At 36.1% G+C, this 70,264-nt stretch overlaps 7 protein-coding genes across 10 annotated transcripts; 3 read left to right on the top strand and 4 right to left on the bottom strand.

Moving 5' to 3' along the window:
* Positions 1-24,007: 24,007 nt before the first annotated feature.
* Positions 24,008-25,893, top strand: LOC133791186 (uncharacterized). The gene is made up of 3 exons (XM_062229108.1): positions 24,008-24,361; positions 24,595-24,637; positions 25,368-25,893. The coding sequence occupies exons 1-3, from the start codon at positions 24,092-24,094 to the stop codon at positions 25,517-25,519; spliced, it is 465 nt and encodes a 154-aa protein (XP_062085092.1). The 5' UTR covers positions 24,008-24,091; the 3' UTR covers positions 25,520-25,893.
* A 1,248-nt stretch (positions 25,894-27,141) lies between these two features.
* On the top strand, positions 27,142-29,197 carry LOC133791185 (uncharacterized). The gene is made up of 2 exons (XM_062229107.1): positions 27,142-28,009; positions 28,628-29,197. Exons 1-2 carry the CDS (start codon positions 27,543-27,545, stop codon positions 28,848-28,850), a joined length of 690 nt encoding a protein of 229 aa, XP_062085091.1. The 5' UTR covers positions 27,142-27,542; the 3' UTR covers positions 28,851-29,197.
* A 138-nt stretch (positions 29,198-29,335) lies between these two features.
* LOC133791187 (uncharacterized) lies at positions 29,336-31,617 on the bottom strand. Its single transcript, XM_062229109.1, has 4 exons — positions 31,488-31,617; positions 30,943-31,057; positions 30,125-30,201; positions 29,336-29,625 (listed from the first exon to the last, which is right to left on the bottom strand). Exons 2-4 carry the CDS (start codon positions 31,041-31,043, stop codon positions 29,495-29,497), a joined length of 309 nt encoding a protein of 102 aa, XP_062085093.1. The 5' UTR covers positions 31,044-31,057; positions 31,488-31,617; the 3' UTR covers positions 29,336-29,494.
* A 148-nt stretch (positions 31,618-31,765) lies between these two features.
* Positions 31,766-34,689, top strand: LOC133791188 (mitochondrial import inner membrane translocase subunit TIM10). The gene is made up of 6 exons (XM_062229110.1): positions 31,766-31,909; positions 32,034-32,081; positions 32,334-32,386; positions 33,351-33,389; positions 33,535-33,604; positions 34,327-34,689. The coding sequence occupies exons 2-6, from the start codon at positions 32,040-32,042 to the stop codon at positions 34,375-34,377; spliced, it is 255 nt and encodes an 84-aa protein (XP_062085094.1). The 5' UTR covers positions 31,766-31,909; positions 32,034-32,039; the 3' UTR covers positions 34,378-34,689.
* A 525-nt stretch (positions 34,690-35,214) lies between these two features.
* On the bottom strand, positions 35,215-39,076 carry LOC133791183 (serine/threonine-protein kinase BSK5-like). Its single transcript, XM_062229105.1, has 10 exons — positions 38,644-39,076; positions 38,277-38,494; positions 38,035-38,170; positions 37,543-37,676; positions 37,338-37,443; positions 37,031-37,116; positions 36,564-36,752; positions 36,298-36,459; positions 35,987-36,100; positions 35,215-35,682 (listed from the first exon to the last, which is right to left on the bottom strand). Exons 1-10 carry the CDS (start codon positions 38,729-38,731, stop codon positions 35,440-35,442), a joined length of 1,476 nt encoding a protein of 491 aa, XP_062085089.1. The 5' UTR covers positions 38,732-39,076; the 3' UTR covers positions 35,215-35,439.
* Positions 39,077-54,327: 15,251 nt separating this feature from the next.
* LOC133791182 (phosphatidylinositol:ceramide inositolphosphotransferase 3) lies at positions 54,328-59,745 on the bottom strand. Of its 2 annotated transcripts, XM_062229104.1 has the most exons (12): positions 58,566-59,745; positions 58,376-58,465; positions 57,705-57,791; positions 57,536-57,604; positions 56,442-56,522; positions 55,982-56,053; positions 55,766-55,826; positions 55,577-55,679; positions 55,277-55,372; positions 55,149-55,195; positions 54,790-54,920; positions 54,328-54,690 (listed from the first exon to the last, which is right to left on the bottom strand). In XM_062229104.1, exons 1-11 carry the CDS (start codon positions 58,602-58,604, stop codon positions 54,790-54,792), a joined length of 876 nt encoding a protein of 291 aa, XP_062085088.1. In that variant the 5' UTR covers positions 58,605-59,745; the 3' UTR covers positions 54,328-54,690. The 2 variants fall into 2 exon arrangements, with proteins under 2 accessions (XP_062085088.1, XP_062085087.1); XM_062229103.1 differs by having other exon boundaries at positions 54,328-54,920.
* Positions 59,746-59,995: 250 nt separating this feature from the next.
* On the bottom strand, positions 59,996-64,893 carry LOC133791180 (uncharacterized). 3 transcript variants are annotated; one of them, XM_062229100.1, is made up of 3 exons: positions 64,505-64,893; positions 60,682-63,190; positions 59,996-60,545 (listed from the first exon to the last, which is right to left on the bottom strand). In XM_062229100.1, exons 2-3 carry the CDS (start codon positions 63,115-63,117, stop codon positions 60,252-60,254), a joined length of 2,730 nt encoding a protein of 909 aa, XP_062085084.1. In that variant the 5' UTR covers positions 63,118-63,190; positions 64,505-64,893; the 3' UTR covers positions 59,996-60,251. The 3 variants fall into 3 exon arrangements, with proteins under 3 accessions (XP_062085084.1, XP_062085086.1, XP_062085085.1); XM_062229102.1 differs by lacking the exon at positions 64,505-64,893 and adding an exon at positions 63,818-63,931; XM_062229101.1 differs by lacking the exon at positions 64,505-64,893 and adding an exon at positions 63,450-63,771.
* Positions 64,894-70,264: the final 5,371 nt, after the last annotated feature.

The raw sequence follows: 70,264 nt of genomic DNA, 5'->3' as shown, positions 1-70,264 counted from the left end.
CGTGATGTCCTCCCACTTCCACTCTGGGATATCCAGAGGTTGTAACAGCCCTGTTGGCCTCTGATGCTCTGCCTTGACCTGTTGACAGGTCAATCACCTTGCCATGTACTCAGTCACATCCCTTTTCATCCCAGGCCACCAATGTAAAACTTTTAGATCCTGGTACATCTTCGTGGTGCCCGGATGTAGAGAATTATAGTGTCCATCGAAACGTAAATCCGATCCTTATATCTCAACAAGCGCATGCTTGACACTGTATAGTCCTTAGCTACTCTAGCTAGGATGTCTCCTCTAATCTGCCCCAACTGTGGGTCATCTAATTGCTTCTCCTTAATCCTCTCCAAAAGAGTAGACTGTAGGGTGATGTTGGCTAACTGGCGCACCACTAACTCAATTCCTACTCTAGTCATATCATCAGCCAACTCCCTAGCTATCTACCTGACACTATACAATTGTTCCAGACCATTCTGGCTTAAGACATCAACTACCACATTGGCTTTCCCAGGGTGATAGAGGATCTCACAATCATAATCCTTCACAATCTCTAACCAACATCTTTGCCTCATATTCAGATCCTTCTGGGTGAAGAAGTATTTTAAACTCTTGTGGTCAATGTATATTTCACACTTCTTAAAATATAAGTAGTTCCGCCACACCTTCAGTGCAAAAACCACTGCTGCAAGTTCTAAATCATGTGTGGGGTACCTCTGCTCATACTCTTTCAGCTGACATGATGCATAGGCAATCACCTTCCCTGTCTGCATAAGGACACAACCTAGGCCCTGCCTCGAGGCCGTCACAATAAACCACATACTTGTCTTGATTTGTGGGAAGACTCAAAACCGGAACGGTGATCAAACTCTTCTTTAGCTTCTTGAAACAGTCTTCACACTTGTCTGACCATATGAACCTCTGATTCTTGCGTGTCAATTTTTTCAGTGATGACGCAATCTTGGAAGGAAAACCCATCCACATAGTGTCTGTAATAACCTACCAATCCTAAGAAACTTCTGATCTGTGAAGCATTCTTCGGTCTTGGCCAATCTCTGGCCGCTTCAATCTTTGCTGGATCCACCATAATTCCATCCTTAGTGACTATGTGACCTAAGAAAGTCACCTGCGGAAACTAGAACTCACATTTCTTGAATTTTGCATACAACCTGTTATATTATTTTATAATATAATGTTTTAGATTAAATAAATGTGACAAAGAGTGTCACATATTGTAACATATAATAGAGAGTTACAATATTTAGATATATGTGAAATATTCAAATATGTAACATATTTTGTGTTACAAATTCAGTCACAAATTTGTAACTTCCAAATATTACCCATTATTGTGTAGATTTATTGTTACACAATATTGAGATGAATTTCTTAAAGTCATATGTGAAATGGTTGTTAGAGATATGATTTTAACCCCAATAATGTGTTTCGGGGGTTACAAAATCGATTGGGAGGGTGTTGGAACCGTTTGGAAAAACAACACATTTTTGTGTGCTGAAATTGGCCAGTGGTCACGGCCACATGATGTTGGTGGCCACAGCCACTGCCACAGCTTGGGGAACAGAGGCTAGTGGTCGCGACCACTGATGTTCCTGGCTGCGGCCACATGTGAATTTCTGACCAATTTTTTCAGTTTTTTCCAACCATTTTGAACGGCTCCAAAAACTCAAATAACTCCCAAATCTCATTTTTAATTCTATAAACATCCAATTAATCATTGGTAACAGCCATGGGGGTTGGTGGAATTTGAAATTCAAAGGATGTCTCTAAACTCTATAAATAGGAGCCTATTGCTCACTTGTAAGACAAAACTTTTCTATCCATTAGAGCACTTGGCTAGAAAATACCTAGAGGCTAGATTACTCCAGAAAGCATTTCCAAAATCAGTGAGAGATCCCTTAGTGCTTAAGTTGGGGGGAAATAAGCTTTTGGACAAGGGTTTCATTATTCTTGTTCTATTTACTTGTATCTTTATTTATAGTTGTTATCCCCAAAATTTGAAAATGATGATGTGGTATTAGAAATGACAAGTGGCAAGGAATGGTTGGGTGATCTGGCTTAGAAGTAGCCCAATAAACCAATGAAGAGTTTTGACTGCTTGAGAGGTGTCATGACCGACCGAGTAAGTTGCACCCGACCAGGAATGACTTTGCTACCCAGTAGTGACTTTGCTGCCCAGCACTGGCATGTCAGAGCCAAGTGCACCTGAGGAGCCCGATGCGTGTCCAGTCGGACACCATGCATCCGAGAAGCAATCCAAGTGTCCGATCGGACACTCTATGCTTGAGGGGAGGCATCTGAGGAGAAGGATCAAGAGGGTGCGTGCCTTGTGTCCGCGAAGAGGCGTGGATTGGTCCGAGCGAACCATGATTGACATGGTACCAGGCTGAGCGTGTCCGGTCGGACACCCTGCGTCCGAGGAGTGACAAAGGCCTGGTCCGTGTGCATATGTCCATCATGCACATGTCCGACCAGCACTGGCATGTCCTACCAGCATGCATATGTCCGACCAGCACTTGCATGTCCTACCAGCAAGTGCATGTCCTACCAGCAAGTGCATGACTGTCCAAGTAGGGACATGGCATGCTAGACCAGAGTGCCATGTTAGACGAGAGACATGGCATGCTAGACCAGAGTGCCATGTTAGACCAGAGGAATGTGTGTCCTACCAGCCAAGTGCGTAACTGGTCAGTAGGGGTATGGCCAACCAGAAGATGATATTCATTAACCAGATAGAACAGACTACGTCAAGATTCCCAGAGACAGCTTCAACAAGAATCGGTCTGGGCGTACGCGGGAATCTCTCATTCTTCATACAAATTAGGGGTTCTGACCTAGGGGATATCAATGTATGATCCTAAGCCTATAAATACATGGCTTATGGGATCAGAAAGGGATTTTTTTTGGGGGGGGGGGGGGGGGGGGGAATTTGGAGTTTTGATCTTACTTTTCTAGAGAGAGAAAGTGCTTTTTCTTGAGAGAGAACTCTTTTGTATTCTGAGAATTTACACTGAAGAAACTCAGTTGACACAGGTTCATCTGATCTTGAGTGTAGATAAATAATCATATCTCTAAGTGGATTAGGCTATTACCAATATATTGGGGCTGAACCACTGTAAAAATTTTGTGTGTTGATTACTTTCTTTATTAAACCGTCTGTGTCGTTTAAATTCTCTTGAAGGTTTTGTCGTTTCTGACGTTCTCACTTCGTTGGCCAAAAATGCGGTCAACAATAGTTGTAATCTTTTATTTCTTTTGTTTCAAACACTTTTACTTTATTTGTATCATTTTGCTTAGAGTTGTATATCTCTATCCTCTTCTTCTAATTCTTCTATTGTTTATTTGTATTTTCAGTCATAGAGTTGTAACACTTTTTAATCAATAATTATTTATTTGTAATATTTTGTCTAGAGTTGTAAGATTTCTTACCAATTTCCAATGAGACAAATTACATTTTCCTGACATTCAAAAGCTTACCCTTTGTTTATTTCAATGGAAGGTGAGACTATCAAGATTATGAATCAAAGACCTAGTGAGGTTGGATAGGTTTTATGGGTCCAATTTTACTAGATGGCAAGACAAGGTGAGATTCCTTTTGACCACTCTCAAAATCGCCTACATTCTAGAGTCCACTCTAGAACCTCTCTCAACGCCATCTGACAAGGACACTCCCGAGGAGGTGGAGAAAAGAAGGAAGAGGGAGGAGGACAATCTCATTTGTAGGGGTCATATCCTCAACACCCTTTCTGATAGGCTCTATGACCTCTACACTGACACCAAATCGGAAAAGGAGATATGGATGCACTTGAGACAAAATTCAAGGTGGAAGAGGAATGTACCAAAAAGTTTTTGATATCTCAATATTTTGATTTCAAGTTTTTTGGTGATAAACCTATTCTTCCTCAAATACATGAATTGCAAATAATTGTTAACAAATTGAAAGTGAAGATTGAGCTTCCTGAGGCCTTTCAAGTTGGTGCTATGGTGGCTAAATTACCACCAACTTGGAAGAGATATTGGAAAAGAATGCTTCATAAAAATGAGGATTATTCTTTGGATGAAATCCAAAAGTATATTCGAATCGAGGAGGAATCATTATGTAGAAATAAAATTGTGGAGGGGTCTAATGGAGAGACTTCCAAAGCAAATGCGGTGTCATAACCAAAACTTCCCAAAAATAAAGGGAAAGGCAAGAAGGGTAACGAGACATCCTTAGGTCCAAGAACCAACCCAAACAAGTTTAAGAGCGAGAAAGGTCCTTGCTTTGTGTGTGGGAAAAAGAGTCACTATGCTAGAGAGTGTAGGCATAGAAAAGACCAACAAGGACGTAAGGTAAATGCAACTCAAGAGGAAAATATAGTTGCTACCCTTAGTGAGGTGAATGCAGTCCAAGGCAAGGTGAAAGGGTGGTTGTATGATACATGTGCCACCGTCCATGTCACCTATGACAAATCATTGTTCAAGACTTTTGAAGAGTCAAAGGGCAACCATGAGATTCAAATGGGCAATGAGGGCAAATCCAAGGTACTTGGCAAAGGTACCATTGAAGTCTTTTTCACCTCCAGCAAGAAATTTACATTAGTGAATGTACTTTATGTTCTCGAAATGAGTAGAAACTTGGTAAGTGGAGATTTTCTTGGCAAGCCCAACATTAAAGTCGTTTTTGAGTCAGGTAAACTTATTCTTACCAAATCCAGTGTATTTTTGGGAAAGGGGTACTCTTATGAGGGTATGGTTAAGTTGTGCACCAATGATGTAACTTTCAATGTTATCAATAAAAATGCTAATTCCGCCTATATAGTTAAGTATGATTCTTTATTTTTGTGGCATCTTAGACTATCTCATATAGGTTTTTCAACCATGAAAAGAGTAGTAAAATGTGGTATGATTGCATGCAATATTAAAAACTATGGTAAATGTGAAACATGTGTTAAGGCAAAAATAATTAAGAAATCATTTCCTAGTGTAGAAGATCATATAATTTACTAGATTTAATCCATAGTGATCTTTGTAAATTAAATGGTATTTTAACTAGAGGTGGTAAAATGTATTTTCTTACTTTTATAGATGATTTTAGTAGATATACCTATGTGTTTCTTTTAAAGCATAAAGATGAAACTTTTGATGCTTTTAAAGTATATATATTAGAAATTGAAAATCAACTTAATAAAAAGATTAAGGTGCTAAGAAGTGATAGAGGAGGAGAGTACTTCTCTAATGAATTCAATACATTTTGTGAAGAAAATGGTATTGTAATGCCCCAAAATCCCTAATGAGGTTTTAATGGTTGGATTAGAAGGTTGGGAGGGCCATAATTGATTTATTATGCCATTAAATAATTATATGCATGATTATGTGAATTATATTATTATATGATCATAAATGCATGCATGTGGGTCCACTTTTCGTTATAAGGGCATTTTGGTAATTTGGCCCGTTGAGGGCATATTTGTATATTTTCATGCATGTTGGTGAATTATTGATGAGGCCACATTATAATGTGGATTTGTTCGAGCTATTCGACAAGAGACGATCTTTGAATGCAAGTTAGCGATTTAGTCATAATGGGGTTAATTTCAGGGCTCGGGGTGAGTCTCGGGGTAATTTGATGATTAGTACATTACCAGCAATTAAAGGGTAATGGGATATGATTTATTAGCATTTGAGAATATTGGGAATAACGAGAATTGGAGGGCGTTAATTATGATTAACGGGATTAGAGGAGAAAGGACGATTTTGCCCTTAGGGGCTGTTAAGGAAATAAATATGACCTAGGGGTATTTTGGTCTTTTGACCATGGGTTATACTTAAACTAGAAATTTGTATAAACCTTAGGAGCACAAAAAGAGCAACTGGTTTCCTCTCTCACAATCATCCTTTTCTTCATTTTTCCTTTGAATTTTTTAAGCCCCAATTGAAGATTCAAGCTAAGGAATCAAGCCTTGAGGGTCTAGGATTGTGTTCTACCATTAAAGATGGTTTAATCTTGAGCTTGAGATAAGATTTCAGCCATGAAAACTCTGGTTTATACTCTGTTTTTTTATTAGTTTTCAGCTGGAACTTTGGATTGGGTAGTTGAGAATTCATGGAAGTTTTTGGCAAAGTTTGGTTGGGTTTTGATGTCTAGGACTTGTAGAATGGGTATTTGGATTCATTTGTGAGTTTGGTTGAGGTTTGGAATCAGTTCTTGAAGATTGGAAATTGGAGAAGTCGAAGGGGAAAAACTAGGGCTGAATCACCCTGGTTCTAGTGCTACAGCACCCAAGGGTGGGCTACAGCACTATCCAAGGCATGTCACCCCTGCTTGTAGCGCCATGGCACCAGGGGGGGCAGCGCTGTAGCGCTACCCTATTTTTCTAGGTTACTTTTGAGGGTTTTTGGCTCGGGGTTTCTATTCCTAAGGCTTGGGATCGAATCTACTAACCGTTTGAGTACGATTCGAGGTCCCGAAAGTGAGGTTTAGATCATGAACCTTTTATTGTTGATTTTATTTATGGAGTTCCATATTTGGTTATGACTAGGTGACCGCTAAGGGATCAAAGGATTGATCGTTCTCAAGGGTCGTTCTTTTATTATTTCTCGCTCGAACCAGAGGTAAGAAAACTACACCCAGTATGTGACATGCATGGTTATTGATGAAGCATGTTGAGTGCTCTATATGTGGACATTGATTGCATATTAAATGCTTAGCAGTTTTGCTCATCTGTGTATGGTACTGACCTATGAGTCAGGAATCGGCAATGGTGTCAGTATTGATTGTGAAGCTATGACTTAATAGTTAAGTTCGGCAGTGGTACTGAGCACTGGTCATATGGTATTGGCTTATGAGTCAAGAACGGTATTAGCGTGTTTAATGCAAGCCAAAAAGATTAGATCTAATCGACATAAGCATTATCATCATAAGCATGAAATGCTTGACCGACCTTAAGTTCGATGAAAACAAAAGTGCTTGTCTAGACTAAAGGCTAGTTACTTAGAGCCAGATTCAAAAGGATAAGGTGATCGACATGTCGCATGGCTTAGGGAGTGGATCCCTAGAGATGGACTTATTAGCCATCTATTTAAGGAGCAGAACCCTAAAGATGAACTTATTAGTCATCTATACAGGGAACAGATCCTTAGAGGTTGACTTATTAGTCACCTGTCCAAGTTTGTGACTCCATAGCCACTCATCTAATTAGGGTGCAGAGCCCTAAAGATAGACTTATTAGTCATCTATTCATAGTCACTTATCTGATTGGGCTGCAAGCCCCAGCATGATTATCAGAATCTTTATTGATCTTCACTTATCTGATTTGGGCTACATGCCCAGTATGATTATCATAATCATCAATTGATATTGTATACATGTAATAATGAGTTTTCTTGCTGAGCCTTGGCTCACGGGCGCTATGTGGTGCAGGTAAAGGGAAAGAAAAGCTCACCCAGCCTTGAGTGGAGAGCTTAGGTGGCGATGTGTACATATGTGACCACTTGACCACCACGGCCAAGGTGTTTCTCAGAGGAACTACGGGTTAACCCTATTTTTGCCGCTTAGGTCGACGGGTTGTAATTTTTACACTGTAATGATCGTTTTGGATTGTAAATAACTTGTAAACACTTTTATGGGCCCATGTACAGTTTTATGTTTTAAATAAAATATATCATTTCCTTTCAATCGAGATTTTTTTTTCACCTTAGACTATTAATAACACCTAGATGCACATTTATAACTAAATGACTCGATTAGCGAGTTAAGCACTGTTTAAAGTTCACAGTAATGGTCTTGGATTAACTAGGGCATTACAGGTATAATTCATGAGTGCACCACACCTTATACACCACAACACAATGGTGTTGCCGAAAGGAAAAATAGGACTTATCTAGAGATGATAAATTCTATGTTGGTGTTTTCTAAGTTGAACTTCAACTTATGGGGTGAAGCGTTGTTAACCGCTTGTCACATTCTTAATCGTATACCGATGAAGAAAAATGAGATATCTCTATATGAGCAATGGAAAAGAAGAAAACCCAACATAGGGTACTTCAAAGTGTGGGGGTGTCTTGCATATTGCAAGAAAAAAAAACCTAATAGAACAAAGTTAGGCTCAAGAGCCACAAAGTGTGATTTTATTGGTTATGCCAACAATAGTAAAGCTTATAGGCTATTAGACTTAGAGTCTAATGTTGTGATTGAATCTAGAGAAGTTGAATTCTTTGAGAACATGTTATGTGACAACAATTCTCAAGCTTCAACATCTCTAAAGGGGAATTTGTTATATGAGAATAATTCTCAAGCTTCTACATCCAAAAATGATTCTCAAGAGGATAACTCTCAAAAGAATGTAAAGCAAACCTTTGAACTTAGATGAATTCAAAGGCTTAAAAAGGAGAAAAGTCTAGTAGTGGATGAGATAGATTCTCAACGAATTTCATTCTACATGGTAGAAGGAAATAGAGAGGAAGTCATTAGGAAAATTCCTATTGTACTTCTAGTTGAGGTTGATCCTAAGACTTATAAAGAAGCTATGCAATCGAGAGATAGTGCATTTTGGAAAGAAGCCATCAATGATGAGATGGATTCTATTCTTTCCAACAACACTTGGGAATTGGTAGACCTCCCACCGGGGTCTAAGCCAATTGGGTGTAAGTGGGTATATAGGAGAAAACACCACACTGACGGCACTATCCAAATCTTTAAAGCTAGATTAGTAGCTAAAGGGTTTAGGCAAAAAAAGGGTATCGATAATTTCGATACCTATGCGCCTGTTGCAAGAAAAACTTCTATAAGAATTTTGTTCGCTTTAGCTTCTATACACAACTTGTATGTTCATCAAATAGATGTCAAAACAACATTCCTTAATGGTGACCTCAAAGAGGAGGTCTATATGGAACAACCCGAAGGGTTTGTCCTACCAAAATATAAACATAAAGTATGTAGACTTGTAAAATCCTTATATGGATTGAAACAAGCCCCTAAGCAATGGCATGAGAAATTTGATCAAGTCATCATGTCTATTGGGTTTAGACATAACAATGGAGACAAGTGTTTGTATTCCAAAACTTTTAAAGGATATGTGATCATTGTTTGCTTATATGTGGATGACATGCTTATTCTAAGTGATAGCATGAAAGGGATAGAAGAAACAAAGAGGTTTCTATCATCAACCTTCAAGATGAAAGATCTTGGAGAAGTTGACACCATACTTGGTATCAAAGTAAAGAAACATAGTGGGGGTTTTGCGTTAGAGCAAGCCCACTATGTTGAGAAAGTATTGAACAAATTTAACCATCTCAAGTTCAAAGATGCCAATACTCCTTTCGATCATAGTGTAAAACTAGAGAAGAATGAAGGAAGAGCGGTGGATCAATTGGAGTACGCTAGTGCTATTGGGAGTCTTATGTACGCTGCCCAATGTATAAGACCTGATATAGCATTTGCGGTGAGCAAACTTAGTAGGTTTACAAATAATCCAAATGTGGATTACTGGAAGGCTATTGGAAGAGTCCTAGGTTATCTTAAGAAAACCAAATGACTAAGCCTTCACTACTCCAAATTCCCTTCAATCTTAGAAGGATATACAAATGCAAGTTGGATATCCAATCTTGGGGACAACTTGTCCACAACTGGTTGGGTATTTACACTTGGTGGGGGTGCAATTTCTTGGGGTTCCAAGAAACAAACCTGTATATCTCATCCCACTATGGAAGCAGAGTTTATAGCTCTAGCTGCTACCGGCAAAGAGGCCAAATGGTTAAGGGATCTATTGATAGGGATACCCTTAATCAAAGAGAATGTGATAACTCTAGAAATTAGAGTTATTTTACCACATTTTTTAAGCTAAAAATGATTTAGTTCTTAAATTTTTAATTAAATTATTAAGTTTTAAAGTGATTTTGAATTTATTGGGCTTATTTTGATTTTATTTATTTTTGTGTATTTTTATAATTATTTTGTTGAAAAATGTTATAGTCTAATTATTTAAAAATAATATTGTTAAGTTATGAGTAAAAAGATGCAATTTTGAGCTTAAATGTTTAAGTAAATTAAATTTTAATTAATATTTTCATGGAACTTTTGTTGTGTATTTTATTATTGGAAATATTTAGTTTTAATTTAATTTATGTTGATTTTTGTAGAGAATTTGTTGCAATTTTTGTTCTTGAAAAAGCAAGAAAAATTGGCATTTTTAAGGAAAAGAAAGAAGGGAAAATGGCATTTTTAAAAATGCCATCGATCAAGCACTGCAGTCGGCCCAGCCCGCCAACATCAAGCCCAACCGAGCTCCCTGCTTCCAGCTCTCCTCCCTACCCATCACACAGCATTCCTTCAGCACCCAACACACGCCTGCTCCAAGTGCTAAAGCCGCCAACTGTCACCAGGCCTAATCCTGCCTAACACTCATGATGCCGCCAACTGTCCCAAGTTCTCTTCAGCATTCCCCAGCCATAGCTCCTCCAATCGAATCACTCCAGCAACTTCGGCCAGCTCTCCACGCATGCCAGCCGTGGGCCTGCCCTCATCTGCCAGCCCAAGCCCTCCTCCCAGCAGCAAGCATCTTTGGCCCAGCCAGGCCCAATGTGAGAAGCCTTCTTCTCCCATCAGCTTCAATAGCCCAAACGACCCAAGTCAACCAAGCTGCCAACAGAGCCATCAAAATACCAAAAAATCATATTTTTCTTCCCAATGTTTTTTTCTTTTCACTCAAATATCAATTCACTCTTCCCTATTTTTTTTTTACCTAAGTAAACATTCCTAATTCATTTTTTACCCTAGTTTTTCACTAATCTTCCATCCAACCAAACATTTCATCTTTCCAATACCCTTACACTTGCTCTATTTATCCTACCACTTCCCAACACAATTAAATTAATCAATTTATTTATTTTAATTTGATTAATTTAATATCCATATTTTTCCTATAAATAGAGTCTTGTAAGACCATTTGGGGGGCTCTTCTTCATCTTTTCAACCTCTTCTACACTTCATATTTTTCTCTCTTATTTTCACTATTTTCTCTCTACCATTTTCATCTTTTGAAGAGCATGTCAAGTATGTTATTTTGTAATTTTTATTTCAATCTAGTTATGAGCTTCTAATCTTTTTTCAAGATTATTAAGATGATGATGAAGCAAAATGTAACTAGATAGTATTTTTTGTTGTATGTTGATTTCCCATTTGTGCAACATTGTTTATGGATTTTTCTATCAAAGATATGCATTTTTCATCTATTATTGATTGTTAAAGCATATTACACTTAGTTCTTCATTATGCAAAAATATGATATTCTTTGATTAAATGTTTTTCATTAAATTGTTCACATCTAATTCTTAGAGCATAAGTATCATATTTTGCCTAAACATAATCTCTTTGATTTTTTGTAGTTTCATTAGGTTGTAACACAACTAATGCTTAGAAATTATATCTTATATAAGTGAAGAAAAATCCTACATTTTTTAAAGTAACTTGTGCTTGAATAGAAAATGTATTTTGAAAAAAAGTATAGTGTGATTTATTTCAACTATATCTAAACTTGGGAATCAATATACTTATAAATCCTATTGAACTTGCATTTTGTGGATTCTAATATCTTAATAATCTTATTTTACATATCTCATTTGAAAACCATTTTTCTATTTAATCTTAAATCTTTTTATTACTTGTCTTTTATTTTTCTAAAACAAAATCTCATCAAATATTTGGAACTAGGTTAGAAGATTCTTGCTTTGTTTGAAATAGTTTCTTTTGATGTTAGTCAACTCCCATGGGTTCGACCTCGTACTTACATGAACATTATATTCCGAAATGATTTGTGCACTTGCGAGTTTTAAAATTAAAACACCCTCTTTTAGGATCAACAGAATGTATCCACTATATCGATACATTGTGATAGCCAAGCAACATTGGCTAGAGCATACAACATAGTGTATAATGGAAAGTCTAGTCACATCAGTCTAAGACATGGATATGTAAGAGAATTGATTCAAAGAGGAGTCATCTCAATATCCTATGTGAGAACGAGTGAAAATCTGGCAGATCCTTTCACTAAGCCACTAACGAAAGATTTAGTGGCTACATCATCTCGAGGGATGGGACTTAAACTCCCTAAAGAGATTCACAATTGATGGTAACCTATCTTAACAATAGGTAACAACAAGTCAGGCAAGTGAATATTAGTTGTACTCAAAACAAGTCCCATCTGAGATGTTGAGTACTTGTGAGTTACCAAGTTGAGGGTTAAAACCGAGAGGTTTTTTAATAGAATTCAGTCTTACGAAGACAAGTATTTTTTGGTAACAAAATATTGTAAGAATTCTACCTATATGGACCTAGGGGTGGTGCCGCCTCTCATGAGAATTGGAAGTATTCTCAAGAACGTCCATGAATGGAAAGTGCACATGGCCATTGACGGTGCAAAGCGAGACATAGAGGTCTCAAGTGAACATCGCAAAGGTGTGTGTGTTATCACCGATTTGTTATCATGAAAAGATGGTTCAATGCATAGTGCAACCAAATTTTCGATAAATTTTGTGATAATTACACTATAGTAAAGTTCAAGTAGAAAAACACTTTATTTTATTCACCAATGTAATGACTCCTATAAGAGGGAGTTCTTAATTAATCAAGTGGGGGATATGTTATATTTTAAAATATAATGATCGATTAAATAAGTGTTGTTAACCGAGATTTTCGGTAACTCTATTAATAAATATTATTCAAGGGTAATTGTAGTGAAAGCATAAGATTAACACGGGGTTTTTACGTGGTTGGGGCGTTAACTAGCCTTAGTCCACGAGTCTATAGTATTAGAGCTTGAAAAACCTCTTACAATGGAGTTGTTCTCTGTATTTTGACAAAGTCACTATATCTTAGTTGAAGGGATCCCCCTTACAGTGTTCTATAGCCTGTATTTATAGGCTTATGGGAACACCGGGTTTGGGCCGGGTATGACCCGGGCCCATCAGAGATACGGATATTCTTGGCCTTTCTAGTGGAAGCCCAACACAAAAGATACAACATACAATAATTCCAGACCAGCTAAGGCCCAATAAGCTAACTCAAGAGCTATATCTTGCCCGACAAAACGGTGCTTTTGGTCTGGATACTTCGAGTTACGAGGCAGATTCAAGAGACAAGACCAGTCAGAGTACTTGGCAGCGCAGACCTGAAACAACGGCGTGCAATCCCGAGGTGGCCTTTTCTGCAGATGAAAAGTGGGGACAACGCCCACGCGGAGTGGGGCGGCTTCAGGATCCTGGACGCCTGACCCCTCCAACCGGGGATGAGGTGATCCGGGTTCGTTTACCTTTGTCCCTCTTCATTTACCACAGGCCCAGACCGTACCAGGGTCCGGGACCAGAACGCGTATGTCGTGGGGGGTTCGGATGATCTGCACATCACCCGGACGACCGTCCCGGAGGACGAAACCCGGAGGGCCATGCCGGACCCCTCCAATGGGCCCAGGCATGCACCCCCGACCCATACCCCTTCTCTTGGACATTTCCGTACTAAGAGGCCTTGGGCCGAGCCTGCATTCTTACACAGCCCTGACAATGGGCCTGGACGAAGGTCCCGAGTCCATGCAGGAAATGGGGATAACAAGTGTTACAATAGATAACTATTTAATCTAGTGGGGGAATGTTATATTATTTTATAATATAATGTAATATTATATTTTTTTATAATATAATGCTTTAGATTAAATAAATGTGACAAAGAGTGTCGCATATTGCAACATATAATAGAGAGTTACAATATTTAGATATATGTGAAATATCCAAATATGTAAAATATTTGGTGTTACATATTCAGTCACAAATTTGTAACTTCCAAATATTGCCCATTATTGTGTAGATTTGTTGTTACACAATATTGAGATTAATCTTACAACCATATGTGAAATGGTTGTTAGAGATATGATTTTAACCCCAATAATGTGTTATGGGGGTTAAAAAATCAATTGGGATGGTGTTGGAACCATTTGGAAAAACAACACATTTTTGTGTGCTGAAATTGGTCAGTGGCCGCAATCGCGGCTTGGGGAACAGAGGCTAGTGGCCGCGGCCACTGATGTTCCTGGCCGCGGCCACAGGTGAATTTCTGACCAATTTTTTCAGCTTTTTCCAACCTTTATGAACGGCTCCAAAAACCCAAATAACTCTCAAATCTCATTTTTAATTCCATAAACATCTAATTAATCATTGGTAACAACCAGGGGGTTGGTGGAATTTGAAATTCAAATGGTGTCTCTAAACTCTATAAATAGGAGCCTATTGCTCACTTGTAAGACACAACTTTTCTATCCATTAGAGCACTTTGCTAGAAAACACCTAGAGGCTTGATTATTCCAGAAAGCATTTCCAAAATCTGTGAGAGATCTCTTAGTGCTTGAGTTAGGGGGAAATAAGTTTTTGGACAAAGGTTTCAAACCTTGTTCAAGTTGGTGATCCCCAACACTCTTCACTTTGGTTGTGTGAACGAGAGTTTCTTGGTTTTTGTTCTTGTTCTTATTTTTTCTTCTATTGCTTTTCTTCTCATTATTCTTGTTCTATTTACTTGTATCTTTGTTTATAGTTTTAATCTTTTATTTATTTTGTTTCAAACACTTTTACTTTATTTGTATCATCTTGCTTAGAGTTGTATTTCTCTATCCTCTTCTTCTAATTCTTCTATTGTTTATTTGTATTTTCAGTCATAGAGTTGTAACACTTTTTAACCAATAATTATTTATTTGTAACATTTTTTCTAGAGTTGTAATATTTCTTACCAATTTCCATTGAGACAAATTACATTTTCCTAACACAACTTGTGTTCTCTCAACCTCTGTAGTACCAATTTGAGGTGATGTTTGTGTTTTGTCTCTAACCGAGAGTATATCAGTATATCATCAATAAAGACGATCACAAATCGATCTATGTAATCTTTGAACACCCTATTCATTAGAACCATAAATGTTGATGGGGCATTAGTCAGTCCAAATGACATCACCAAAAACTCATAATGCCCGTACCTGGTGAAAAAAGGTGTCTTTGGTATGTCCTCCTCCCTGATCCTCAGCTGGTGATAACCAGATCGAAGATCTATCTTGGAGAACATCACCCTACCCTGCAACTGATCAAACAAATCATCAATCATTGGCAGAGGATATCTGTTCTTGATAGACAACTTGTTCAATTCTCTATAATCGATACACATCCTCAGATAACCATATTTCTTCTTCACAAAGAGATTGGTGTGGCCCATGGCGAGAAACTGAGCTTGATAAAACCCAAGTCTAGTAAATCCTATAGTTGAACCTTTAGCTCCTTCAGCTCAGCTGGAGCCATCCTATATGGTGCCCTAGACACTGGCTCTATCCCTAGCGCCAATTCAATCACAAAATCTATCTCCCTGTGCGGAGGTAACCCTGGCAGATCCTCTAGAAATACATCCAGAAACTCACAGACTAATCAGGTCTGTCCTGGTCCCACTGGCAGGACCTGAGTGGTATCCACCACGCTAGTTAAGAACCCTATGCATCCCCCTGCAATAAGTCTCTAGCTCTAAGTATAGATATCATAGGTATACGAGATCCATGCACAGTGCCAACGAACACAAAGGGGTCCTCACCCTCAAGCTCAAAGGTTACCATCTTCTTCTTGCAATCTATCGTTGCCCCATACTTCTCTAACCAAACCATACCCATAATTATATCAAAGTCAGTCATTACAAACTCTACTAAGTCAATTGACAATTCCCTGCCATCCACTATAATTGGTAGTGATCTAACCCATCTCTTGGAAACCACTAACTTTCGAGCAGGCAGCATAGTACCAAACCCCACAAGATAAAATTCACATGGTCTACACAATCCATCTATAATCCTACTAGCAACAAAAGAATGCATAGCACCTGAATCAATCAAACAGTATAGAAGGTTCCAGTGCTAGAAAGTTGACCTGTAATCACCGAGGGACAAGCCTCGGCCTTTGCCTGGGTCAAGGTGAACACCCTAGCTAGCGTCAGGCTGTCCACCTTCTTGGGCTCTTCCTTTCTAGCTTTCAAGCAGTCTTCTTCAAATGCCACACATTGTCGCAAACAAAGAAGGCCTTCGCCCGACATTCCCCAATATGGCATCTCCTACACCGAGTACACTCTGGGAATGTTTTCCAGGTCTCACCGCCACCTTGGCGGCCAATCTGTATGCCCCAGGTCTCCTATCTGGCCCCAGAGCTGAAACTGTATCAGGAGTCTTTCTCTTTTGGTCACTGGGGCCTCCGCCCCTACCAAAGCCTATAAATGGGGGTCCTGGCCTCCTAGAATCCCTTATGGCCACATTCTCACACCAGATCTTGTTCTCTGAGCTTTCAGCTGTCAGTGCCCTCTCCAAAGCCTGTGCATAAGTGGTCAATCTTGACACAGTAGTAATATGTAATGACCCACTAATCTAGACTCTTGGACCATTATCGAACTATACATACAAATTTCTTACTAAAACATACATTTGCAAAAATACCATAATTTATTATAAACTTGTAGAAACAAAGGTTACTTTCATAAAAATAAGTAGGATATGGGTACCCATTGTCTTTAAAACAAAAATAACTTAAAATGAAAAGAGTTACATAGAAAATGCGGAAAATACATGTAAAAACCATTAAAAAAAATGAGACTATATCCTCGAATCGAATAACGCTCGGCCCCTTGACTCCATTCACCATCGATACACATCCTCTAAGCGTCACGAATCTTACCGCCTCTAAAGCTATTTTCCTGCACATAAAACAAAAAGGAATGAGCCTAATGTCCAACAAGGAAAAATCTAACACATAGTCATAAACATAAATTTCATAATAAACGTAAAGACATATCATAACACTTAATACATACACTTATTATAATGGCCATTATTACTTGGGGTCCCATAAACTAAACAAGCTTATGCCCATGAGATTAGTGGGGTCCTACTAGCTAAGTAGGCATATGCCCATAATCTTTTTGGGGTCTTGTTAGTCAAATAGGGCATAAGCCCAAGCCTACAAACATACATATTCATAACACATTTAATAACATAAAGCATAAGATAACATAAGCATATAACATATTGATTCCAGCCTATTTTCCTTACCAAAGTTACCAAGATATGTGGACTGAGTTGGGACTTTTTTGGAACACTCCTAATAACCATATGAGAAAGAGTGAGTCTTTATGAAGAAGAAGAAATGAAAAGGATGGAAAGACTAAACCATTGAAAAACATACTTAACGAAATTTATGTGCTTAAGAACTTGGATTCCCTAACCAAACTAAGAATTAAGGTTAGAGATTGAGTAGAAGACTATGAGAAAGAAAATAACATAATACAGAAATGAACTAGAGTTTTGGTTACCTCAAAGACTTGAAAGACCAATCTACTCCTCAACCGAAATACTATAGAACCTCACTTCCCAAAGTGTTTGATAAGCTTATGATGTTTAAGCTTATGATTTTCCCAAACCAGGTGTTTACACTCTCACACTCACTTAACACTAGTAGCTTCTGAACTTAGAGCAAAAGGTGAATAATGGCTGGGTACTAGGTCCTATTTATAGAGTTTGGGAATGAAAGTATCTTGATTTTACTTGAATAAAAATAATGGCTTTTTAGGTGAAAATCATTTGAATAATCGTTCAGCAGAGGCTGAAGACTCGTTCAAAAGATGCTGGACTTATGGAGGAGTTTGAATGGATGAAAGAAAAAGAATTCAAAAGTGTTTGAATTTATGCTGGAGGAGGCGATATATCGCCCCCTGTAGGCGATATATCGCTTGGGCCAGTATGCCCGAGGCGACCGTGCATCGTCTCGTGTTTTCCGTATCTACGTGCTGCGATATATCGCCCCCTATAGCTGCGATATATCGGCACACGCTGAATATTTAAACACGAAATTACACATTTTTAGCTAAGTTTGAATGGAGTAAACAGCCTTGACTAAGCCTTCAGCGTATTCAAAGCTGCTGACTGACCCTATAACATTCAAACTTTACCCTTATTTAATTTAATCCTAAAAAAACTTAATCCTTAATTACCCATTCATAACATGTGCTTAAAATCCTATTAGTTGATGTCTAAACCTTATAATATAATAAATATAATCCTTAATATCAGTCACATTAATCAAATCTTAGGTTATACTTAATATTCTTAAACTATAGATTAAACTTAGAAAATCTATAAGTACTACTATGAGTGTCCAAATAATTCCCGGTCTGAACCAAAAATCCACAGTAACAAAGATAATACTAAACATACTATAATACTACTGAACAATTAGCTAAGTAAAGTTCTTGGACTCTACATAATACGAACATCCCGGGCTATCATAGGCTGTAGCCCCTAGAGAAACCTCTCTCTTCTGGTCCCATCAATGGAAACCAGATCCTCGGTAAACTTTGCCAATTTGTCGAATTTCAGGGCATAATCAGTCACTGTCATGTTTCCCTGAAGTAATTTGCTAAACTCTTTAGCCTTCGCAGCTTTAACTGCATCGTTCTTCTTGTTAAAAAAAGTTCTAAACTCTTCCCATTATGTGGTGTTTACTGCTCTGGTCTGGGATACCACCTCCCACCATATTCGGGCATCCTTCCGAAACATGTAAGTGGTGCATGCCACTCTCTCATTACCACACACCCTAATGAAGTCCAGGATGGTGGTTATCATGGTCATCCATTGTTCAGTCTTTAGTGGATCTGAGCTGCCCTAAAAAACTGGAGGGTGTTGTTTCCTGAACCTCTCATACAGGGGCTCTCATCTATCTCCCCCTGCCTGGGGCTATACTACCGCTGGTACCTCTGGCTGTGTCACTGCCGGTACTGCGAGCTATGGGTTCCCTACTGAAACATGTTACTGTCTCAAGAGGAGAATCTCATCTTCCTGCCTCTTTAACCTAGCTTGCATACCAGCAAGCACCTGTTACCAGTTTTCTGGAGCTAGCAGTGGGGCCTGACACTGGACATTCTTTCTCAGGCCTGTATCTCTTGGCCAGCCAACCTCTCTGACCTTCGAGGAATCATAGTGATATCTAACCCACTCTGCAGTGATTAAATGTCGTCAGGTAAGGAATAACTATACCCCTTGCCGCCTGACGGTCCAAGATCAAATAGATAAACAATAGATGCAATGTTAATAAGCATGCCAACACGTAGTATACTCAATCATGCTGCTAATAAGCACTTCCTGATATTCATAAGCAAATAACAATGCTAATAAGCATTTCTAGCATTCATAAGTGATTAACGATGTAAATAAGCATGTTCCAAGATCTATACATGCATAACAATGCTAATAAGCATGTTCTTTTAATCCCTGCCAGTGTTAACAGTGCTAATAAGAATTTCCTGACCAATATGCAAATAATAACGCTAATAAGCATATCTTGACCAACATGTCCATACAATAACGCTAATAAGCGGTTCATTTGCATTCACAAGCAATGATAATGCTAATAAGCACATTCTATATCATTCATGCAACAGTCAAGGGTCAGGCCCTATCAGACTATCTCATGCTCCTTAATCAAGCATGCATATAAGGCATTTATATCATATTTAAGCAGCTAAACACATAACCACATAAATAGTTACTGAACCCTGAGTCGAGCTTGTCTTTAGTGGCGAGTGTACATGCCCGGCCAGTCTTCAAGAACCCTTAAACCTTGGCAGCTCTAATACCAAGTTGTAACGCCCCATGTGACGACTGGCCCTACAAACCTTCCAGCATTCTTTGTCCTCACTCGCACGCTTTCTGGGAAAACTTCTCAGGATGTCACCCAGCATGAGACTACTCCAGGTCAAGCACGCTTAACTTTGGAGTTCTCAAGTGATGGGCTACCGAAACGAAGATGCATCTTGTTGGCATAGGTAGTACCCATCAATCCATTTAAGCCATATTCAACTGTGTAGTCTCATACCTACACAGTCTTAGAATCATCACACTTGACCTTTCCTAGGCGATGTGGGATTGTACATCTTTTACCTGGTCTTTCCCCCTGCGGATCACGGGATTTTGACTGTCACAAATCATAACAACTTTATTTATGTGATTTTCTTGTTGAAAATCGTATAAAAAAACTTAGAGAGTAACATTTTTTGATTGGTTTGTGTTATACCCAAAAATTGGAGAATGCATCCTAGGAGGCTAAGGAGAATGCATTCTAGGAGAGCTAAGGGGAGTGGTCCTAGGAGACCCCAAGGAGAAAGTGGTCTTAGGAGACCCCAAGGAGGATGTGGTCCTAAGAGACCCCAAGGATGTGTAGGAGGCAAGCCTCCCAAGGTTTCCTAAGTGTTGGCTCGAACGTGTCCAAGGTAAGTAGCTAAGGAGGAGGAGTCTCATGCAAGAGGAAGGAGACTTAGATTTTGATAAGGAGAGCCTATACAATGTTCGATCGGACATGTTTGGGAGATGCTAAAGGAGAATGCCTTGACCTTGTCCAAGGTGAGATGTTATGGAGGAGGTTGCCTCAATGTTGTCCAAGGTTAGGCACCAAGGAGGTTGCCTCAATGTTGTCCAAAGTGAGGTGCCAAGGAGGTTGCCCCAATGTTGTCCAAGGTGAGGTGCCAAGGAGGTTGCCTCGGACCACCTTGGTCCGAGGAGAAGCCAAGGAGATTGGTTCAAGGAGGAACATGGCATGCTAGAGGAGAGTGCCATGTTAGAGGAGAGAAGTGCATGTCCTACCACCATGCACGTTCAACCCACAACAACATGTCCTACCACCATGCATATCCTACCACCATGCATGTTCAACCAGCACTTGCATGGGTAGTGAGTAAGAGGTGGACCAACTAGCTAGAGGAGACTAAGTCAGACACAACTCCAACAACATACGCGGGAATCTCTCATTCTTCCCACAAATGGGGGGTTTGTTACATTTCAAATTTTGAATGTTTAAATGTAATAAATATAATAAAATATCCCTATCATAAGGGGATATCAGTTGAGGATCCCAAGCCTATAAATAGAGAGTTTATGGGATGAGAGAGGGGCTTCCTTCTGCTTCTTCTTTCTAGAGAGAGAAAATTGGGTCTGTCTATTCTAGAGAGAGAAAGTGCTGAAATTAGAGAGAATTCTTGTATTTTCACAATCTGTACTGAAGAAACTCAGTTGGCTCAGTCCATCTGATCTTGAGTACGGATCTATAAATCACAACTCTAAGTGGATTAGGCTATTACCGACAATCGGGGCTGAACCACTATAAAAATCTCCTGTGTTATTTACTTTTCTTGTTTATACCGTCTGTTGTCGTTTACATTCTCTTGAAGGTTTGTCGTATTTGACGTCCTCACGTCGTTGGCTAAAAAGACAGTCAACAGTTTGCATCCTTGAAAAGATACAAATGACAACTAGTAACACTTTTATATCATTTGCTTGCTAAAAATGGCATGTAAGATAATCCAGTAACTTGTCTTTTTTTTTTCATGGTTACGATGATAAAAAAGAGAATTAGTAACTAGGGCTATTCATAAATTTTTGAGACCCGCCCAACCCAAATAAACCGCCCAAACCAAACCAAAAATACCGAGAAAAAACGTAAATCAAATAACTCGAAGAAAAATTAAATCGCCAAATCTTTACAATAGGCGGATTGAAAACGAGTCCCAACCCGCCTAAACCATTGGGAAAAAATTGATGCATTTGATTATCAAGGAACAACTATGTAACCCAAAAATTAGAAAAGGTTGGCAACTAACCCAATTTGAGCAGAAACTAGGGCTAAAATATAGAGTTACAATTTTGATGCCTTTGAATCTTTAAAAAAAAAACCCTATAACTTGACATAACTAAGTTGTAACAAAAAAAAAAAAAAACTTATAGCCTCAAACGTAAATTATTGTATGTATATTTTTTATTATTATCAGCTTTTTAAATTAATAGACAACCTTTAAAAAGAATGCTTAAGGTATGAGTTTTAAATTCATCATCTTGTAAGTTTGTTTTTTTATGTTTCTTTTGTCAAAATAAACCTTATCACTATTCAAGATTGAAAAACATGAGAGATTGGGATAGGGACATCTTCCAACCAAGAAAGCTTATTGTCTAGCCAAATGTCATGCTTAACCAATCCATGAGTCACCATATTAAAATTGTAACTAACATGAGAGATAGATGCCCTCGGAAGATTAGACAATAGAATTTTAATGTCAGTAAAAAATTACACCATTTACATTCTAATAAATATGTTGTTACGTAGAACCAAACCCAAGAAAGAGAATCATAAGACAATTTATTAACCAGAAGTTCTAGAACTTGAGCCCAATTCAGTGCCACTAGAAGAGCAAGAACATAAAAACTAATAAGTTCCTTGAACACAAAACAAAATATATACCCATCATTTTTGTGAAACCAAGAAAAAAAGACAAATCAATTCTAACCAAAGGGCCCCTTTGGTTGGACATTGCATTATGTGATAAATCCCTAATTAGTTAACTAAAGATTAAAACATAAATTTTAGTTTAACTCATGAAAATAATGGTACCACAATTTTTTATTTTATGAAAAGTTTAATAGGCCTTAAAAAGATATTTATAATTAAATAAAGCATAACAACACCATAAGCAGACACTTGTACTTGAATATAACATAATTACAACCATAAAAATGACACTTAAAACAACAAAATCATTACCGTAAATTGCAACATAATTAATAACATACCTTATAAAATGGTGTTTAAATTATGATTGTTCTCCACTTAAATAGTTCACTGTTGAAGAATGAGGCTAAACATATAACATTTCAACAAAATTATATATGAAACATAACTGAGCATAACATAATTTGAAAGTCATTAAAACATTCATGAAATAAGAAATAAGCATTATATTCTAACCACCTAAAAAACTGAAACTGCATTAATAATTATTGAACATATAACCTCTCAATACACATTTATCTGCTCAAATTCTAGAAACTCAAAAGTTTATATATAGATCATAAATCCAAAATGAAACAAAACTTCCGTATTAGAGGTACTAAAGTATAAAGAAACGGATAGATTTTGTAATATTACGTATGCATATAGTATATATTTTAGGGTTTATACTATTTTGTACTCTATATTTTTTCTCATTACCTGTTTGGACTTTGTGTTTTGACAAATTACTTTTTGGACCTTATGTTTTGTAAAATTGTTAAAATACAACCCTAAACCCGATTTTGATCAATGTTTTCTCAACTAAAATCACAAATAATTTACCAAACTAACAATTCAGAACAAAAATAAAATCATTCTGCTTAAAAATTGTGTTGTTATATTCAATTTTTTTTCATCAAAATTAAGTTTATGATTCTATTTTAACTATTTTACAAAATATAGGGTCTAAAAAATAATTTGTCAAAACACAAATCCAAATAAGTAATATGACAAAACACAAGATCCAAAAAAATATAAACCTTATATTTTATCATTGTGAGCTTATTGATAGGTCACTTATTGAAATATGCATGATTTAAGAAAGTTGTGGATGAACTTTTGAAGAAACCCATGGCTTAACTTTTTATTTTTTGGTTAAGAAATTGACTGAGGATCAAAAGCTACAAACATGGTTGGAGTTGATCGATAAGAATAAAGAATATTTGACTAACTTTGCTGATGATGAGAATGATCAATATTGAACCCAAGTTGCTTAAATTTTTTTGTGAATTTGACGAAGAAGCTAGAAAAATTGGTGGGGTAGTGCAAAAGGTATATGATGAGGTGCGTCACCATGGTTGATAGCAATAACAAAAAAATGAAGTTTATAAAAATTAGAGCTAATTTTAAATTATATTTTTGAGTAAATCTAAATGTGAATTTTTAATATCATATTTTTAAAGAAAAAGGTAATATCCCATATACATTTATTTTTATTTTTAAAATATCATATTTATGTAAATAATTATATTTTTCAATTACATATTTAGTGTAAATACTAAAAAAAAGCAAAATTTTGTTTCCCAAATAACGACAATAAAGTGAGGGAAAAAGACGTCGTTTTTAAAGTGAAAGAACAGTATAGCAACGACGTCATTCCCATTGGTCATTGTCCTCTGAGGCCTGAGCCCAGCACTAAAAGGAAAAGCCCTCATTCAGAGCAAACTTGAAGCTGAAAATGGCGAACACTCTCGTAACCAGAGCCGCAACCGATCGGAACCTAAACAGCATCTTCAAACTTTCATTGAACTTCTTCAGAAGCTTCAGTACTGAATCGCCTTCACCTCCTTCCCCAAGCCCTAGCGCTTCGAAGAAACCCAAACGCAAAAAGAAGAAAAACCTGTTCGAGGTGGCTCAGTTTCTGCCCAACTGGGGTCTTGGCTACCACATGGCCAAAACTCACTGGACTGGGGTCTCATACGAGATCACTAAAATTAATCTCTACAAGGTTTCTCTTTCTCTTGTTCGAGTTTCTTTTTCTTCATTTTGAGCTTCAATTACTCTCTTTCCCTCATTCGTTACTACAGTTCTTGAAATAGCCAGCTAGAATACCCTGCTAAAAGGTCAAGACTTGCTTTTCCCATATGGGTTTTAAGGGTTTAAGAAATTAGATGGTGAAGTCTTTCTTTCCCCATTATGGGTTTTAAGGGTTAAAGATTAATCTGATTGGTTCTGTTGCAGGATGGTAGACATGGCAAGGCATGGGGAATCGTACACAAGGAAGGTACGTATTGTTTCTTGTTTATTGAAATTAGTTCTTGTTCTTATCGTTTTATGTAAGTGTTAGCTTCACATTACTAGTTTTGCTACAATTCATTGTTAATAAAAGATGATATTAAATTTAAGGATATGTTTTATGTATCATGTTGCCACTCAAAACAATCACAATGAGATTTTTGGTACGAGTTTCTGATTATGAACGACGCAGCTTTGAATTTTATAACAAGTAGATGAAGTGGAAGGGGCCAACGGAAATGAGATTTTTCCATTTCCATTTCTTGGTTTTCGTTTCATTTCATTCAATAGTATTCCAATTGCTGCCACCATCCCATCCCTTGAAACGTTGGGGTGATAGGCTAGTGATACCTTAATCTTAGGAAGTTTTCCTTATATTTGTTCTAAGTTTGAAGTATTGGTTCATTTTCTGTTCATATGTAACTACTGCAAGATTCAAAGCTTAGAGGGTATATATAAATATATATATATTTAGAGAGAGAGAGGACATTGATGAACGTTGAAAGGTTTAGGACAAATTAGAAACCGAAGGTTGATTGCGTTAAATAGAAACATTATCATGCTATCAGGATCATAGTTCACCTTAAATTTCTGCTGAAATAGCAAGAATTGGTACTATAATACTTAATCCTAGTTGACTGGAACAATTCAGTATTGAATCATTCCTATCTTCTTCTACTGTTTAAAAATATGATGTTAATGAACTGAATTGTATGCAGGCTTGGCAGCGGCTGATGCTCCCAAGAAAATAAGTGGAGTCCACAAGCGGTGTTGGAAGTACATCCCGAACTTAACCAAATCATTAGGAAGTGAGCCAAGCATGGCTAAACCATCAGAAAATGTTTCAAAAGATAATGCTCAAGCTGCTTGATGAAATTCCATTTGTGTTATAGGTACCTTTTTGGATTTTATTAATTGTCTTTTATTAGCTCAGTTGCCTATTTTACGCACCATTGTAACATCCAGGTTCTTTGAAACTAGAGAATTTTGGCGATGCAAATTGTTGTCATGGATTAGTTTGAGGCCAGAATAGTTTTCTATGAGATTTCTTATCTTTTGCGGGTCCTAGTGCTGTTTGTTTTAGATGGGACCAGGTTCTTTCAGAATTGATATCCAATAACCAGTGCGTTAGCGCCAGCTTAAGGCATCATGCAGGCTTAGATCTGGATTTTAGTTTTGGGTTCTTGGAATATTTTTGTATCTTGTCCCTAAAATTATTTACTTTACATGTATTCTTTTTTTTTTTTGGTTTGCCCTTGAATCCATATTAATTTCATTTATATAATTAAGCTTATAGGAATGTAAATGGTGTGAGGCGGGGACAGTTTTTCATTTACAGCTACCATCTCCACTATAATTTTTTTTACTGTCCCTGCACCATTCACTACTTAAATTTAGTTGAATTTACCTTAATAATTATTAAATATTAATATATATATATATATAAATCAAGGCTGGGCACGTAATACCATTCCTGCCCCGTGCCCCACACCACTTACTCCGGTGAAAAATTTCTCCATTAGGGTCGGATCTCACTCGGTGAAATTGACATCCCCAACTTATATGTGAAAGTGGTTTGTTTGTTGCTGTACATTGTTTGAAGCTGATATTTCTAAGAGATATGGATCCCATAATGGGATTATGGAATATCAATCCAAGAAAATTATGAGGTGATTGTATAGCAGGAACCAAAGGACCCAGCTGGAAGCTTACAAGAGAATAACTCCTAGAAAATGTAACTTAAGTAGGCCAACGTTGTTGGAACTTAGCATTGTCAAATTAATCCCTTCTATTACCGAGGCAAGAAGGCAAAGAAAAAGGAACAGAGAATTACATAAACACAATATTTTATTAAAATTAAGTATAATTTTTTTTCACCTTTGAAGTTAGTTTCTTATTTATCAGCCGAAATTTACCCCTCTTGAAAACAGAACTAAAAACTGAGGTGGGACTGTAACTTTTCTTTATGTAGTAATCAATCTCCATCTTTTGGTCTCAAATTGTTTCTCGGTTCTTCATCTCATTTACCAAGATAGAAAGCAAATGATAAAAAAAAAAAAAGCAAAGACCATGAAAACGGTACGCAAGAAAAAGGAGATAAAGAAGGGTAAGGAGAGAGAGAGAGAGAGAGAAAAGAACGGTAAAGGAAAAGGGGAGAAAAAAGAGGGTAAAGACTAGAGAAATAAAAAGAAAGAGAGAGAGAATAGACGAAGTGTGGAAATAGCACTAGAGCACTAGAAGCAATCAACTCCTCACTCATCATGCCGCATGCTTAGCCTTTCACTTTCCCATAATCCGTTCTTTCTTTAAAGATAATAAAAGGGAAAAGGAGAAAGGAGAAAGGAGAAAGGAGAAATATCAACAACACCGTTTCACTTTCCCTCTGAGTGAGTCCTACAAGTCACTGCAAAAAGATGAGTGTGTAGCTTCGTCCTTGAACACATGCCATATACTATGCTATGCCCCCACACAAGCCCCCCACATGCGGCCCCAACTGTAGTTTTCTTGGGTTTTCCTTTTCGACGACACTGCTCGAAACTGACACATGCAACCGAGATGGTAAAAAGAGGTATTGACATATACACATGTAGACTTGGTCATGTAGATACAGAACAAGACATACAGACAGAGAGAGAAATCAATCGAGTCTCGACAGTGATATTTGACAAACGAGAGAGTGGAGCGAAAGCAAACACCAACTGCTACTCCTACCCCACACTCGGGAAAACTCCACAACCACTGTTTTCTCTACTGTTTTACCTCTCAGAATTCTTAGTTTCAAGCTCAATGCTCTTTAATCCTTTAAAGTAGAAAGCCTCAAACTTTGTTCTACAAGCTTTTCCATGCTTCTTCTTTTGACCATTTCATGACTTTTCTCTTTCTGGGTTTTAGAGATGTCAGCTGTTGATGAGAGTCTGACCCACCATAATGATATAGAGCCTGATCAAGAGCGCCACCACCACCACCAACATCATCATCGTCGTTTTCGTCGTCCTCCTGTTGTAGCAGGAGGAGGCAGTGAGGTGTCACTCTCCGACGACGATTCCGACGACCAGTCTTGGCACTCGCGGTTCGGGTCCGGGGCCGGAGGTCGATCCCAGTTTTCTAGTGACATCGAAGGTTTGACTGACCTTCAAAGAAGCTCGTCTGACTGGGAGGTTGATTTGGAAAGTGGAACCTTAGAGATGAAAGTGCATTTTGGTAAGGTGGAAAGAAGAGATTGCAGAATTTGTCACTTGGGTTTGGAGAGCGAAAGCTCAGATTGTGGTGCTCCGATTGAGTTGGGTTGCTCTTGCAAGGGTGATTTGGGCTCTGCTCACAAGCATTGTGCCGATACTTGGTTCAAGATCAAGGGCGACACGTTAGTATATTCTCTTTCTTTTAATTTATTATTTGGTTTTGGCTTAGTGTTTTAGACAAATTTTGTGTACCCATATGTTAGTTTTCTAATTTGCTTGCTGGAGATTATCTTCTTTGATACCCAATTTTGGTTCTAGATGTTTTTTTTTTTTTTGAGATTGAAGTACCAAGTGTAAATAGTGCTATTTTTGTACGGCAGTTCTGTTTGCTTCTGGTTGTCTTTGGGGAAACAGTGAAAATTTCTGTAGATTATGGCTTAAATTTCACTTTGTTCCGTTCGAATAGACACCACATTGTATGTCAATTTTTGGATTTTACATGTTTTCCCTGTTGAAGGTGATGCAATTCAATTCTATCCTTATCCAATTTGTAATAGTAGTATTTTCCATGTATTGAAGGCTAAGTTACCAACTTTTTATACCTCATTCATTGATCCATGTCAATTGCAATTATAGTAGTAGGGTACACGTGTTACTTTCATTCAATTTGTTCTCTAATTCATTATTTCACTAGATGTACTATAATGTGATTTAATCATGCTTTTGCTTAAGAAATAAGTAGTAGTATTTTCTAGCATTCTACAGTTCTTGTCATTTACTTTTGAAAGAACACTGTGCAGAACCTGTGAGATCTGTGGTGTCATTGCCCTAAACATAGCCGGCGAAAGGACAAACGAGGCAAATGCTACTACTGTGACAGCTCCATCGATAACGATGACGGCCGGAGCTCCTGTGATCCTTGTAGAGACCATCTGGCATGGCCGCCGGATAATGAATTTCCTGCTTGCCTGCATGGTTCTTGCCTTTGTTACTTCCTGGCTTTTTCACTTCAAAATTCTTTGATGAATCCCCATGATTAGTCGTAAGCCTTACTGTATCATCCGTTTTTTTTTTCTTTTTTCATTATAATTTTTAATGATACAATGTTGGTTGAGTTAGAATCAAGTTTATTGTCGTTTATAATATAGAAAGCTTCCATGGTTCCAATGCCAGTCTGAATCTATTACAAGGTCAGAAATTTTTTGGCCAAGTAGGTAAACCATCGTCGGTATTTTCAGTACAAGACACAACATGTAATTAGATATTAGTGGACCCATTATCCACCCGGAATGCACTCAATGGTGTCGGTAAATTGGATTCTTCGATAAGACTGAAAAAAAATAATGTGATATCAATCCAGTTGCCTTATCTATCTTGATTCAATTCAGCAAGTTAAATATTAGTCGCTGGTATCCCAATATAGACCCCCTTTGAAAACGACAAGCAACTTTAGCCAAGGTGCAGGGAGTCGAAAATTCTGGTTCATAGGAAGGAAAAGTTTGTACTAATAATCATCAAAATCTTTGGCAATATTATATAAGCAAAAGATCAGAAATCATTGCATTTTTAATAAATCAGTAAACATGTTGTGCTGTTCAACTGTCTTCAATTACATTTATCATAAAAATTAACAGAAGTGTGCAATTAGGAACTTATTGATTTCGAAACTAGTCGACTTTCATGTCTTTGTTGCTCTTTTTGAAATCCACAACAGCCTGGTCAAAAGTTTGCCTGACATGCTTGCATACCAACATTAGATCCTGGCATGCATCTTTCATTATATCTGTTGCCGGGTCACCTGAAATTTCATGCAATAACCCCAAAAAAAATGGTCACTAAATAAAATATTCTCAGTCACTAAATGACAGGAACGGAAAACAATGAACTACTTAAGACCAGCTGCTACTTTGTTTAAGGAAACGTAGTCTTTATTCTAGAAGGCCAATCATAATAGGTTACAATATAATGCTAGCAATGTCGTAAGCAAAAGAAAAAATATATGCTTGCATACTCAATAATTAATCTGCTGTTGCTTTAGGCATTAAAAGATGCAAGTTTGACCCTAGTTAAAGTTATGATAAGCCAAGACTGAGAGTGGTTGGAAAATGGGCTAAGTTAATGAAGATTACATTACTGAAGTACTGCCACCGTATTGGTAAGTGGTGACAGAAGAAATTAATAGCATAATCGTATAGATCCAATACTGTCACATCTATAACAGAAATTAAAGATACATATCAATAAGCACAGGACAGAGATGTATCGTCATGATCTCCTTTAAAAAAGACCGCGTGTACCTGTTGTCTGAATTCTGATGTTAACACGATTGTCTGAAGGGTGGGGAATGCTGTATCCACAGAATGTTACTCTTGGACTGCAATATATAAAATTAGCTTGTTTAGCATCTTATTGAACACCATACTCTCATGAAAAGAAGCATTATTATTAAGTTAATTAAGGATAAAATCACTCTAATCTCTCTTATTCAAAACAACATAATAGCTACAAGGAAAACAACCTTACAAACTCTTTGCACTGGAATAAAGAAGTAAATTTGTGGGTAGGTTTAAAATTGACTTGAAAATTTCATTGTCATCAATTTCACAAAATTAAGGAGGATGTAGATAGTGACGGATTCTCATTTTATTTAATAAAGAATGGGTCACAAACTCAATGACCAACCTCATCATCAAATTCTTGCATATCCAAAAACAAGGATATATTTTCCTAAATCCTTCCTGACTCCCTTGTAAGTTAAAAAGGGCCAATACTTTCAGTGTTTTCTTTTATGATTTTCGAACCTTGTTTCCATACTCATTTGTTTTTCTCACTTAAAAAGCTAGAATCATAACAGAACATAATTCAAAATACATCATCCAATGGATTTTCGGAAGAATATATTATCTCACGACGTAGCTCCTAAAAAATAAAACTATCCTTGAAATCATACACAAGTCTCCCCTGCCAAGTGCCAATACGATTCAAGGCTTTGACAATTATGCCATATTTTAGATGGATGAAGTTTCAAAAGAAAGTCCTAATTAAACTATTATATATAAACAACTAACGACAAATAGGATCAGAGAAAAATCACAATACATGTAAGAGCACTTACTCCTGATTCAAAGTGAACCTAATTGAGTTTGCCAATGTATGATCCTCATCAGTCAAAGAAAATGATGATTTACTAAGATCTGAAAACGACCCGTGTTCCATTACTCCAGAAAATTCTGCAAAATCATTATTTATAAAAACCCAAAACAAAAATTTCCACAATAAACAAACTCAACATACAAATTAAAAAATGTTTATGGCCACACAGCATCAGTTTAAAATAAAATTTTATCTACTCTAAAAAATAAAAATGAAGGACTTACAAACTATTTTCATTCTATTGCAGCTTTATTTATATTTTTTTAAAACCAAATTAAAAGAAAAAAGAAACTTAAAGCAATTTCAAACGTTCTTCTTCAACAAACAAAACTACCCAATTTCAACGGCACCATAAGGATTTCAGTCTACTTACATCTCTAACATTCAGAAGGTTTGACATGAAAAAAACTTCTACCTTATAAATATGTATTAGTTTGTACTCTTTTTGATATATACATACATATATAAATATATCTAGATAACGAGAGAAAAAGAGAGATCGATTACCAGTATCGCCGGGCCGGTGGTTCTTTAATGCGAGAAGAAGACAAGAGCGCCGAAGGGGAACTGGCTAAGCGTTTATAAAACTTTGAGTTTAAAGGAGATTACGAAATTACAGTTTTGCTCCCAGTTCTAACCAATCAAATACCGATTAATTCCCACGTGGCATTCTCTTATTGGAGCTCTTTTAAACCCTTACTAAATATTTTCGATATTGTCAATGCTTTCACAAAATTTCAGTCTACTTATATACACCCTAGACTTATTCCTCTAAACCCTAACTCGTTATATATACCTGCTGGGTAATTAAAACTAGGGTTATCCTTTATCTTTTTCCTTTTGGCCAAGTAACGACACCACTACTGGAGGTGTGAACAAGCAAGAGGGATTTGAACTCACTGTATTGGATTTTCTTCTAAAACCCTAAGGTAGCTCGAGTACTTACCTGTGCAAGCTCTAATTTCATTATTTTGTAAGATTGTTAGTTGTAATTGATCCAATTAGGTATGATTTTGAAAGAGTTGGTGATTTAATTGTTGTGGTTCTTTTCAGGCTCCAATGGCTTCCAATAATACTCCATCGTCCTTGGAAAAGGAACAGGTAATTCACTTTTCCAATTGGGCTTTTTTTCCCCAGGGCTATTGATTCTGCGAAAAGAGATTAAAGTATTAGGTTGAATATAGAATTTTACTAAAGTTGGGTCCAAGTTTTTTGGGCAATGAAAATTTAGTGGTAGTGTGGAGGTGTGTGAGTGTTACTAAATTGTTGCCTCAGATTTTAAGGTCATTATTTTACCATTCTTTCTTGTGTGATAAATATTAATTTTATCTATTGTGTTGGTTATATTTACAGATCTTTAGTATGGCAGAGAAAGAGATGGAATACAGAGTGGAGTTATTTAACAAGTAAGTTTCTTTTCGCATTGCAAGCCTCTCCAGCACAACTATTATCTTATCATAATGAGGAAGATGGTCACTTTTTTATTGTTATTATTATTTGGTTAAACAATCTCCCATGTAAACAAATGTCAGTAAGTACCCTATTTCGTTGTTGATGCTGATGGTGCGCACTTTGAAAATTGAAGTGCATAAAAACGTTTTATAAGGATAGCACGGCTATAGATTTTCCTTTTAAACATTTGCTCTGGGCCTTAAGATGCATCAGCTAGGTAATTGACTTCCATGTGCATGTCAGTGCTCTGAAGCAATGGTCTTTTCCTTTCCTCTGGTATCATAAATTTGATGGTTATTGACTCCCAAGTTCAAGTGGCATAGCATGTTTGGGTGTGATCATACCTGCACTGCATCTTATTATAACTTAGCAGTTAAGTGTGCTTGGGCTAGAGTAGTTCTTACATGGGCGAAATCCTTATGTTGCACCCTTGTAACTTTTTTAAAAAAATTTTGCCACTTGAGGCTATCTGAAGTGGTTGGGTGGGTGAGTGCGTGTTAGAGTTTCCTATTGGGGGTTCTGGTCCCTTAATGTAACAAAAAAAGTTATGCAAATTGCCAATTAAGTTTTTCAGTGTGAAATATTTAACATCTTTATGCATTATTTTCCATATAACACCATTCTACTAGATGCTTGTGTCAGTTTCCTATTTAAGGTCTAATCACTAATTCTTTTTCAGTCCAAAATAATTTGTTCTCTTCAAATTCCCTGTTCAACATATATGGAAATGCCTTGTGTATCTGTTTTTGATAAATTGAGCACTGGTATAGTAGATTGGTTTCTTTATTTTACTGGTAAAAAAGAGTATTGTACACATTCACAATTTGGTTGCTTCAGTAATTATGAAGTTCCTAACCTACTCTCAAATAATTGCATCTCTCAATTATTCATTTATGTATATTTCTCTTTTGCTTTCAGGCTTACACACACGTGTTTTAACAAATGTGTTGAGAAAAAGTAGGTGAAACTTTCTATGGTTTTTTTAATTATCAATATTATTGTCGTTTTCAGTACTTCTCTTTCATTTAAGCCAATAAAAAATTTATTCTCTTTTCTGTGATTTTGAACTGAAAGGTGTTTATGATACATTTCATGTTTTTAGGTACAAGGAGTCAGAGCTAAATATGGGTGAAAACAGTTGCATTGATCGTTGTGTCTCAAAATATTGGCATGTAAGTATTGCATGTGTTCTTAGTGCTGTAATTTTTGAAAGTCCGAATTGGAAAACACTAATTGTGAAACATCTCTTTATCTTTTTTCGGCCCTCTTTGTTTGGAAATGCCTTGTGTATCTGTCTTTGATAAATTGAAAAAAATCTTTATATAATAGTTATCCAAACAAATAAAAATAATCCACACTTTTTACTTATCTTATGTTTTTGGCTATAAGCAAAAGCTAATTGTTTGTTGTTTGTGGTGGATATTTTAATATATTTTATTTTGTTGTCGTAATTACTTTTGGAGTTTCTGCAAAGATCCTTTGACCGAAGTCCAGGACTCTCCCACTTGTGTTGAAAATTGAAATGCTTAAAAATAAATTGTTAAAAAAATGTGAAAATGCACTAAGAATTATAAGTATGTAAGATGTTCCCTGCTTCCCTTAAGTAGCGTACAGGGCAGGCTTTTGATTCAACACAAACTATGTTCATGTTTTATGAGCTGTGTCCTGTTTGTTAGAGAATGTTCTAGTTTGGGTTGGATAGATCGCTGTTTTCTTTCAAACAGCTTAGATACATAGAGAAATTCTGTCTTTCTTGAGAATATCGTTTAAAGTTTGTTTGGTTCATCTTTTAGTTCATGTTAGTGCTATAATTGATCTTTTATTTATTTTTTTGGGGTAATGGAAGCCATACTATAATGAATTTTGATCAGGACAATTCTGTTTTCTTCCCCAGGTGACTAATTTAGTTGGCCAGCTGCTTGGTTCTGGTCGACCAGGAATGTGAAAAATTTGTCTACTCTGATTTTTGTTCGTAGATACAGCCTTGAGTTGGTGCCTGATGATGACAGTGAAGATTGTAATTGTTCACTGTAGTCGTTTATTTTATTTTAATGTCTAAGAACTGGTGGCAGTTTTTAACTTTTGCTGCCATTTTACAGTTTATCATTTATAATGAAGATTTTTTCCCTTAATAAATCACCAATTTATCCAGAAACATTGTTCAGGTGATGAGAAGAATTGGTGGCAGTTTCTAGTTTGTGCTGCTATAATATAATTGAGTTTCTTCGAGTAAAATTGACTGAAAAGTTGTGGAGCTTCATTACCTTGGGCCCTTAATTCATATATTGGCTACAAAGCAGAACTTAAGTTGGGTTCAATTTAGTGCTTCGAACTGTTGTGCACTACGTAGGTGTTCTTATCTATCTCCGTATATGTCCTTGTATCAAATAAATAATGCAAAGTTTGCTGTGGATAACGATTGTAGGCTGCCGTTTGTAGCATAGGATGCATGGTTTACTGGTGCAGAATCAAACAGACATATTATTATATGTTGTATATGAGGGGTAGATGTAGTGCTGGAATGTGCCATTGAGCATTGTTATGGACACCGTTTGGTACACTTATAGTAATAATTGTGTGCACCATCAATGGTGTCTAATAGCAATTCTCATCTTGAGTGGTCGAATTTAGTGTCAAAAATGGTGGACGCCCTACTCAAAGACAAATGATTATGCTCCCTGGCCATAAAAGTTCAAAAAACAAAGACGAGAGAAGATGCAAGGCTTTATCGGTTTCAAAGCTCTAGTTTTGGGATCATAAGGTAATTTTGGGAAAAAACTGATGAACATTAATATTTGAGAATGTTATGAGCATGGAATTGGAATTATAGGATGTTACAGCATCGCATTGCCAAAGTAGAGAAGCTTCTTAAATCAAGACAAATGGAAACTACACCAAGGCCAACATAACCGTAGTTACATTTGAATCTCCAAATTCAAGGAGAGAATGGACAAAAACTACATACAAGTTTAAAAGAAAAAAGAAAAAGAAAAAAAAACCTATACACTCAGTCTCTATTTCTTCTGGCTTCCAAGGATGTACCATCCTTTAGAGTTTCTTCTGCATCATTTTCCATTCCCAGGCTCTTCAAGGCCGCAGCTTGAAGATAGAAGGCAGTCGGCCATTCTGGGTTTATTACTTGTGCTTGCATCGCATCTCCCAGAGCTTCTTGTGACATGTCATTCATCAAGTAGCACAAGCAGCGCCTAGCAAAGGCTGTTGGAGAAATCATTGTTCCACCATCAATGAACTGCACCAAAAACAAAGAACATTTCACCTTAGTGAGACACACAATTTAACGAATCCACATTTCTAAATATAATGCTGCTAAATATAATGTTTTTGTTGTGGCTAACCACTCAAATATTGAATGAGATATAATCAATTCAAATCACTCAAACACAGTTGGGGGTTACTGGTGAGTTTTGAGAAATGTCCATAAAATAAATAAAGTATAGTTATACTTTCTTTTCTGTTGCATGATATAGAATTTAAAATCTTCCAATGCCACATTTGAAAAGGGACGCAATGTTTGTTACATCAAAAGGACTTACCTTTGTGTAAGAATCTATGGCAATAGCATAGTCTTTAGATCGAAATGCAGAATCTCCACGTTTCTTAGCATTTAGTGTCTCCTGTATTTGATTTGTCCACATCTGGAATGAAAGCTGCAAACAAAGGAAATTATATATTGGATGATACTTCCAGTAAAGAACTATCATATTACTCAAACTTATGTGTTCAATTTCTATATCATGCCATTAAGGATTATGTCAGCTCTGGTTTCTTGTAATTAAGATTTCCCTTGGTCACTTGGGGTATTCATCTACGGGTAGAAGTGAAATAAAAATTGAAGATAACTAACCTCATTGGCAATTCCTTCATCGTCCTTGTATCCAACCTTCTCCAATATTTCATGTATAGCTGTAAGATCTAATCTTGAACAAGCCTCACCAAGAGGTGACAATGGGAGCTCCTTTGGAGGTGCATTTCGATGTGGAATACCCATCAAAATATGTGATAGAACCTGCTATGTATAAAAGAAATTAGACAACCTAATTTGGTACCAGTAGAGTTTCATTTGTAAACTGAGGCAAGCAAATCACTTTTAGGAAAAGAAATTGGGCATACCTCCGTTTCTTTTTGAAGAGGCGTGAGAGCAATCACTAGAGACTTGGCATTTGGCCTGTCACGAGGCTCATATTGCAAACACCGTGAAGCTAACCGCACTACTTCAGTTCCATCATCATTCGAAAAGTGGCCTTCTAAGCATGAATCCATCAGCATAGAAATATTTTTACCACGTATTAAGTCAAGTGCCTGTTGGGAAAGGAAATTAAGAAATTAGATATATCTCATTAGCCTAAAATTATTTTGATAATATGACCATAATTCGCATCATAATCAGAATCCAAGTAGGAAACATTTTTTTTTCTTCAGAAATTTGTCTCACTACATTCTTTGTAAAAGACATAATAGCAGCAACTATAAGCGAACTTAAACATTATGAACTACTATCGTTGGTCAAAAGTTTCACCTGAAAGTCAATGTGTAACCATCCCCCTTAAATATAGCTTTGTAAAGAAAAGAAAGCTTACATGGCTGGGTGGAATGTGTTTTCCACTTAGCAAATCAAGTAGCAGGGTTCCAAAGCTGTAAACCACACTTTCTGATGTCACTCTTCCTGGCAGGGGAAAATGAATAACTAATTATTGCTCCATTTGAATAATTTTGTGCAATATGTTGAAAGATTCTGTAAAAAATTTATATATGTGGTGGGAAAGGCATCGTTCTGGTTGTCCAAATTATACAAAATCAATTATGAGCTACTTAGAAATTCGCAAAAGTAAACATAAGTTATATTATAAGAATGAAGATTGCACTCTCTGTGACTATGATTAGTACCTGTCCTCAAGTATTCCGGAGGGGTGAAAGCCAGGTTGGTACTATAGCTCTTGCCATCTCTACTATTCTTCATAAGACCAAAGCAGGAGAGTCTTGGATTACCATCCTGTCAAGTTCAGGGTTTTAGAAAATAGGAATAGCTTACCAGAGACACCCTAGCCACAAAACAATTCGGAAACAGAGAAAGCGTGAAAAGGAAGAGTACCTGATCAAACAAGACTCTATAAGCATTAAGATCATGATATAGTGCTCGCCCTTTGCTGCTGCAATATTCTAAGGCCTGTGCCAGATACAAAGCCACCCGCACTCTCATTGCCCATTTCATAGGCTGGGTATCCCCTACAATTCAAAATAGATAACCTTTAAAATCAATTATACGCCTATGATGCATAAATGAATCCTTTAAATAAAGAAGAAAAAAAGACTCAATTCATTTCCCTTTTATAGATCCTAAAGTATGTATTAACATGAGATAATTCCTAAGGGGACGGGCATAATTTGATTAGAGCAAAAAGTGCACCAGAAATAAAGAAACTCTCTCCAATTATAAAACCAATCGATGATCTTCATTCATATATTGTTAAATTTGATATGTTTTCCCATCGACAAATACCTTGTAACCATCAAATTTGAATGCAAGATCAACTCAAAGAGGGAGAGAAAAAAGAAAAACAGACAAAAGGAGGAGACACCTTACAATGAAAAAGATGCTTAGAGAGAGTCTCATTAGGCATGAACTCGGCAACAAGGAGTCTCTCATCGCCTTCACAGCAACACCCAATCAAATTTGCCAAGCGCTCACTGCGCAGCTGTCCCACCGTCTTGGCTTCCTCCTGAAAACCCAAAACAAGCACAATGGATCAACAAAACCAGCCAAACAATATCATCAAAACACGCACATTCTTTCTCCATAAGAATCAGAGTAAATAGAACACGAACCATAAATTGGCGAGCATCGGGCCAAGCCGACCTATTGAAACGCTTCACAGCAATATAAAAGTCATCGTCAACCTTGCCTTTGTAAACAACATTGGGAGCCTTTTCTCCGTGCTCCGATACGATGTTTTCTGACGAAAATCCCGAAGTTGCAGCTCTGAGCTGGTCGAAGCTAAACTCGCAGAACCCAGGCAACAAGTCATCGTTCCTGCTCCCACTCTCTATAATATCCACACACACAAAAAGCAGAATCAACAAACCATTACTTTCCTCATTAAATGTACCAGGAAAAAAAAGTAAAATTTTCCTGAGAAAGTGACAGAAAAACAACCTTAAATTTTTTTAATATATATTTATTTTTAACTCTCACCTGTATCAAACGAGTCGTGGAGATGAGATTTGAATTTAATTTGACAAGGGAAGAAACATATATTGAACTTAGAGCAACGAGCTCCCATTGCCGCAAAACCTCAAGAAGAAAAAGAAACTAAAATGCAGGCGAGCCTCCCTCCCTCTCTCTCTCTCTCTCTCTCTCTCTCTCTCTCTCTCTCTCTCTCAGTTGGCCTCTCCAGTCACTTTCCGGGAAAGTTTAAGGGTTTGAGATAGATGGGGAGGAAAATGGAGCTGGGACGAGGAAGTTAAATATAATAAGCTATACAGAGGCATTGCTTAGCTTTTTGGTTGGGAAGCCAGAAAGTAACAGAGAAAATTTTAGAAAATTAAACTAAACTTAAAATATTATATCAAAAAAAAAATTAAAAACTGAAAATGATCTTTTTGGATCCAAGGTTGGTTTTTTTTTTGAGGGTGGGTTTGGGTTGCCTGAGCTTTCTTACCAGCTCATCATTCCCCTCTCCTCTCTTGTCTTTTTATTTATTTTTCGATTTCTTTCGAGGTAAATTAAGTTGAAAATTAATTGACTCGTGCGCACGTGAGCTCCACGCTACTTTTTATAGAGGCCACGTTGTCATTTTTGGGATGTGTCATTGTGTATCCCTACGCGCGTGCAGACACGTAAATATTTTAATTAATTAAAAAAAATTGAAATTTAACCATTTTTGTATCTTAATAGTAATTAGTTTATTACTATTAACACGCTTAATGAAACGAAGTAGCTGTCTTAGATTAGTTTAAGATGTGGTCAAAATCAGTTAAAAGATGTCAATATACGAGTTTGAGTTTAGTTTAGGTACAATTACAACTTCCATTAATTAAATGGTTTTTATAACTAATTGAAATTTTTAACATCTAATTAGTTAAAAAGTGTTATTTTTTTTAACGTTTTATTGTTTCTTTTTTCTTTCATTATATTAACTTAATAAAGAATTTTCTTTTGTTTGCTTACAATCTGAAAGTGGCTATAGGCTTCTTTGATTTGATTTGATTTGGAATAAACTGGTTGTCGTTTTTGTGCCATATTAAAAACATAATTAAATTGATTCTATGGATTAATTTAAAGATGTTTTCTATGATGATGATGATCATGATACACTTAAATAAAGTGTTTAATTGATTAATATAGTTTCCACTAATAGAAGTCAGAAAGAAGTGGGTATAGTATAGGTAAGGATAAGATATTATAAAGGGGTGGGTTGTCACGTGCGTGACCTATTCTCATTGCTTAAGCAACTGTGGGAGGAACCGAACACCAAAGGGACCAGTGTGAATGAACTACCTTGACTACTTGCTTGTCTTATTTTTTTTTATTTTTTTCCTTATAGTATTAGTATTAGTACTAGATGAATTACTTTTAATAGGGTCTAGAAATTTTGTCCAAAATGATAAAAACAAGAAAAAAAAATTAAATAAAAGGGAATACCAATTTTCAGAAAATTGATCAATAATTTGTTGGAGAAGAAAGGGAAAATAAGAGTGGGAGTGAAATGTTGTCCTTTTTTTCTTTATTTTTTGGTGTATTTGCCATATCTGTAGCCCAATAGCCTTGTGCTTGTATGGTGTCTCTCCCATTTGAATTTTTAGTTGTAAAGGGCAAGATTCGAATATTCAAACTCTAGTACACTATATTATTGTCTTGTCTCATGCCTTTTGTATCCTTTATATGTATCATCAATAAATAATAATGGATGTAAATGTAAGCTGCATGAGTTCTATATAACATTATGCAATTTTAAATATTTTTAGTTATATAAAGGTTTTAGATGTAACATTGATATTTTAGGTTGCAACAAAAAAAAAAAAAAAAACCATTGACATTTTAGGGGTCCCTTGTTTATATTCACAATTTTATTGAAAATTTGCTTGGTAAACTTATTTTTATTCTTTTTAAGTTAATTTTAAAAAATGAGGTTTCAATTTTATAATGCATTTATACTCACAAATAAATTTGAAAAATGTTGTGTTATGCACAAGAGTACCTGCCAAAAGTGTTATTCTAGTCTTTGTTTTTTTTTTAAGAAAACTGAATGGTAAATTTTTTACTTTATTTTCAGTTAATTTAAATAGGAATTCAAGTAAGTCATTGTATAGTCATAGATATAAACTAATGGTATTACATCCCAAATTCGAATCCAGCATTATGTTTTTTTCATCTTATTTAACAAGATTGCATTGCATTCCAACCTGATCTCAATCTTTAACGACTTTTCCAGCCCATTTTCCTCTCATCAGCTTAAACTAATTAAAAAAAAAAAGACAGCCATTGAAAGGAGAAACAGGTGAAATTTGTTTTTTATTAATAACTTTTTTTTTCTTTTCAAAAGAACAAAAAACGTTGACAAAAGATGAGGGAAGATGGGCCTCAATGCCATCATGAAGTGCATGCAAGAAAGTGATAAACACCCCCACACCCCTACCCAACCCACCTAGCCCCATCCCCACAGAAAATATTTTTTGTTATACAATGCAGAAAATCCAGAAAAGCAAGCCAGAGTAAGCTGTTCACTTGCCTTAATTTTATAGTACTTAGCTAGGATTTCAGCACAGACACAAGGGATACTTTTCATGGCTCTGTTTGGCAACTTTCCAACATCACTCATCAGCTAGATTTGTCCTTGGATTTGGGAAGCATTAGAGGGAGAAAAAATATATTAAAAATAATGACAATAATGATAATTTTACCCTCATGAAATGTGCTACATGCACTTTTACTAAATGCATAATTTTTTTCCTCATATACAATTTAACCAATATGTTATACAATAAGGGTGCTTTATTCCTCTTCTTATATACACACATGCCCATCACCCAGTAAAAAAAATGAGAATTATGTCCTGTTTTGAATCATAATTATACTAAAATATATATGTAGTAAAACATGAGTTTTACTCGGGGATTGAAATAACTCATATATAGTCATAAAAATGTTTTAGTCTCATGCGAATAATTCTCATCTGGTACCTTTCTTTTTAAAAATAAGCTAAAAATGGTACCTTATGCTCAAATTTAGTCAACATTTTTTTCAATATTCAATATGATTAAATTACTCTTAATTATAAGTAATTAAAATTCATTTCAAATAATACATTGATAAAAGCATATTTGAAATGGTCAACTTAATTAATAAAATTATATTTATTAATTAACAAAACATTTAACTTAATTTTTAATAGTTTTAAATTAAAAAATTAAATAACTTATGTAGCGACCCAAATTTGTTAATAAGGCTGGGGTCTTGATTAGCGTGCCTGGAGGGCAATAATTTTTATATTGTATTAATATGTGAATTTAGTGAATATGTGATTAGAAGTGCATGTGTTAGGTGATTAAATATGCATGTGGGCCCCATTTGGTTGTTAGGAGCATATTTATAATTTTAGCCTCTTGGGGGCATAAATGTTATATTTGTGCGTATTGTGATTGATACCACATGTGGGTGGTGATATAATTGCGATGCACGATTCGAGACAGTCCTAGAGAGCTGTTTAGCTAGAAAGTCACAACGGGGTCAAATACTCGGCTCGGGAGGAGCTTAGGGGTATTTTGGGAATATTATAAAGTGTTCGGGAATTATTGAGTGGCGGTTAGTAATTCAATAATGGTTTAGACGTGTCGCGATTAAACGGGGATTTTTAGGTATACTCGAGGATTAAGCGGGATATGCTAAAAGATTAAATCGCCCTTGGTGGCATGTGAGGACTTAGGTTGACTTAAGGGGCAATTGGGTCATTTGGCAGCTGGTTACACTTAGTTAAGGGGCTGGGATATACTAGAACATTTTGGCAAAAACAGAGGAAGGAAAAAAAAAGAAACAAAATTTCTCAACTCTCTCTCTCATATTCGGTTCCCTCCTCCCTCTCCTTGATGGTTGAGAGCTTGAGGAGTCTTGAGGATTTTAGATTAAGGAATTGAAGGATTTTGCTTGCTGTGGCTAGGGGAATTAGCTCAAGGGTGTGATTAACACAGAGGTAAGGAATTCATCCCTGTATTCTTTAAGTTTCTAAGCATGTTTTTTAGAGTTTGAGAATGAAAGTTGAAAGCTGGATTTGTGGCTTGTTATTGTAAGAATTCAGCTTGGGAATCAAAGGGGTTTAGCTTGGAGTTGGAATTGGAGGAAGCTCAAGGTCGAATTCTTGTTCAAGGTAAGAATTCCATGCATTTATGAGGTTTATATTTTAAAATGGTTTAAGTTTTCTGGTTTATGGTTTAAGTTTGATAAAGTTTTAAACCACTAGGTGATTTGTGGATTTGATTGGATATTTGAGCTTCTTGTTGTTGTTGTTTCTGGGTTACCATACTGTCTAATTGGGGTTTTAAGTTGATTTGGGACTTGGGAGTACCTTGGGGTTGATTTGGAAGAGTTTTGGCTTGAGAAAATGTTGGGAAAAACCCAGTTTTCTGGGTTCGCGTATGAGCGCCGCGGCCCTGTTCTTCTGTGTCGCGGCGCTAGGCTAAATCAGAGCATGGGACCATTCTGGAAATCGCGGCCCCTAAGGGGTTATGCCGCGGCGCTAGGCCAACTTCTGGGCAGGGGAAAATGTGTTTTTGGGGGTTTGGATCAGGGGGCTCGGAGGATGCTTCCGCTACCTTGTGGGGGGAAACGGGAGGTCCCGAGAGCACGGGATTGGTTCCGGGAGATGATTATAAATTGGTTAGTAATGAGAGTGCTATGTATGTGTTGTGACTAGGTTTTCAGCGAGGCTCAGGTTAGAGGACCGTGCTCAAGACTTCGGTGCTCAAGAAGCTCGAGACACAGTAAAGAAAACCGATGTACCCATAGAGCAGGGCGAGGCCCCATAGTTGTGTTGCAGGGCACGACCCTATATGATTATATGCAGGGCATAGCCCATTGATTATGTTAATACATGTTTAAGTGTTTGATTAATTATGCTATGTATGAAAATATGTAAATGATCGGCAAGAGCCGGGAACGGTGAAGGCCGAGAACGGCAAGGGCCGGGAACGGTGAAGGCCGAGAACGGCAAGGGCCGGGAACGGCGAAGGCCGATAACAGCAAGAGGGCCAGGAGCAACGTTTAGCACGCGGAGTGCGAGTTGCCAAGGTAAAGCGCCTGGGATATCCTTACGGTGTAGACCGTGAACCCAGGGCCTGGTAAAGCGTCTGGGACGGCATGGCCGTACGTGTTTAGCCTGTTGGCGGATTTGTTATATGCTGAGTAATTGATATGCAAATGTTATCTATTTGTGTGGAGTTTTCTTGCTGGGCTTCGGCTCATGGGTGCTCTATGGTGCAGGTAAGGGCAAGGGGAAAGCCGACCAACTAAGAGTATGGAGAGCATGAGGCGATGCGTACATGTCCGGTCTGCCTGGCTGCCACAGCCAGGGGTATTTTTGGGAGATGCTTTGTACTGAATCCTATTTTGTCATTTAGTCGACTTAAAACATATTTGAGTTGTAAATATTTATAAACAGTATTTTCGAGATCCCTAATGTAAAACACTTATAATTTTCAGTGAATGTTTACATTTTCAAATTATGTGATTTTAATACAGTTTAATTACACTTTTGAGTTAAATGCTTGGTTAGCTAGTTAAGTGCACATTTTTTAAACTCACTTAGTAACGACTCTAAGGTAGTAGGGCGTTACAAAACAATGAAGAACACCGTTGAACACTCCTCAAGAACTCAAGTTATTTCAAAACTAGAAAACATATTTTATATTGACAAAAACCAAAATTGTAATATGCTTCATTTACAATTAATACAGTTTTTAAAAATAAAAATATAAAAACAAAATTAGCATAAGAAATCTCAAGCTTCCAGAATATAGAGCAAAATCTTCTCATTCGAAAAGAGGAAAAACTCATTCAAGCAAACCTATAAAAAATTCATTAAAGCAAACTTAAGTCAGAGACTTGGATAGTTCTTGTGCGATGCCAAGATAGTGGGCACCAACAAAACTATTATAAACTACCCATTCAAATCAGATTCTAATAGAAAAAAAAAAATCTCAACTCCATCTCAAATACACACAAAAAAATTCAGATGATACTTATGATCATCTTTTCCTGTCCATGAACCCAAAAAATAACCTACAAATTCAACATAGACCAAACCCATGAACCCACAAAAAATACCATGAAAACAACAAGATTTATCAGATATCGTTTCAACCCATATTTCACAAACCCATCACTAACCCAAATTTTCCAGACAGGGTTTGAACCCATCTCCGTCTAAGCATGCCTGTTACACCTCCATGGTCGAAGCCCATTGCCCGTCGCCCATCTCTATCAAACTAGACCTCGCAGCCCAGTGCCTCGCCGTCCCAACTCAGCCCTCGCATCTCAAAATCCGTCTCAGCCACGACCTCAGGAGATGGTGACACACCCAATTCAACACCCCTGATCTTGAACCATCTCTCACTTGCTGCCAGCGTCGACCACTTGTAGAGAAAGAAAGGAAGAGAAAAATAGGAGGAAAGAAGAAAGTTAGGGTTATGTATTTTTAGGTTTAATTATATTTAGTTTAATGTGAGGTTAAAATGTCAAAATAAATTTTAATTAATGAAGTGTGGTAATATGTTCTTGTTTTTGTTTTATTTGATTAACATATATTTTAATTTTAAAATCAATTTTACAAATAACATTGTAATTACTTAATTATTTATAACAGACACAGTTTGGTCATATTAAAAAGGGGAAATAGTGGCAAAAGTACCCAATGTTTTAAGAAACTAGTGATTTAGTACCCAATCTTTTTTTTGGTGGCAATAGTACCCATTGTCCACTTCTGTTGGTTTTCGTCGGTACCCAGCCCAATTTCGTCTTACTTTGTCCACATGTGTAGTGGAGATTAATTCACCATTTAGTATTTCAAAAACCAAAATTTGAAATAAAAAAAACGTTTTAGTTAAAAACAAAATAAAAACAAACTGACAATTAAAAACAATGGCATGTCCATGAACGACTGAAGAAGAACAAACCCAGAAAACACCCTATTTCGAAAACAAAACCCAAATAAATTCCCAAACCCAGCCACCATTTGCTACGAAAACGAAGAACTAGTTTTACATTTTCATTTTCAAAGAGAGGGAACAAGATGATTTGCTCATACGGAATGTCGTCGTTTCGGAAACCAAACGAGTTAGTTCCAGTTTACGATAAGTATTTTCTTAAGCCTACTATTTATTTTTTGAATTAATAGGTTAAGTAAATGGGTTTATCGGGGTCTTTTCTTGTTTGTTGAAGTTTGTGATAAGTTTAGTTGAATAACTGGTAAATGGGTATTAAATTTGTATGGTTGTTAATTGAATTTTTTAATGAGTTTTGTTCTGTGTTTACATTGTACTTGTACTGTCAACCTTGTACTTTTGCCAAATTTATCTAGTGAAAGTGAAAGGCTTGGACGGTAAAGTAGAGTGTTTTGGTTGACCCACATGAGAATGTTTGCATTGGATACTCTGTTTTTGTTTTGACATATTCAAATAAAATAATTAATTGATGTGTATTTTTTCCTGCAAGGCTCTGTGCCTCAAATTGGTAGTAGTGGTGATACCAATAAGGTCAATGATAAAGTTCCACCTCCACTTAAGAGATGTTGTATTGAGGAGATTCCTAATGATGCCGAAGTGAAGGTAGATGTGAGGGTTTGGGCCAAATCAGATGATTATGTGATGAGCAAAGAGGAGATGATGGAGTTGGAGGCAAATGACTTTCAAATGCCAACTGGTGAAGATGACTCAGAAGGCTCTGAAGAGTTCATTATGCACATGCCAGATGATTGGAATCAAGATGCTGAGACTGATAATTGGAGTGAAGATTATGAGGGTGAGTATGAAAGTGACTCGAGTATAAAGATAGTTGATTTGGTAGATACTGACAATGTGGAAGAGCAGGCCCAAAATGTCTTAGCTGGTGTGGAGGACATGGCCCAAGTCCAACAACCAGCAAGCCACACTGGCCAGCCAAGTAATGAGGCCCAACAAGAAATTAATTTAGGCCACGTGGATGGTTTTGGGGAAGCCCAATATGAACCAAGAAATAGGCAATCTGATGGATTTTATGAACCTGAAACCAGGCAAAGTCAAGGGGTTTTAGAGTCACAAACAGAAACTTCAATTGGCATTGATGAAGGGCCTTTTGAGACAGAAACTTCTTTTGGGCAAAGTGGAGGGCTTGATGAGGCACAACAGCAACCTGATCCAGACTTTGTTGAAGACGAGTATGCCCTAGATGAGGATGAGGAAAGACATTTTGGGGATAATGTTGCACACCCTAGCAGTTGGTGGAGTTCAGTGACTGATACCTGCAACCAAGAAGACATAGGAGGGTCTGATAGTGAATGAGTCTGATGACCTGAGGAGTTTGAATAGTGATGAAGAAGTAGGTGGGGTTAAGAGAGGAAAAAAAAGAGTTCCATCCAAGGATTGGCTGGAAGGATTTCAAGTTTACACTTGGGTTGGAGTTTGTTAGTAAGGAGCAACTTCGGGAAGCTCTAACTAAGCACTGACAGGGAGTTCACTTATGTGACCAATAATTCTGTGAAGATAAGGGCAGTTTGTAAAGGGAATGGTTGTAGTTGGACATTGTATGGAAGGGTACAGACAAAAGACTACACAACATTCAGAGTCAATACACTGGTGGATGTGCATAATTGTGTCATTATATTTGAACACAAGAAAGTGACTGCTACTTGGTTGGCCAAGCATTTCATCGAAGACTTTAGAATGAACCCAAATACGACTTACAACAACTTCAACACCTTGACTGCAAAAACAAAGTTCTCGAACACATCCTCCTATGTATTCTATAGCACCAGGAGCAAGGCCAAAAAAATGCTGGAAGGTTCTGTGAAGGAGCAGTATAGAGTTTTGGATGAATATTACAAACAACTCCTACACCACAATCTTGGGAGCACAACCATTATCAAAAGTAGCATTGTCAATGACAAGAGGTTGTTTGAGAGAGTTTATATCTGCCTCAAAGCTTGCAAGGAGGGATTCAAGGCTTGCAAGGAGGGATTCAAGGCTTGCAGGTTGTAACGACCCAAATTCGCTAACAAGGCTTAATGGCCTTGATTAGTGTGCCTGGAGGGTATAATGGGAATTATGTGTGATTTTAATGATTAAGATGCACAATTATGATTTAAAGCATGTTATATGATTATTTGAATATTTGAGATGCATGAATATGTGTATTAGTATGCATGTAGGCCCTGATTAGGATAGAGGGGCATAATCGTAATTTTGGCCATTATGGGCATAACTGCTTTGATATATGTGATAATTGTCGAGACCACATTATTATGTGGATATATCGGTGATCTGTGACTCGAGACGATCCTAGTGAGCAAAGTAGCAAAAAAGTCATAGCGGGGATTTATACCCGGCTCGGGGTGAGCTCAGGGGTATAAATGGGAATTTAGCGAATATACTGGAGTCTATCTTGACATTGAAGAATATTATTGGTGATTAGTTAGGTATCGGGAATTAAGCGGGAAATATTAGAGACACTCGAGGAGTTAGCGGGAATTGGGAAAAATGACTAGAATGCCCCTAAGTGAATTAAAGGGTTAGAAATAAAGGGGAGGGCATAAAGGTCATTTGGCTCTCTAAATATGGGAATTACTGAGACTTTATGTTAGTGGGAATTGTAGAGAAGTGTAGAAGTCTGAAAAAGAAGGAAAAGGAAGGGAAAAGAAAGGGAGAAAACAAAGAGAGTCTTCTAAGGCCGGTTTAAGCCTCCTTCATCAATTTCTTGAGGAATTCTGAAGCAAAACTCAGAGAAGAGCTGGGATAGACTGAACATCAAGGATCCTAAGCTAGGGTTGAGGAATTGGCAGAGGTTTAGCAAGAGGTCACTAACACTTGAGGTAAGACTTTAGAGTTCTTCAGTTTCTATTTCTGGTTTTTGAGCTTTGGTGTTTAAGTTGAATTGGATGGAAACTTTAGGGAATTCAGGCCTAAGGCTGAGGAGGAGCAAGTCAAGGAAGTCTAGAGGCAACTTGTGGTCGAAATCCCATCAAAGGTATAAATTCTAAGCTCTAACTTTGTTGTTCAACTAGTTTCTGCTGAGTTTCATTGTCTGGAAGTGGCTATGGTGAATTTTGAGTTTGGGGATGCATGTGCTTGAGTTCTAGGTATTTGGGGTGCTTGGGATGAGTGGAGTATGGTTATAAGGTTGATTTTGAGGTTGGGTAAGATTTGGAAGAGTTTTGGTTGAGGTTGGTTCGAGGAAATCACAGGAGGAAAAAATTGGTGTTGGTCTGCCTGTGACTAGCGCTACAGCGCTAGCCTTTGGGCGCTGTAGCGCTAGGCCAAGCTTGCTGATGGGATTTTGCTTCTGTTTGTAGTGCTGTAGCGCCCTCCCATGAGCGTTGTAGCGCTACCCTGTCTTCTGAAGGGGATTTTAGGGTTGTTTGCAAGGGCTTTTGACCTAGGGTTTGGGGTTTGATTCCACCACCTTGTTTGGTGGAACTAGGACTTCCCGGGGGCTCGGGATTGGCCCCAGGCTAGGTTTTGAACTTGAGGATTGATGATGACTTTGGCCCATGATTGTGTTTAGGTGAGCGCTAGGGCTCGAGGGGGATCGTGCTCAAGGAGTCGAGGGATCAAAGCTAGTGAATTGAAAGGTAAGAGAACTACACCCGGTTATATGTTTGTGATGGGACTAAGTGTTCCCGATACTTGTATCGTGTCAATGATGATATTACGCCATGGGACATGTAAAAGCGGCCTAAGAGTGCCGTACTTTATATTTGCGCACAGGGCGCGGCTTGGCCACTGGTAGCCGAGGACAGCTTAATATTCACTGAGCTCGGCTTAAGCGGGCCAGAGTCAGTGGGATAACGGAGGGAGCAGCCTGAGAGCGCTAGCCCTAGTTATCATTTGTGCAGTGATGTATGATATGAGTTGATATGTTTAGCATGTTGAATACTTGATTATACTGAATGATTACATGGTTGAGATTATGTGATGCAATATGGGATGTTGATTTGTCTGTTGATTGCTTATGCTCTGTTATTATGTTTTCTTGCTAGGCCTTGGCTCACGGGTGCTACGTGGTGTAGGTAAAGGCAAGAGCAAGTTGGACCAATCCTGAGGTGGAGAGCTGCAGGGTTGAATGTACATAGCCAGCTGTTCGATCGCCATGGTCGAGGAGTGGGTCAGGACAGGGATTGCCTAATTGTCTGTTTTGCCTTAATATGGCCTGATTTTGTATATAAACCTTGTGTCTTTTGTAAACAGTCCTTAAACTTAATATTTTTGGGATCCCGTGTAAACAGATGATGCTTCCTAATGAAAATGTGGCTTTTGAGACCAAAACACTTTTAACCCTAGTTCCTTTATAGTTTCTGTAACACGATTTTAATTAAATGACTTGATTAGTAGGTCTGGCACTTTATAAACACACAGTGTAATGGTCTTGGTTATCCAGGGCGTTACACAGGCCACTTATTGGCTTGGATGGCTATTTCTTAAAAGGGTACTGCAAAGGTATGTTGCTGGCTGTTGTGGGTATTGATGCAAATAATGGCATGTTTCCAATTGCATATGCTATTTGTGAGAAGGAAAATACGGACACATGGAACTGGTTTGTAAAATTGTTGAAGGAGGATTTGGAGGTTATTGACACTAGGAGATATACACTGATTAGTGATAGACAAAAGGGGTTAGAAAATGCTTTAGGTTCCCTGTTTGATGGTGCTGAGATAAGATTTTGTATGAGACATTTACATGCCAACTTTAAAAAGGAGTTTCCATGTCTTCTTCTAAAACAAAAGTTGTGGGCTTGTGCAAAAGCCATAACACCAGAAGATTTCAAGAGGAGGATGGCTGAAATGCATGAGGTGAATGAGAAGGCATATGATTGGTTAATGAAGAAGGCTCCAACTGAATGGAGCAAGTCACACTTTATATTGCATGTCAAATGTGACATGCTCTTGAACAATCTGTGTGAGAGTTTCAACTCTGCCATATTGGATGCAAGGGACAAGCCCATCATAACTTTGTTGGAGAAAATCCGATTCTGGTTGATGTCTAGATTATGTAAGAAAAGGAAAAGTGTGGCAAAGTAGTTGCAACCTGTGGGGAAGAAAATTCTAGATATCATAGAGAAGAACAAGCAAGTGGCCAGACATTATTCATGTATTAGAGCAATGCAAACATGTTTCAAGTTACTTATCTTAGTAGTGAGAGCTTCTCATGTAACCTAGCTACTCGAACATGCACTTGTAGAGCTTTTGAATTTAGTGGAGTACCATGTGGGCATGCATTGACCTGTATATAGAGTTCCAACCTAAATGTTTATGATTTTATAATTGATGCATACAAAAAAGAAGACTTTCAAGCACAATATGCTGCAGTTATTGGATCAATGCCAAGTCCTGATAAGTGGCCAGATCTTGGTTTGAATCCAATTTACCCCCCAACTAAATCAAACTTGCCTGGAAGACCAAAGACGACAAGGAAAAAAGCACTTGATGAAGATGACACCAATGCAACCAAAAAAAGAAGGTTTGGTCAACCAAACCATTGCAGCAATTGTAAACAAACATGCATTTCAAGAGTCACTTGCAAGAATCCAACAGTGACACAGGTATTCAATCTTCAGTTATTTTTAGTTAGTTTGCTTTTCAATTATGATTTTATAAATGTTTTAGTTAATTTGCTTTTTATTTATTGATTGCAGCCTGTTGTTGCCAAGAAAATGGGCAGACGACCTCTAAAAAATCCACATCCTAACACTTAGAAAAGGCAGAAGAGGAGAGCCAAAAAGAATGCAAGAGATGCAGTAGCAGCAGCAACAACAACTTCATCATCTCAACCACCACCCTCTCAACAAACCATTGCATCTCAAGAGCAACACACACTTAGGAAAAGTGGAAGACCCCGTGGAAGACAACCAACAGCTGCAACTTCCTCATCCCAGCCACCACCCTCTCAGCAAGGCACTGCATCTCAAGAACAAAATTAATAGAGGAGAAGATGATGACAGAGTGGACCAGCAACAACATTTTCCTCATCTCAACCAACACCATCTTAGAATCTAAGTTATGGTGTGTCTGTCATCTTTTGTTGTTAAGAATGTTTTGGGTCATTTATGACCTTTGTTTTCAGGCATCTTTGGCTTAATTTTGTGTACAAATGTATAAGGTGTGGACCTTGTGATTTGGCCAAGTATTTTGTGTAGTCTGTTTATATAGCAAACTGATATGACTTTTTTGTCTATGAATTATGACTTGCATTTGTCTATCAATTTCGGTGCCAATTATATTTTGTATTTTCCATATTGGGTGTCAATTATGACCTTGCATCTTGTATGAATTTTCCATATGATACCATGTAGTCAAAATTATTATTTGCATATGTGAAATTAAGCATAATGAACTTAAATTAACATGACCAAAATTTAACTAGAACAAGCACAATTGTCAAAATGCATTCATTCATCTTAGACTTGCTGCATTACAGATACAATGAAACTAGTACTTTGACAACTGAAACAAACACCATTGCCTTGTATCAGGTACTTTTTTTAACCAAAATCATACAATGTCTAATATTTCAAAGACCAGACTAGTACAATTACAAATACAATGAAAACCAATTTTCTCCAACTTATACAAATCCAATCTTTCTTAAGGAGGTGACCACAAGCACTGCAAACATGACCTTCACCCATAATTGGCTTGTTCCCACGGTTTAGACTTGTTATTTCAAACTCCAAGAGATCTTCAACGTTCCAAGTTTATCCCTCAATTATTTTTCTCCAGTTTGGAACGACAACCCTTCCACTTTCAGCCATTTCTGGATCCACCCACCTAAAAAAATCACAACCCCCTTCTGACTAAAGCAAGAAGAAACCTAGATGAAGAAACCCAGATACAAAAAAAACCAAAACAAATTTATCCACACTTACTTTCATTAACCGACAAGTTCGAAACCTTCTCCCAGGATTTGCTTCAATCCAAGAGGTTCTGACTACACTTTCCAAGCCACAATCGCACTGTTGTCACGGTCACAATCGACTCCCACCCCTACATCTTCGAGCCATTGCTTTTGATCCACTGGAAAAATACGAACTTTCACCCTCCATTCCTCCACTACTACTCGTCTTCTTCAGTTGTGTTTTGTTTTTAATCTTCAGTTGTGGCTGAGTTTGGGGATTTATTTGGGTTTTGTTTTCGAAATGGGGTGTTTTCTGGGTTTGTTCTTCTTCAATCGTTCATGGACATGCCATTGTTTTTAATTTTCAGTTTGTTTTTATTTTGTTTTTAACTAAAACATTTGTTTTATTTCAAATTTTGGTTTTTGAAATACTAAATGGTGAATTAATCTCCATTGTACACATGGAAAAAATAAGACAGAATTAGGCTGGGTACCGACGGAAACCAACGGAAGTGGACAATGGGTACTATTGCCACAAAAAAAAGATTGGGTACTAAATCACTAGTTTCTTAAAACATTGGGTACTTTTGCCACTATTTCCCCTATTAAAAATATATTGACCAAAATTGAGCAGATGGTACTAATTTATATTGAATATGTAAATACAGGGTTCCAGATGATAATTATAAGTAATAGAAGGTACTAAAGTTTTACTTTGCAAAAACATATGGTACCTACTTAGTTTATATATTGAATTTAACATGTCTATCAATTATTATTTAATTTAGATTTAAATATATATATTTACAATATTTTATACATATAATTCCATTAAGTTACGAACTCCTTAAAGTAATTAAAAATGTTAGTCACAACATTATTACTATAAAGAGGCTTTGCTCTATATATTTAAATAAAAAATCATTTAACATTATTAATGAGAAAATAATATATCATTCCATGCAAACATTTCTCTAGTCTCCACCAAAACCTTAGATTAGGGGTAAAGGGAACCATTGTTTATTATTATTATTATTAGTGATAATATTATTAGAATGTGAAAGACACTCATTAGTCATCATGCAAACACAGAAACACACAGCTAAAAGTGCTGCTAATGGCTTAAAGGACAACAATTAACTTTGTTCAGAATCTGGGGTAACTTATCTAGGTTCTGGGATACCCAAGAGGAAGAGAGAAGACATCAAATTTTCTTTCTTTCTTTCTTAAGTCTTAACATGTTTGACATTTGTAGGACTGCAGATCTCAGACTGAGAGGGTAGAAATCATTGTAGTACTACATATAAAGCAAAAAAGATTTTTTATTTTAAAAAAAAAAACAAGACAAGCATGTGAGGATGTAGCTAGGGCTGCCTCCAACTTCTTTGTTTCACGATCCTAATAAAGAAAGAAAGAATAGTATATACAAATGCAAAAAAGAAAAAAGAAAAAAGTGGGGTTGGAAAAAAGCAAAGGCTATTTTGTGGTCCACAGTGGGGCCACCAGACAAGAAGCATTATTCAATTGAATCCATGGACCATGCCAGCGCCGATTGCCTAAATAAGGCAACCACATGCCCTATTCGATTGGCTACTCTAATCCATACTTTGAACACATCAGAGACTGGAGTGGTACAATTAGTGTATCTTCATCAGCCAAAGATGATTCAGTAACCAAAAAAATAAAAAATTGTGGACCATATGATATGATATGCTTGCATATTTATTCATGACAACCTGGTACTACAAGGAAATGGCTTGAATTTAAAGCTATGGTGACTTGTTTCTTTTCTTCTTGATTCTTCATGTCTGAAAATGGAGACTTTCTGTCTCCCCTTCATTTTTATTTTTAACAAAGAAAAATGATGGTACAACCAGTACGTGTGGGGAACTGGGGATATCAACTAAACCAAATGGCATGTGACTTCTAATAATACATGTAATAATTCAGATTAATTCCCCCCCACCCCAAAAAAAAAGCATTCAATTTCGTTTTACACATTCCACAATATACAATTAAGGTTTACTCTGAAAACAAACTTTAAGGAACAAAACAAAATATAAAACTGTAACACCAAAACTATCTTCAGCTTTGGCTAGTTGAATCAATGTTCTGCAATTTTCTGTGGAAGTTCCTAATCTGAAATCTTGTGATTCATTTGTTCCTATAGCTAGAAGAAAGCGGAATTTATACATAATGGAAAACATTCAGTATCAAGTGCAAGTGAAACTAGAAATGATGGTTAAAGATATTAACTGATTTTCCATACTCAGTCTGTAGTATCGGCTGAATTTCCATTTATGAATCTCTGATGCTCTTCTTTGTTCCTGAAATCCTTATCTCTTGTGCTCAATGGTAAAAGTTGTGGAGTGGTAGAACCAATGGATCGGTCAGGCAACTCTGGAGAAAACACATATAGAATCACCCATCTTTAAAGCATTGAGTTTTCCGTAGCTGCATAACTAATAATTATTGTCCTTTGATATTTTGACTATTTCCTAAGATTATGAAACTGAATTAACTTTCACATTATTTGCAAATTTATGTAGAGAAAAGGAGTCTTGTGATCAAAGAAATCTTAGCTACTAAGAGATACAAAAAATTTCTTGAAATGAATTTTTTTCTAACCTGGCAATTTGTTGTCAACAAAAAATGCTACCAGGTTTACCGTGTACCTGCCAGAGAATTATGCAGCTCTTCGTCAAGTGAAACTGAGTACTAAAATTTTCATCAAGAGAAAAATATAACCTTCTTACCAAGCAACAACAACATCAACAGTGTAGTGCTTGCGAGATGCAATAATTAGAAGGCTCTGAATCACAGCAAGTACCCAAGCAAACTGCTTAATCCATCTGCAAGGATGAGCATTAAAATTACAAACAGTGAAGGGCATAAAACTAGAGATGAAAAACAAAACGTAGGAAAAGAGAAAATGGTGAGTATTAGATATTCAAATTCGATAGGAAGTGCGCCACTACTATGCTTGGTAGATGAAACCTCACTGTAGTAATGTATTCTAGTTACATTAAGTTAATGCAAATCATGATATAGTTTACCTCTTTGTTCCGAACTTTTGATATGTGTGTACAAATACCAAGGTGAAAATCATATGTGATGAAAATATCAAATCACCACAGCCATATATAGCCCCATGAGGAACTGCACATTAATAAGAGATCAAATAAATGCAATATAAGTTTTAGATTGATTAGGTACGTAAAAGGTGTAGATAGTTCATAACTAACAGTTGATTAAAAGCACTTTAATTGCACTCTTTGGAGGGGGAAGCCTTGCAAGTTTTGAACCCTGAAAGAGACATGTACCTGATTATAAAAAAATCAATTTAATCAAAAGTACTTACTTATGACATACAGAAACATTTTACCCTGAGAGATCAAAATACATACTTGAGGAATGCTGATCAAATCAAACTGAACACTATGAACTTTAGTTAAACTTACCTCTCTACAATGATAATTCGGACCAGGAAGTTGAGTGGAATAGAATGTCATAATCCGTAGAATTTGAGAAACCTAAAAGAGCCAAGAAAAGATATACAAAATGACTTTCAGAAAATAACAGGACAAAATAAGGTATTATGAAACACCTATCTATTTGGGCTGTTAGATAAATGATAGATCTCACCACAGGTAGTTGCACAAAGGTAGAATAACCCACCCTAGGAGAAAATTTTAAAAATTTACTCAAGGACATGATAACATAAATTATTTAGCAATTAGCAGAGGTTGAAAAATAAAGGCATTGTATAAATTATAAGGCTCATTCAAAAGCAATAAAGGAAATAACTTCTAGTAAACTTATACAAGTTTTAGCAAAAATGCATGTTTTAAGCAAATAACTAATGTCCTACATAAATAATGTAAACAACTATTTCAATAGACTATAGCTATAGTTACTTACAGCTAAATAAGCTAGAACCCTGCACCAAATGAGGACTGTATATATTCTTTTACTTTGGAAAAAGAACGGATTAAAAGTCCACTGCAAGACAAAAGGTACTATTGTTAGTTCACTTGAAACTTCAGATTGCATTCTATAAATGACAAAACTACCTCAAGTCATAATAGGTGAATATTAGAAAAGTTGAGAGATGCCTTAAAAGTGAAAAACTGGAAACTTTAGGAAACAAGTATAAACAAAATCTTGACTGTGATTGCATCAAAAAACATACAACAAATAGACAAGCATCACTAAATGCATAAACATATAAAAGGTAAATTATTAACTCCATATAGAAACTTCAATCACAACTAAATTGCATCTCTCCCTGTGCTCCCCTATTTAATGACAATTCTGCTCAAATCTCTCCATTTCTACACAACCGTTTCTATCTTTACCAAGTGCAAGCAATTAAAGTAAGATCATACATCCAGTTACAAACAACCTATCCTGTATATGTTAATCCACAACTCCAAACCAATGAATCATCACAAATAATTATGAATTATGATTATGTGCCGTACAAAAAAAAATCAAATGGATCCAATTTTAACTTCATGAGTACTCAAAGGATTACTTAAAAGAACCAAAATCTTGAATAAAATCATGAAGTAATCTAGACAAAAGAAAAAAGACAGTAAACTAAGGTTTACCCATATGTAAGTTACATCATATCTGTAATTACATCTAATTTCTCTCATAATGCAAGCATAAGGTCAGGAAAGCAAAGGAAAGTCATAATAGCAAGCTCATAAACATCTTTCCTGTGCTATTTTTGTGTATTGATTCGTGCCAAGAAAATCTCAATATAAAAAAAATATCTGATACATTAGCTAAATTGAAATACGGAGACAAGGAAAAAAGTAAAAAAGAAACATCTAAAACTTCAACATCAAACAACAAGATATGGATGTAAAAACAAAACTATATAATGGGTACTGGTGGGGTGATAATTTGCAAAAAAGCAAAAGAAATATATATTTATATAAATGTATTAACATAAGAAAAAAATTCATGCTAATTTGAAAAGCAAAAGAACAATCAAAGGGACTTACCAATATGAAGGAAAAAAAGATGACAGAGAAAAGAGTCTCACTCATATAAGCTCTCTCTGGACCAAGCTCCTGAGGTACCAAATAAAAAAAATTAAAAACATATATAGTACAACTAGAAATTGTGCACCATCAATACCAACTGTATAAACCAAACAAAAGTGGTACCCACCGGAAGAAGTAAGAACCCGGTGTCCTGAAGTGTTGGTCCAGGGCGATGCAGATAGTGAACTCCATGAGCAGCCAAGCCATGTAAATACTGAAAATGACAACAAATATGATGAACCTCGAAGAAGTGGAAAATAATTGAACTCCAACACAATTTTGTATTATCACAGAATAAGAATCATTAAACAAGTAAAAAAATCAAAAGCTAAAATAAGCACAATTCTGTTTAAAAGGGCAACAACAAAAAATGACAATGTACATTTGAGAATGTAAGCATAACATTCTAATCAAAGAGCTTCGAAAATCATAATTCTTCTCTTAGTCAAGACCTTACATTTGAAGTTTATACAAGATTAAAAAATTTCTAAAAACTTATATGATCTATTACCTGATGGAAGTTAACTTGTTAGCTGCTTGTCACGCGATGAAAAAACCAAATAAGGCTCGTAACAAAATTGCAACACAACTCTAAAAATGGAAGAAAAGTAGTACTGATCTATCTAGTCTTTACTTAATAACTATAACCATAAACCCAGGTGAAGAAACTGTTTAAATACGTTTTTAAAGAAAAAATATATAAAAATACTCGCAGGCCAAACAAATTTGATAGGCATCTCTTCATTATACATTATGCATACATAATACATTGAAGGAAAAAGAAATAGGAAAGTAAACCTGAAAAAAAATTCCAGCAAGAAGGTACTTCCAATTCTCGGAAAGAAGCGAAACCTCTACAGATGTCTCTGCGCAAATTTTCCTCCATAGCTTCACATTTTTTGAGCACAAAATTAACCAAAATTCTCACCCAGAAAAGTAAACAAAACAAAAAATAATGACAAGAGATTGAAAATGAAAATAAAAAAACCTTTGGAGCCTCACGAGCGACGTGAAGCGGCATTGTCATGACACAATTACGGTGTTGATGATGATGATGTTATGATGAAATTAAAGTTCGACATTAATCACTATCCGTAAAAAATGCCAAATTCTATACACAATTCAACATTTTCTGTTCCGAATTTCAATTTTTAAAATCACATATTTAAATTTCGGAAGTATCTAATACAAAAACAGATTTTCACCAATATCTAATCCAAAGCAACTCTTCTCGCTCTTCTCTCTCTATCTCACTCTCTTGAACGAGGCAGTTGAGAAGAAAGTTCTAAACTTGGGGTGCAACTTCTAAATAATTCTTTTATTTTAAAGAAAAAGTAATAAATTGCATATTGTATTTTTAATTATTATTTTTATAAATCTCCCGGGCAATAGTTTCAGGGGAAGTGATTCTAAAGAGCTCGTTGTGTAAATATTGACCGTCGATCAAAGCCATTGATGACTAGAATATGGGAGATCCGTCCATTAAAATGATTAGTGTGGAAATGAGCGTATTTTCTTTGGTCTTGAAGATGAGTGTCACGAATCACAATCTTGCGACGAAGGCCCTACTGAGGGGCTCAGAATCGGTATATCAGGCCTACATTTTATGGTTCATCATGAATAAGAGATAAAAAAAAAAAATCTCTTTTTTTTTAATCTTCGGAAAAAAATTTGTTTAATAAAAAAAATTGTTAAAAATATTTTATTTTTTAGTTAGAAAATTTGGAAACTCATTAACCAAAGAAAACAATAAAACGAGCATTTTATTAAGTTGAATTGAAAAGAAAAAAAGGCATTACAAATTAAAATCATGCCAAATAAATAACAAGAAGCACACCGCTTATGTGGTAAGGTTTGCAATATTTTTTAGTTGAGGCTTGGCTAATAGGCAAACTCCATGCCTAATTTTTTTTCCTTTTATATATATATATATATTTAAAGTTTCTCATCTATTGTGTGATAAAGGGTAGTTTTATGTGATGAAAAAAAGGAAGGCTAATCCCACAAAGTCAACCAACTCTTATCTGACTGGAATCCTCAGTTTCACTTCTCTTAGACTTTCATCCCAAGTCTGTATTTCATTCGAGTTGAAGCAAACTTGCATACTTACCGGTCCAGCCACGAAATCCAGTTTGGTATCATTACTCTTAGCAAGATAGAGATAGAATCTCATATTTCAACAAAAGGAGAAGAAAATCTTCCTTTTCTATTTTACCAAGTCTGCTAAGACAGTGACTAGATATTCCAACCCTTCAGACTTTTGATGGAAGAAGTAGAGAGGGGTTTAAGGACTGATTGTGTAATGGAGTTTAAATTTGAACATGCAAAATTTTGTCTAAGAAGAATCATACAAGGACAATCCCATTATGATCCAAAATAGACAAATAGTAGAATCGAGATCATTGAAGACTCAATGAGTAGCTAAAAGGGCTACATTTCACTCAATATATGCACACTTAATTTGATTAAGGGAGTTTCTCTAACGAAACGATAGGTACATTTGTTAATTGCCTACTTCCTATTAAGAGCGATACATGTCTAAACGACCATTACGAGGAACTCTATATTTGAAGGTCAATTGCCAACTGATCGAGAGGGCCCAGAAGCACTGGCTGTAGACTATGCACAATGCCCAACCGGACAAAAGTGATCATTATGTACTTCACTAGAAAATCTAGACCCGACCGACTGGAGAAAGTGGTGGATACGAGATGTAACTTGGAACCTCCGCTTCAATTACGCTGCCAGCACTTGTTCCAGCATTTTCCACTAATATGGGTTCCCCGCAAGTTTTTTCTTCAAGCGATTTACTTGGTTCTGAACGCTCACATAGTTTCCTACTATCTAAGGCTGCTATACAAATGGAGAAAGCTTGTAAAATTGATAGTGAAGAATTGAACTCAACTGAATAGACCCCTTCCTTGAATGGAGATAAACTGAAAAACAGCTGGTTTTCTTGCCCTCCTTCCTGTGAACAGGTAAAAACGAAAAGTAACATCAGGAGGCAAAGTTTTATATGTATATATGTATAATGTATTATATACTTTAAAGAGTTTCGGCAAGCAACTTAACCATTGTAAAGATTTAAAGTGAAAAACTAGTACCTGAGGGAAAAGCTCTAATCTATCTGTGATGGGACAACCTTTAGATACACTTAATTTCTTATGAGCTTTATTCTGGTTTGCAAGAATCCTAAGTTTGCAGCCCATATCCCAACCCCCACAGTCACATGATCCACCTGAACTCCAACGTTCAACTAACGATGACGGTCCTCCTTTACTTGGTAAACTGTGAATAGCACTTGGAAGAATGACTGTTGTGCTCACAAAGTCTTGACTACTGAAGAAAGAATGACATTGAACATCATCCAAAGAATTAGAATGAGATCTATGCTCCAACAAACACTCTGAATCAGAAAGAGATGCATTCTCAGGCCCTTCTTTCACGGAGCTTGGATTATTGGTCTTTTTTGCAATTTTGACAACTATAGCTGCAAGTTCATCATTTGGCTGGAAGTCTGAGGTCTGATTATCTGACTGCCTCAGGTTCACAGAGAACAATACAAACTCTCTCATCTTGAATTTATTCTGTGTACTCAAATTGGAAAACCTAAAATCAGAAACCTTCATTTGGGCCACAACATTAGAGGTGTAATCATGACCTTTGCCTTTACTACCTTGACCAATCCAACTTCCATTTTTTTTCTTCATGTCTTGAATGGTGAAGAATGTATAGATGAAGCTGCTACCATCATTTTTTGTCGCATTTAACTTCTTTACTGTGGCTGCAAGGATGTTGCTCTCCTTATCAATTGCAAATGTGAAAAGAGGCAGACCATTCTTAACTGCAACTCGAAAAAGAGCATGAACTGTTGGTCCAGGCTTCTTGCCCTGAGCTAATTCATTGACATTTACTGTCTTACAACCAGCCATGTCCAACTTTACTTTTCCTGGCCGCAAAGCCATCGAAACATGCCGCCCATCAGCTGATTTGCAAGGCCTGTCTGTTGGTACCGAACCCCTCTTTAATGGCTCCACAGATTGATGGCAGTTTTCTGCCTTTGGCTTCAGCAGAGGGTCAAGAAACCGCCTCAGAGGACTTGACTTCCTGCTAGTTGCATTAGATTTTCCACTGGTTGAATCATTACCAGCAGATGACAGAGAATTTGGCGTAACAGATTTTGCAGAAACATCTGTTGAACCCTGGTGGCCTGCATTAAAATTGTCTTTCAAACTGGAACTTTTACTCATCTTACCTGTAATGGTAAAACGATAAAATGGTGAAGTGCTCCGTACTTTTTCGGCTCTTGCTTTGTTTGAGTTCATTTCTGATGCTTTAGAATTCTCAACTGAAGTTGAACATGCGGGTGCTACAACTGATTTTTTGGCTGCTAAATTACTGCCTCTGGGTAGATTCAATCTCACTTTAGGTGACACTGATGCGGAGTAAGATGAACCAGATGAACAGTTGGTTTTCACTGCACCTGAACCTAAAGTACTCAAATGTTCTACCTGAGACTCTTTAACGCCAACTCCAGAAGGAAGTGGGCATGAATGTGGAATATCAGAATTGCGCTCTGCCATGCATGCCTTCTTACATCCTTCTGATTTTTGGCCAGCAAATGCTGTCAAATTAGAATTTTGCAGCTCTCCAGGATGATTGCTTTCTGGGAGACTTCTAGGCAAAATAAGAACAATTGTTTTGCATCCTTTAGGGGTATTTTCAAAGCTCTTTAAGTTTGGTTTTTGAATCTTCTCAATGTTTAAACACTCAACACCTTGAGTCTTTGTTGTTTGCAATGCCATGTCAGAGTTTTGATCATTGTTCACATTTTTGCTTACCGTATCCCTCTCCCTCTTTTGGTCTAACTCACTCTTTTTGCATTTCTCCAGCTTGGCATCTGGATGCTTTTTGCAGAGAGCTGGAGCTGGGACGATGAATTTTTCAGGTATGTTTATGGTACCACTTTGTGTAGTCTCATTAGGTTCAAACGTTGCAACACTTGCTCCATGAGATTTAACTTGGGATGGCCCTTCCATAGGATGTTCCATCAGATGAACTTGTAGGGAAGGCCGGCTTGTCATTTGACGAGAAGGAGAGCAGCTATGACCCCTAGTAGAATAGGTAGGTGATCCATCTGTAGAAAAAGAGGAGGATGTGTTACTACTTGATGGAGAATACCTGCTATTTCTGTATGGCATCTGTTTATGGCCATATTGCCATCTTTCTAGAAGACCCCAGTCAAGAACCCCCACATTTAAAGCTTTCTCCTGTAAAGTTTTTCCTCTTTGCAGATAACTTGGCAATTTCGACATATATTTAACAAGCTCATCTTCATCAATTTTTTTCCCATCTATCTGCTGCTTTTGAGGGTTCTTTGTAATTTCCCGATGGAGATCAGCATATGAGCAACTAGACTTTTCTAATTTTAACTTGTCTTCTAGCTTCAGAGCTTGGCTCTTACAAGGCAAGACATTCCCTGAAGTTCCTAGAGATTGTTTCTTTCCTGAACTTCTTCTGGGTTTTGAAAGCTGATCCATAGACTGCACAGAATCTGCAGTGTACTGGTTTCTGGTGTCTGCTTGCCAAAGAATTCTGGACTATCTTTCTCAACTGCACATTACAATCAATTCACATATATTACATATAATCATATATATACATACATTTAAAAAAAAAATTGAGGGGAAATCTGAAGATATAAGGGGATTCAATCTCTACAAAGAGCTGAAATTATAAAATTAAAATAAAAAAGTTGTCAGAATAACCAGTCTGGTTCTCTAAGCAGCCAAAGATGAAGGTCAAATAACATTCATCCAACATAACTCATAAAGTGCAAAATTCTCACATCATTTTTTTTCCTAATCCTCACCATAGCAAGGGCCAGAATTCAGCAAAACAAATCTACTTGAATTTTCTTTATTTTGTAAGGAAAAGGATTTCCCAGACAGCAGGTAAGCTAGTATGAGTCCCAGGTACTTATGACACATTTAGCAAACCTTAAGGGATAGATAATAAAAGTTGAAAAAAATTATTCAGCATCTCAAGGCTAAGTTCTTACAAAAGAATCCCATCATAGTTATTTTTGCTCCCTAACCGAGGGAAAAGGGAAAATGATAATTGGTATTGCCCCGTTCCTTAAGGAAGGAATTAACATTAGGAGAAGTCAAGGATCAGGGTTTAAACTTTAAAATAACACAAATAGACAAATTCAGCAGTGAGAATTGCTCCTTGTTTTACCTATTTACATTTCACCTTCCTAAGCTCGTAACCAATAGGCAATAAGCAAGTTAATCAACAGCGGTAAACTACTACACGAAGAAAACCAAAGTGACTAAAAAAATTTAAAGTCGCACAAATCCAAATCTGAAACTTAACACAAAAAGACAATTGAGTGGTACATGGACAAAAGACGAATACCAGAAGAGGCTTACAGAAAGCAATCGTATAGTGGTCCATGAAAGGCCATTTTCAAAAACTCAAGATAAGGTAAAACGACCCATCTTTATCAGTAACCTCTATTGCCAAAGCCAACGGAAGAAACAAAGATTGCCAGCATTCCAAAACCAGAGCGCACTCGTTTTTCAAAATTTCAAAACCGTAATGCCGTTTTTGGTACTGGGAGAAAAATTACAGGAATAAGAAAGAACTAAAGTGAAATCCGTGAAAGAAGCACTTCCCAAGCACCCAAAAAGCGTCTCTCCATCAAAAGTATCATGAAGATGAGATTCCTCTCCTTTCGTACCCTTCTTTAACTCCAATTTTAGTTTAAAGACACAATTTTAGAACCATAAAAAAACAATCAACAATGCCAAAAACAAAATCCAAAACTAGAACAAGAGAATTACGTAAAACTCATGATAACAGAATTTTCATGCGAACCAAACACGAAAGAAAAAAAAAAAACAAAGGGAAAGCATCACATACCAGAGTCAAATTTGAAAATGCAGAGGATACGCCATCAACGAAAACCCAGAGCGATCTCGAAGACGAAGCCTCTAGTGTCGGTGGTAATGTAAAAATACTCGAGTGAGCGAAATGAACAGTAGAGAGATCAAAGAGGAAGAAAAGCAAAGCAGAGAGCAATAACTAGCTCCGGAATCCCAATGCCTCAGTCTCTTCTCTTCCTTCCCCAAACTCCAAAGTCTGTAACAAAATTTCAGCTCAAAGATTCACAAGATCAATTGAGCGATATAGAGAGAGAGGTTGCGTTAATCTCTCTTATTCTGGGTAGAGGTCATTGAGTGAGTCATTGATTTTGTTTTGTTTACGTACAGTCAGAGAGAGAGCAATCGTTTTCATCGGACGGCTAAAAAGTGAGGCCGAATAATCATGTGGTCACATCGTAAAGGCGCGGACAGTCTCTCTTTTTCTTTTCTATTATTTTTACGTGATCGCTGGGGCCATCTCTTTTTATCACCCATACTAACCCTACATACAATATTTATATTTATCATTTTCGCAAATTCTATATATAATCCACCCCAAATATAAATATAATATAGTGTGTACTCTAGTATATACCTTAAATTGGAACATACTTATTCAATTGTAGTATTCTACTATATATATATATGACAAATAGAATTCCATTATTCAAACTTTATAAAATATTAATAATAATTCCCCTCCTTCCTTTTTCATTTTGTTCTTGAGAAGTAATATTTATTTTAAGAAAAAATACGGCCAAAATTAAGTTGTTTGAAATATTCAACTTAAATACCTAAATAATTTTTTTCACAAAAGTCTCTTAAAATCAACAAAGGGCGACAAATGACCACACTAAATTAAATTAGTGTAAAATAAAGTTTTTATTGAAAAAAAACCCCTTAGTAATTTAAATGAAAATGTCAAGACTACTTACTAATTTCTATTGAAACATCTCTTTATTATATTTATGGACAAAACTAAATTTTTTAGCAAGAGTTTTTATTTTTTTTTGACTATATATTTTGTCTCATTATCTAAAATTATATGTTTTAACAAATTATTTTTTAGATTCTATATTTTTTAAAATAATTCAAATAGATCCTTAAATATAATTTTCATGGACAAAATATTAAATATTGTTAAGAAGAATGACTATGTTTTTGTTTTGAGTTGTTAGTTTGGTAAATTACTTAACTTTAGTTCAATTTTTTTTTTATCAAAATCGGGTTTAAGAACTTATTTAAAGTAATGGAACAAAACAAAAAAGAAAATTTAAATCATTTTAATTCATGAGTGTATAATTGTAATATCTCGTTATGAATTACATGGTTAGTATATTTATATATTGTTATTAATTATGGTTATACGATTTACTTTCTCCGTAAAAATAAATGTGAAAGTGGTTTTAGATTTCTTTTATAAAGCAACAAGGGATATTACAGGGAAAACATTAGTGTTTAAATGAGCAATGCTATTAGTAGAATTCACCAATAAAATTAACCATACTAACATGAGACCTTTTTTCCCCAACAAAAGCAGTCATTAATTCTTACTTGTCTTTTGCTTAGAGGGCTTTATGCAAAATCTGAATCTCAAACAAAGAAGGAAAACCAACCAAACAAGGAGACATATAAATCAGTCCCTAACTAATATACATAGATATATAGTTATTACTTGGTTTTTACAACATATATATTTATATGACCTCCAACCATATTGATAGTTTCGTATGTTATATTTTCTTTTGGTCCTATTCCAAAAATGACCATCAATTTGTCTTCTGTTGTCTTGATCAATAAGAGAAAGGACATATGTGTAGTATTTAATTATGAGAGAGAGAATGCAACAAATAAAGTAAATAAATAAAAATAACATATTTTAATGTTTCCCTTTTTAGATGAACACTGAAATGAAGAATGATGAAAAAGAAAAAGGGGTAGTGAATATACTGTAATAAAATAAAATATACCATGGATGGAGAGAGTGGGCAAGATAAAAAAAAGTGAGTACTTTCTAGTTCAAAAAGAATGGTAAAGAAAGACTAAAGATGCTAAAAAGAAGAAAAGAAAGTAACATTGGGTTATTGGGGGCATGTTATAAAAAAGGGTTTGTCCCTGTGGGCCTACACATAATAACTAGGAAGGGTTGGACCAATGTTATTGTAATTTATGAACGAGTAGCCGATGTAAAAGCAAGCAATGGCATATGATTGAATTTACAAAGATAATGCTCTTTAGATCATCAAGGGTTACTCGTCATCATCGTCATCATCTTATGCTCCTAAAATATTTAATTTTTTCAGAAAGTTGCGCTTTTATACTCAATTTTTTTTTAATTGTAAATATACTTAATATTTTCAAAATATTGTACTTTTATACCTAATTTTTGTTGCGATAAATATATTCAATATTTTTAAAATGATGTTATTTTATACCTATTTTTTTATTATTTTAATAAATAATAAGAAACTGAATGAAAAATATAGGATTTTAATTATTTTTTAAATTTGAAATTATTTTCTCATTCTTATTATTTCTTAAAATAATTTTTTAAATTAAACATTAATAAATATTCTATAAAAATTAATAAAAATGATTTAAAATAATTAAAAACTTATATATTTTCATCAATTTAAAATATAAGTTTTTTTTTTTTAAAAAAATAATGGAAAAATATAAGTTTTAATTATTTTGATTAATTTTACTAATCTTAATTTTTCTTATTATTTTGAAAGTGAAAATAATTTTAAATTTTAAAAATAACTAAAATCATATATTTTTCCTTAAATTTTTTATTATTTCTCAAAATAATTTTAAAAAATAAATATAAAAGTGCAATATTCTAAAAACATTATGTATTTTTACTGCAAAAAAAAATTAGTATAAAAGTGTAATGTTTTGAAGAAATTAAGTATATTTACCGGCAAAAGAAAATATTGGATATAAAAGTGTAATATTTTAAAAATATTAGTGTTGGGCCCAAAATATTCAGCCCAAAGACCTTCTCTATTTTGAGTATGCTTAAAACGAGCCGTTTTGATCTGCAGAGGCTCCGAAGACAGAAGGCACAGGTGGTCTGCGCCTCTGACCTCTGTGTATTTAATTGAAACCAATACATCTTGGGGGAAATTCAGTTATTTCCCCCGTCAATCAGGGAACCAGTTTAATCAACTAACCACCTCACATTTTTGTTATATAAATACTGAACTCTTATTCAAATGAAGGCATCGAAAAATCTAACTTAAACATTGGAGTGTCTTTCTTGCAAGTACCTCCGACGATGCAATAATTGTCAAAGTGATCATCGTCATCGGAGAAAAAACAGAAGATTAGCACTCGTTGACAAACACCTCCATATATAGAAAGGCAAAGTTGTTGCTTCAACAATTAAGTATTTTAACTTTCATTTACTTTTATATTTATATAGTACTAATGAAATATTAGCTATTTAAAAATAACTAAATACCCAACATACTATTTTAAAAACTTCAATGCAAGTGTCTTTTTTAAAAAAAATAAAAGATAAGGCTATTATCAATTAAGCTTTACTTAGAAAGGGGTGTGGAAGATTTTCAAAATTCTTGCCCTCTTGTGCGAGAAATGATCAAAGTTTGTTATTTTCCCAACTCGAATGTTCTTCGTGCTAAGAAGGGGTCTACATGGCCTCTTTGGTGAGGAGAAGTCATATTTGGGGAAGAAAGATAATTTGTAAGGGCTCGATGCTTGACGTATCTTAAGTATTCTCATTAGTTTTATAGATCATGAAGATGAATTCATTCGGCATTTTTCTAAAGATAGAGAGTTAAGTTTGAAGCAGATATAGAGTTGCTATTAGTGAAAAAGAATTTGTAGAGAATTTAGCTAAGGAAAATTTAAAATTAAAAAAAAATAATAGTGGAAGTTCTTGTGGAATTTGAGTGTCAACAAAAGTGAAACAAATTTTATGGAATGCTAACCATTCTTGGCCCCTACTAACCGTGTTATGCTTTGAATGGGTGCCCAAGTCCAACCTACTTGTGGTTGATGTCGTGGCTCCTCTAGTAATCATATAGAAGTGTTTTCCATCCTTGGAGGAAACTAAAAAATTTGCCTCTTTAACTAAAAACTTGTATTTTGCTTTTAAAACCTATAAATTATTTTCCGAAAATAAGTAAGGGTGTTTGACATTGTTTTCTAAAATCAAAGTTACATAAAACGAAAAATTTTGAGAACAACAAAAAGTTGTCTTTAGTTGTTCTCAAATTTTTTTTTGTCAATTTTTTTTCTCGCATAACATTTTTAATTATTATTATCATCTCACATCACTTTCAATCTTCTCATTTTCTCTCTCATAACTTATTATCTCATTATTCTCTCTCACCACTTCCTATATCCTCATTTTCTCTCTCCTCATTTTTTCTGACTCGTCATTTTCTCTCTCACCACTTTTTTTTTTTTTTTTTCTTGCATCAATTTCTCTCTTCTCAATTTCTTTTTCTCAAAATTTCTCTCATTACTTTCTCTTTCTTTATTTTTCATCATTTTTCTTTCACATTATTTTATCTCACTACTTATTACAAACTTTTAAAAGATTATTCTCTTTGTAAATATATTTATTAATTTTTTATTTAAGATTTTTTTTAAATAATAAAACTAAAAAAATTCATTTTAGAAAACATTAATTGAAAATTACAAAAACAGTTTTTTGTACTTATTTCTGAAAACACAATTTTAAAAATAAAAAACAATACCAAACTGACTAGTAGTTTCTATATATACTAAAATTCAAGAGGCATGATCCTCGTATTGGTTATTTCTTTCCAGATTATACATAGATCTTTCCAATGAGGAATTCAATAATTTTGTGATAATCACATGGCAGGCTTGGTAAATGAGAAATTGCATATTACATGGTGGTCAAAGTCCTAATGTGTTTTGACGTGCTTGATTGGTGCTATAAATATGTGAATGGCTATATTCATATTAGGGTAGGGCAGTTCGACTCCTAAAATTGTGTAACCTTCTCTAGATAATAATATTAAAATTAACGTCACTACAAGAAACAATACGTTTATTGCACTACAAGAAAAATCATTTTTAGAGGCGACTTTATTAGGGATGACATAGTGTTCCCTTTAATATACAAGAAATTAGGGACAACACGTGGGAAGTCGCCTTTAATATTATGAAAAAAGTATTAGGGGCGACATGTCACCTCTAATAATTGAATATTCGCTCCTAATAATAAGGTATTTTGTCCAAAAATAAGAGGGAAATTTATGCGGTTTTTTAATTTTTGTGAAAATTATTAGGGGCGACTCGCCCCTAATAATGTTATATACTCAAACAACATGCCCTCCGCTCACTCCTGCGACTTAAAGAAAGAAAAAAAGAACCCTCCCCCCCACCTCTCTGATCTCTTCTCCCTCACCCCCCTTCGTCGGTCTTTTCTCCCTCACTCTCACACCCCTATCTCTTTCTCTCTCTCGGCCCACCCCCTTCCCCGGTCTCCTCTCTCTCTCTCCCCTATCTCTTTCTCTCTCGGCGAGGCTCCACCACCACCGCGAGGCAGCGCCGGTTGCCTCCACCACCACCACCGGAGCATATACAGTAAGTTTATATATATATTTATTTATTTATTTGTATTAGATATATATATATATTTGTTTGTATGTAGAGATTGAAGGAGAAATGGAAAATTGAAGGAGAGATTCAACAAGGTATTTTTTTATAATGATGTTTGTTTAATTAGTTTAATTTAGCTAATAAAAAATATATT

This window comes from Humulus lupulus, chromosome 7 (genome assembly GCF_963169125.1).
Source record: "Humulus lupulus chromosome 7, drHumLupu1.1, whole genome shotgun sequence".
NCBI classification, from domain to species: domain Eukaryota; kingdom Viridiplantae; phylum Streptophyta; class Magnoliopsida; order Rosales; family Cannabaceae; genus Humulus; species Humulus lupulus.
This window is presented reverse-complemented; position numbering and strand designations above follow the sequence as displayed.

Bases quoted from the DNA above. Each gene is read 5' to 3' on its own strand.
- LOC133791186 (XM_062229108.1), top strand. From the start codon at position 24,092: ATGGCGAACACTCTCGTAACCAGAGCCGCAACCGATCGGAACCTAAAC. The intron at 24,362-24,594 runs GTTTCTCTTTCT...GTTCTGTTGCAG, and splicing joins CTAAAATTAATCTCTACAAG to GATGGTAGACATGGCAAGGC. The intron at 24,638-25,367 runs GTACGTATTGTT...AATTGTATGCAG, and splicing joins GGGAATCGTACACAAGGAAG to GCTTGGCAGCGGCTGATGCT.
- LOC133791187 (XM_062229109.1), bottom strand. From the start codon at position 31,043: ATGGAACACGGGTCGTTTTCAGATCTTAGTAAATCATCATTTTCTTTG. The intron at 30,202-30,942 runs GTAAGTGCTCTT...TATATATTGCAG, and splicing joins AGGTTCACTTTGAATCAGGA to TCCAAGAGTAACATTCTGTG. The intron at 29,626-30,124 runs GTACACGCGGTC...ATGAAATTTCAG, and splicing joins CATCAGAATTCAGACAACAG to GTGACCCGGCAACAGATATA.
- LOC133791183 (XM_062229105.1), bottom strand. From the start codon at position 38,731: ATGGGAGCTCGTTGCTCTAAGTTCAATATATGTTTCTTCCCTTGTCAA. The intron at 36,460-36,563 runs GTATGCCCAATT...TATACATAGCAG, and splicing joins CTCTTCAAAAAGAAACGGAG to GTTCTATCACATATTTTGAT. The intron at 36,101-36,297 runs GTTAGTTATCTT...CTTTGTTTGCAG, and splicing joins ATGAAGGAATTGCCAATGAG to CTTTCATTCCAGATGTGGAC.
- LOC133791180 (XM_062229100.1), bottom strand. From the start codon at position 63,117: ATGGATCAGCTTTCAAAACCCAGAAGAAGTTCAGGAAAGAAACAATCT. The intron at 60,546-60,681 runs GTACTAGTTTTT...ACCTGTTCACAG, and splicing joins GATTAGAGCTTTTCCCTCAG to GAAGGAGGGCAAGAAAACCA.
- LOC133791188 (XM_062229110.1), top strand. From the start codon at position 32,040: ATGGCTTCCAATAATACTCCATCGTCCTTGGAAAAGGAACAG. The intron at 32,082-32,333 runs GTAATTCACTTT...TTATATTTACAG, and splicing joins CGTCCTTGGAAAAGGAACAG to ATCTTTAGTATGGCAGAGAA. The intron at 33,390-33,534 runs GTAGGTGAAACT...TCATGTTTTTAG, and splicing joins AACAAATGTGTTGAGAAAAA to GTACAAGGAGTCAGAGCTAA.
- LOC133791185 (XM_062229107.1), top strand. From the start codon at position 27,543: ATGTCAGCTGTTGATGAGAGTCTGACCCACCATAATGATATAGAGCCT. The intron at 28,010-28,627 runs GTTAGTATATTC...AACACTGTGCAG, and splicing joins TTCAAGATCAAGGGCGACAC to AACCTGTGAGATCTGTGGTG.
- LOC133791182 (XM_062229103.1), bottom strand. From the start codon at position 58,604: ATGACAATGCCGCTTCACGTCGCTCGTGAGGCTCCAAAG. The intron at 57,605-57,704 runs GTGGGTACCACT...TTGGTACCTCAG, and splicing joins CCGGGTTCTTACTTCTTCCG to GAGCTTGGTCCAGAGAGAGC. The intron at 55,196-55,276 runs GTAAGAAGGTTA...ATTCTCTGGCAG, and splicing joins GTTGATGTTGTTGTTGCTTG to GTACACGGTAAACCTGGTAG.